The sequence below is a fragment of the Spinacia oleracea genome, chromosome 4, assembly GCF_020520425.1.
Source record: "Spinacia oleracea cultivar Varoflay chromosome 4, BTI_SOV_V1, whole genome shotgun sequence".
In the NCBI taxonomy this organism is placed as follows: domain Eukaryota; kingdom Viridiplantae; phylum Streptophyta; class Magnoliopsida; order Caryophyllales; family Amaranthaceae; genus Spinacia; species Spinacia oleracea.
The window spans coordinates 36,883,743-36,955,831 of NC_079490.1; positions in this window are offsets into that span (position 1 = coordinate 36,883,743).

Below are 72,089 nucleotides of genomic sequence, written 5' to 3' on the forward strand. Positions count from 1 at the left end.
CCGAGTTCCGAAATGGGAACGGGCTCGGGAGTTGGATATTGGATTTTGGAATATATCTTAGCAATTGGGACTTCCGCACGGATTTGCACCAATCACCTAGCAAGGATAATGTTTTCGTCATCATCCCATTAGGGGAGACACAAATTAGGTGTCTACACCCGTTAATTGTGTAGCCTAAATACAAACTAAGGTCAATAGTTTCCTCTATGTTGAGGATATTGCATACCCCACCTTTAATATCTTAGAAGTGTTTTTAGAGAAAAAAGACTCTTGATTTTTAATAACTCACTTTGCTTCCTGAGGCATCACAAAACCGATCAAGACAAGCTGAAATAATTTGGGCCTGACTTCGGAAAGCCTCGGCAAACAGAATAAGGTCGTCTGCAAAGGCCAATTGAAATAATAGGGCCATTACGGATGACCCTAACTGGTTTCCAAATCCCCAAACTAATGGCATTCTCAATGAGATGGGCTAACCATTCCATACATATGACATATAAATACGGGGATAACGGGTCACCCTGTCCAAAGCCCCTAGTCGGCGTGAAACTCTATGTTGGCTCACCATTCCATAGAATCTGTAATTGAGTTGACGTAACACAATTCATAATTACTTCTACCATAGACTACGGGAGACGTAATTCCATCAAGGCATGTCGAATAAAACTCCAACGAAGTCAATCACACGCTTTTTCAAAATCGATTTTGATAGCCATGTAACCCACTTCACCTTGTTTTTTCCTCATTGTGTGAAGAATTTCTTGGACATATTAATATTGTACGTAATCTGATGGCGAGGAACAAACCTACATTGAGTAGGAGAGATCACGGAGGGAGACATATTTTTAAGGCGATTAACAAGGACTTTTGTTACTGCTTTATAAATGATGTTACACAAACCAATAGGGTGGAATTGAGTGACAAAGTGTCGAGTCATCTCTTTGGGGATAAGCACCATGAAAGCTTTGTTTAAGTAATGAGGGAAATCACGACCTTAATTTTCCGTGTATTATGAATTTGAAGTTTTCAGTTATGTTATGTCATTGACTTACCGGTTATTATGAGCTTTATATATATATATATATATATATATATATATATTTAATATTGGTAGCTCCAACCAATTTAATCGGAAGATGAGAGGTGAGAAAGTGAGAAGAATGAGCATTCCCATTAGCCATTACTGCATACAAAATGTAAGGAATGAGAATCTCATGTCCATTACCATTTGTTATTAACCTATACCAAACAAACACATTAATATTACAAAATCTCATGTCCATTTCTTCATTACGATTAACATAACATAACCTAATTTCATTTTTATTACTTCTTCAGTCCCTTTATGTTTGTTCCATTTTCCTCAGTGGGAGATTGCTCCATACATTAAATAGTAGGTTTTCCCACTTATTTTCTCTCTATCTCTCTCCTCATGGACCACTTACTAACCCATGGGCACTATTTACACCCAATTCTTAATAAAGTAAAGTTTCTTCTATGAAGCAATAAAAAAGGGACGGATATAGTACTTTGGGTGTTTTCTGTTCAACCTACCTGACTTGAACTTATCTGAACTGAACTTATTGGAACTTATTATTAATAATAATAAAAATAATAATAATAATAATAATAATAATACTAATAATAAAAATAATTAAACATTACCTCAGTTATTATTAAATAATAAATAATAAATAATAAATAATAAATACGGAGTAATAAATAATAAATAATAAGTAATAAGTAATAAGTAATAAGTAATAAGTAATAAGTAATAAGTAATAAATAATAAATAATAAGTAATAATAAATAATAAATAATAAATAATAAATAATAAATAATAAATAATAAATAATAAAAAATAAATAATAAATAATAAAAAATAAAAATAAATAATAAATAATAAATAATAAATAATAAATAATAAATAATAAATAATAAATAATAAATAATAAATAATAAATAATAAATAATAAATAATAAATAATAATAATAAATAATAAATAATAAATAATAAATAATAAATAATAAATAATAAATAATAAATAATAAATAATAAATAATAAATAATAATAATAATAATAAATATAAATAATAAATAATAAATAATAAATAATAATAAATAATAATAATAAATAATAAATAATAAATAATAAATAATAAATAATAATAATAAATAATAAATAATAAATAATAAATAATAAATAATAATAATAAATAATAAATAATAATAATAATAAATAATAAATAATAATAATAAATAATAAATAATAAATAATAAATAATAAATAATAATAATAAATAATAAATAATAAATAATAAATATAAATAATAAATAATAAATAATAAATAATAAATAATAAATAATAAATATAAATAATAAATAATAAATAATAAATAATAATAATAAATAATAATATAAATAATAAATAATAAATAATAAATAATAATAATAAAATAATAAATAATAAATAATAAATAATAAATAATAAATAATAAATAATAAATAATAAATAATAAATAATAATAATAAATAATAAATAATAAATAATAATAATAATAAATAATAAATAATAATATAATAATAAATAATAATATAAATAATAAATAATAATAATAATAATAAAATAATAAATAATAAATAATAAATAATAAATAATAAATAATAAATAATAAATAATAAATAATAAATAATAAATAATAAATAATAAATAAATATAAATATAAATAATAAATAATAAATAATAAATAATAAATAATAAATAATAAATAATAAATAATAAATAATAAATAATAAATAATAAATAATAAATAATAAATAATAAATAATAATAAATAATAAATAATAAATAATAAATAATAAATAATAAATAATAAATAATAAATAATAAATAATAAATAATAAATAATAAATAATAAATAATAAATAATAAATAATAAATAATAAATAATAAATAATAAATAATAATAATAATAATAATAATAAATATAAATAATAAATAATAAATAATAAATAATAAATAATAAATAATAAATAATAATAATAAATAATAAATAATAAATAATAAATAATAAATAATAAATAATAAATAATAATAATAATAAATAATAAATAATAATAATAAATAATAAATAATAAATAATAAATAATAAATAATAAATAATAAATAATAAATAATAAATAATAATAATAAATAATAAATAATAAATAATAAATAATAAATAATAAATAATAAATACTAATAATAAATAATAAATAATAAATAATAAATAATAAATAATAAATAATAAATAATAAATAATAAATAATAAATAATAAATAATAAATAATAAATAATAAATAATAATAATAAATAATAAATAATAAATAATAATAATAAATAATAAATAATAATAATAAATAATAAATAATAATAATAAATAATAAATAATAAATAATAAATAATAAATAATAATATAAATAATAATAATAAATAATAGATAATAAATAATAAATAATAAATAATAAATAAATAAATAAATAATAATAAATAATAAATTATAAATAATAAATAATAAATTATATAATACATAATAAATAATAAAAAATAATAAATAACAAATAATAAATAATAAGTAATAACAAATAATAAATAATAAATAATAAATAATAAATAATAAGTAATAAATAATAAATACTCCCTCCATTCCTAAAAGTTCTTCCTGTTTCCTTTTTTGGCGTTCCTAAAAGTTTTCCTATTTCTATTTTTGGACATGTTTTTTGTCCAAAATACCCTTATATTACAACTTAATTACACACAATACCTAAAAATCTTTTCATATTCTACTATCAATTTTTCCACCATCCCTTATTTAATTCATTCACATTTCCCCATTCTCCCACCCAACCCCAATTTTATGATTTTTTACTACTTTATTAAAAATATCTTCTCTCTCCTTCATTTCTTTATTACTTTCTCTTACACCAAATCATTACTTTTACACCCAATCATTACGAAATTCCATCTTCTTAATTTTCACCCAAACCTCAAATTGGAAGAACTTAAAGGAACAGAGGGATTAATAATAATAAATAATAAATAGTAAATAGTAAATAGTAAATACTACCTCCTTTCTTAAAAGTTCTTTACCTTTCCGTTTTAGTCTGTTCCTGAACGTTCTTTACACTCTACTTTATTCCATTTTTGCTCTCATTTGGCCCACCATAACTTACCCACTCACAATACTTTAATATTGATTTTTATCCACTCACATTGTTGGACAATTTGTAGCCTCTCATTTTTCCATTTGTTACCCCCACCATCACATATTCACCAAATTCCTTAATTATCGAGCAAATAGTAAGTGTAAAGATCATTTAGGAACAAGAACTTTTGAAATTTGGAAAATCGGCAAAAACTCTCTCCTAACTATATGTGTTGGTGCACATTAAGGGTGACTACTAACATGCGCACCTTCCATTGATGGGGAGGAAGAAGAAGGCAACTGCTCTGGTAACTTCTCCGGTGTCTTCGGAGGATGATTCTCGGTTGATTCCACCCAGACATGAAGTGATTCAAGGTCGTACTGATGCTCAAAATGGAAACCCATATAGTTTGGTGTTTGCGACGAACGACGATGATGAGGAACTCATTCACTCAAATCTAGTGCACAATTCTGCTGGTATGATTCCTAAGAAACTTCATATAGTATTTCTTGCGTTGAATCGTGAGCTAGGTTTAACGTGGGATGGGCGTTTGAATGAAAAAAATCGTACAGACTCTGTTATTGCAACCTCCCCTGTTATTGACCATGTTGTTGTTGAACCTAGCATTGAAATTCCTAACCCTAGTAATAGTAGTACTCATTCTATTGTAGAACCAGTGGTCAGCTTGCCTGTTGATCCCTGGAAGAATTTGTTTGTTGGTTCGAAAATGGCATCAAAAGGGGCAGAACTTGGTTTCATTAACCCATGGTTAGAGATGGTAGGAACATAGCCCAACTTCAGAAGGAGGAATTAGAGACTATGGCTGATAAATGGCAGTCTTCGATTGTTATGTATGTGGTGGGTGAGTCCCCTACTATTGCCTCTGTCAAGAGGTTCATGGCTGCAGTATGGAATAATTTTGCTTAACCATAGGTGTTCTATCATGATGAGGGTTATTTTATCCTCAAATTTGCTAGTGTTGAAGATAAGAATCTTATAGTTGCAGGTGGCACATACACCTTCTATGGTAAACTAGTTATCATCAAACCTTGGGTGGCAGATTTCAACTTCTATGAGGAAGTTCTCAAGGTCATTCCACTGTGGGTGAAGTTTCCTAATCTTCCTCTCAATTGTTGGGGTAGTGATTCCCTGAGCAGAATTAGTAGTTTGTTAGGGGTCCCCTTGTTTGCAGATGGATGTACAACTAGACAGGAAAGAGTCTTTTGCTAGAGTGTTGATTGAAATGGATGTTACTAATCCATTGCCTGATCATGTTTGGATAGAAGATGCATATGGTAAAGCTTTTAAGAAACCAATGGTTTATGATTGGAAACCACAGTTTTGCAAAGTGTGCAACATGTTAAACCAGTTATCAAAGTCAGAAAGTACAACATGTTAAACCAGTTGCTAAGAAGGTATGGGTTCCAAAGAAAGTGCAACAATGTAATCCCCCGTAATTTTATAAATCTTGTTAATATATTTTAACGTATAGTTAATTATATTTAAATAGAATTTACGAATTTTAGAAATAAAAATGTAATTAGCGAATATTTATTTTTATACGTTTTAAATATTTCAACGATTTATGAAATTACAATAATTTTAGAATTTTATGTTGAAAAGAAATCGAATTACGAAAACGATTGAATTTAGGAAACGATCCTAATCAATTTTGGATTCAAATCCTAAAACTAAATCCTAATTCTAGCCCAATTGGCAAAGCCCAAATAATAAGACCCAAAACACTTTACTCCTTTCCTTCTCTTTCAATTCACGTAAAAAGCCAAAAAAAAAACAAGAAACCAAAACCCCTTTCTCTTTCATCATTCACGTGAATTTGCAAACCCTCAAACCTCCTCCTTCTTCAGCCACCGCGCCAACCACCGTCGGGCCACCACTGCCTGCGCCATCGGTCCTCATATGCACGGTAACTTCTTTCCTTCTCCCTCTCTTGCTTCGTTCTTTCTTACATCTCTTTAGTTTCCTTGCTCTCCTCCTCATTCGTTTCTGTTTGTTGAGGCAGCCACGCACAACCACCACCACCACCTGGTCGTTGCCGCTTCGCTCACCCTCCCTGCAGCGATGCCTTGCTGCACCGTACGTCAACCACCACAGCTTCCCAGTCAGGCTCGCTTTTCCGTCTCCTCCTCTCTTTTTCTTCCTTGCTCAGCACGCGTCGCCCAGCCCCCGCAACCAGCCGTGTCGACCACCAGTGTCGGACCCCTGCTGCGCAACCGCGACCCTGTCACCGCCGTTTCCCCCTCCGGCCGGCGCCCTCCTCTCTTTTGGTTAATGCTTTACCCTTTTATTTAATTAATGTAATATTTATGTTTTAATAATTTAATTAATGTTTTCATTATTTAAATTATTAGTTTTGATAATTTATATTTAGAATTCAAATTATATGTTGATATTATAAACTAATTTATTTTCAGATTTGTTAATCATGCTTAAGTTAGAGTTTTAATTATGTTTTATTAATTAATTTATGTTTCCTTGAATTAAATTTATAGTTTTATGATTTAATTATGAATTTCATATTTATATGTTTTGCATAATTAAATTATTAATTTTCAGATTATATAATTTGATTGAAATAAGAGTCTGGATTATTTAAAGTATGAATTTTAAGGTTTTAATGGTTTTAAATCATGGTAGGATGGTTGTGGATTATTAAAATTATTGTTTCAACGTTCTAGGCATGTTAAATTGGCCTTGGCAAAGTTTTAAACGAGTTTATATTGCTGAAAATTAAAGTATGATGTTTGCAAAGAGCTTTCAACGAATTTCAATCACTAATTCAATAATTATTATTCTAGGAAATCAAATACTCAAGTATTGATATTGGGGAAGGTTCTAATTATGTTTAGGATGTATTTAGAATGTTTTATTATGGTTGCGAACGATTAGAAATTGATTGAGAATATTTGTTGGTTGTTTTAGGCGGAGAATTCTCTTTAGGCGACTTTTGAATTATTAAAGTAGTCTCGCAGTTTGTTTACACGAGGTACGTACATACCTGTGTGTTTGTGGATGTGTGTTATTGTTGAAATCATGTTGAAACGTATTTATGAACTTGTTTATGTTGGAATTTCATGTTCAATGTCGTTGGATGAATGTGTTGAGTATATATTTTTATTATAAGAATCATAACATGTTAGTATGGATGATTGATGCAAAAATATTTCTTGGGAACACTAGATTATTTTATATATATATATATATATATATATATATATATATATATATATATATATGTATATATATATATATATATATATATATATATATATATTGATTTAGATGGATTGATCGTTGTTCCCTTTTAGCATTTCACTACTTTATGAGGGCCGAGGACCTTGTTTAGTAAGTTGAACCTTATACCCATGTAGAGGGGTTGATCTTTATGAAAGGAAAGGTTGAATTAATTGGAATGAGACTTGATTGAGACAATTGTGATCACTTACTTAATTCCAAGATAAAAACAGTTGTGATTAATGGTTGATTGTATGACTTATGTGATTGTTGAGTAATAACAAAGTATTAATCTGTAAATCATGTAAAGTGAAACTGAGTAGCAATAGCTTTATACTGTGCACGTCTGAAGTGACGGACAATCAGGAGTTGGGGTCATAGGTTGCCTATGGCTTTTTCCGGGGCCGGAATGATCACCGGTTCTATTTCAGTCAAACGTTCCTCGATATCGCAGGTCATTGGGGTTACGGAGTCGCGCCCGTACCTCGCCTTCCTTAGTGAAGGCTTCTAGTAGCAACTCGGTCCATTGACTATTTCAATTAAAATAATGTTAATGATACAAAGGTCTAGTTCAGTCAAATATAGTCTTCAAGTCAATATATTTTGGTTATCCTTACTTATGTTTTATTAGTATCATGTTAGGGTTGTTCGTTTAATAGAATCATGTTAGGATTATTATTGTTTTAGTATGTAGTACTCAGCTTTGTTGATTACGTGCTTTGTTTGTGTGTGTTGATCATGGCTATGCCTTATTGATCCTGTGATGACCCATTTTGGTGAGAAGTCTCTAAGGATCAATAAACGGTGTTCATCTACAGGTTTGAAGATGATGCATCATTGGGATCGGGATTAGAGAGCTAGTATTTATTTTGTTTTACTAAGTGACTTGGGTTTGTTAAAATTGGACTTTAAACTTGTCGTACTATTAACATTTCCTTATTCTCGTTGATTGGTTTTTGGGATTAAATCTGTAATCGATTATTTATAAACCTAAAAGTTAGTCTTATGTTTTCCGTTGCAAAATTCTGAATAAGCCGTTACGTTTTCACACGGGCGATAATACTTTGATAATTCTCTATAGTTATATTTATAAAAAGGGTTATTTTAGAAAAAGGGAATTGTTGGGGTGTTACAAAGTGGTATCTAGAAGCTTATGGTTTTACTTCAATAATTTTTAGGCGCCTAAACTAGTTATTTTCCTAAAACGAATTTCCTAGAATTGAGCTCCTACTTATTATATCATTCAAAAATGCGTACTTTTTTTGGGGGGACCAAATTTATTTTATTTTGTTTGAAAGCATATTAATATTTCTTTTTTAAGTTCGAAATTAACGTATTTATTTGAAACTTTTCGCTTATGTGAATTAAGTACGTTCTTTTTCTTTTCGAATTTAATTAAATATATTCGAAATATATATATAAAAAAAAGTTTCTTATTCTATTTATTCGTTTATTATTTATTCATTTAATAAAAAAAATTCTTTCTAATTACTCGTTCCTGTTTTATTCTTTAAACGTTTCAATATTTTACTTATTTTGGTTTATTACGAGAGATGGGTAATATAGGAAAGGGCATATAGGATAGAATTATATGTGCATTAGTAGTAAATTGCCAGCATAAGAAGTTAATGGCTATGTGCATGTGTTAAATGTTTAAGTGTTGCATTTAAATGTGCATAGAAATTGTTTAATTCCACCAAACTTATTGTTTTATTGAATTTTGGTTATGCTTTGGTTGGGAAATCGTTAGTAAGACCTTAAGTTGTCTCTTTCAGGAATAAAATGTTTCTTTCCAAGTACACCAACATAGGATCCCTCGAGAAGCTCGATATAGAGACCCCTGATATTTACGTGAAGAAAGTTGTGTTTGGATGTGAATATGTTGCTAGGATTCAGGAGCAACCTATCTTAATGAGAAAGGATACCGTAGCAGCCACTATTATTAATTGCTTACCTAACAAATTTACCAACGAATGAAAAGGAAATTCGGGGTTTTCTCGGCAGACTACAATATATCAGCAGGTTCATTCCAAGACTCACAATGATCTGTGAACCAGTATTTCGAAAGCTCCGAAAAAGCGAGCCCAAAGTGTGGGATGACGATTGTCAGCATGCATTCGAAACAATCAAAAGCTACCTTTCCAACCCACCAGTACTAAAACCAGCAATGCCAGGGATTCCCCTCAGGCTCTACCTCACAACAACAGATTCGGCAGTGGGGGCTATGCTTGCTCAAGAAATTGAAGGCAAGGAGAACGCCGTATACTACATAAGCAAAAAACTGATCGAGTACGAGACCAAATACACTCAGCTCGAGAAACTCAGCATCGCCTTGGTTTGGGCCACAAAAAAACTACGGCACTACATGCTCTCCCATACAATACATGTGATCAGCAAAGCCGATCCTCTCAAATATCTATTTGAGAAACCAGCACTCAACGGACGTTTGTCCAGATGGTTGGTCATGCTAGCAGAATTTGACCTCAAATACATTCCACAGAAATCTATCAAGGGTTCAGCAGTCTCAGATTTCCTAGCCGACTGTCCTGTCGAGGCAGAAGAGGAAGATTACGACTTACCCGACGAGTAAAACTTAATGACCAGTGATGACAGTTGGTCAATGCATTTTGACGGTGCCTCCAATCAGAACGGATGTGGTGTTGGAGTAATTCTAGTAGCCCCAGACGGCACACACATTCCTATATCAGCAAAACTGCAATTCAACGTCACAAACAATGCGGCAGAATATGAAGCATGCATTATGGGCCTGGAAGCCGCCTTAGCCCTAGGCGTCCAAAAACTTTGAGTGTACGGGGATTCCTCTCTAATCATCAATCAAATTTCCGGCAAATGGAAAGTAAGGAGCGAGAGCCTGGCTCCATACCAGTCTTACCTTGAGCAATTGTCCGAACAAATAAAAGAGCTCCGCTATACATATCTCGCGAGAGAAGAGAATCAATTCGCCGATGCACTGGCAAAACTGGCCTCAATGATCAACATTCCAAGTGGCATGGCCGAAATGCCACTTACAATTGAAACCCGTCAAGAAGCAGCATATGTCCATGCTATTGACCACGTCGAGCAAGACGAAGATGAACCTTGGTTTACAGACTTCCAAAGGTATCTACAAAGTTCGGAGTATCCCCCACACTTTTCAAGCAAGAATCGAAGGGCTCTACGACTACAATCAGCCAATTTCGTCATAGAGGGCGGCATTCTATACAAAAGGTCCCTTAACGGTCCTAACCTCCGATGTGTTGACAAGCACGAAGCTTAAAGAGTCATGGACAATATACATGCAGGAGTCTGTGGCACCCACATGAATGGGAAAATGCTAGCTCTCAAGATCGTCAGGGCACGATACTATTGGACTACCCTCGAACGGGGCTGCTACTTCTTTGTCAAGAAGTGTCCCACATGCCAAAAGTGTGCGAATCTGAAGCACATTCCTCCATCACTACTATACTCTCAATCATCACCGTGGCCATTCTCAGCTTGGGGTATCGACGTCAGCGGCAAAGTCACTCCAACAGGCACCGGGGGTCATGAGTTCATACTGGTCGCCATCGACTATTTCACCAAATGGGTCGAGGCCAGGTCATTCAAAGTATTGGGTTCCAAGCAAGAGGCCCAGTTCATAGAAGAAAACATTATATGCAGATATGCGTTCCTCACGAGTTCATCAGTGACCAGGGAACTCATTTTCAAGGAGAGTGTGAAGATCTATTCACCGAATACAAGATTCAACATCATCGCTCTTCACCTTATCGCCCACAAACCAATGGGGCAGTCGAAGCAGCCAACAAAAATGTCAAGACCATCATCATGAAAATGACTACCAATTACTAGGACTGGCCCCAAAAACTGCATTTCGCATTATGGGGATATCGAACTTCAATTCGCATTTCAACAGGTGCAACTCCGTTCTCATTGGTCTATGGAATGGAAGCAGTACAATCTGTCGAACTGGAGATACCTTCTCTAAGGATAGTCCTAGAAAGAAAAATCCCAGAAGCTGCATGGGTACAAGCAAGATATGACGAGCTAGTCATGCTCAATGAGCGACGGCTTCAAGCCGCTCACCATGTACAAGTCTATCAGCGCCGAGTGGCCAGACATTTCAACAAAAGGGTCAGAACCCGAAACATCAAGGAAGGCGAGCTTGTCCTGAAAGCCCTTCGCAAAAGCATCATGGACCCAAGGGGAAAATTCAAACCCAACTGGGCAGGCCCATACATCGTCAAGAAGATCCTCTCCGGGGGAGCAGTTTAACTAACAAACATCGACGGAACAGAATTCAGATCTCTTACCAACCTCGATCAACTCAAGAAGTTCTATGTCTAAGTTCCATGTTCAAGTTCAAGAATCCAAATTCAGGTCTTGTAAGGTAGTCAGAACTACGTCCGGCCTGATTCCCTAAACGGATACGTAGGCAACCTCATTTCGAGGCCCGGCCACTTTAATACAAAAAAAATCAAAATTTCCTCAATTAAGGGCATCCTAAAAATCAAATCAAATCAAATTTCAAAACTCAATTGTTGTTGTCTTTCATCCCAAATGTGCCAACATGTTCAAGCGGAATTTAACACAATAACTCTTTATTTTGGCCCTAAGGCCTTCAAAGCTAATTCAAATACAAAGTCAGGATCAAGTGAAGCAAAGTCCAAAAGCCTTTTCACTTCCTAAACACATGTTCTAAACACATCTTCCAAACACATTCTAAACACAATTCCTTCCAATACAATTTCAAACACATTTAGATTACAAAGATCTAGGGTCGGTCGACTATGCTCTTGAGTCTTGGCACCTTGAGTACTATCCCCTGGCTCCTCCCGCAATCAATCATCAATCTTCCCCTTGCCCAAGCGGCGGGAGAAGGAACTTGCAAGCCTTCCAAGACGGGAGGACGACGAACCTCCTTTGGATTCCGAACGGTCAAGCACCGGACGGGCCACACTCCCGTCACCTTCCTCATAGTTAGTTGATGCAGGACCTCTAGCTCTAGAACCTCGGACTCTAGCTGGTCCGGAGAGAGAAATGTCCCTCTGGCTTAGGCCTCTCATCCATACAATGTACCCCGCAGACAGAGCAACTGGCTCAGGTGGGAACTGGATACTCAAGAATGGTTTGGCAATCCAGTACCGCCTCCAAACTTCAAGTCGATTTGCATTCAGCGCAACAGGTTTCGGGTTCTCTTCAGTACAGTCCGGGATCTCCTGTTTCAAGCCATATTGTCTCATCACTCGAGCAGGCGAGTGGAAGACTAGCATTGTAAGGCTTGGCACCCTCAAAGCAGTAGAACTAGGGGCATGTTTCATAGCAGCAATTCCCCACCAAGGAACTACCCACCTTATACAAGATTCAATCCCAGAAAGTGCACATCGCCACTCATCCAATGAAAGTCGGCCATACAACGCGGGTCGCACAGTGAAACCCTTTCTATTATAGCTCGCCATGTTCTCCGGTGGTGCCACCAACATGAGCCTCTCCATAAGCCAAACCTTGGGGAGTATACAAGAAGCACATTCAACATTAAAAATTCAAATACAAGTACAAATTCAACAATACAAAGGAGGCTCCAGATCCTTACTTGGAGTAATACCGGACTTCCCGACGGCAATGAAGAGGGGTCCGACTTCAGCATGTCAAGGCCCATCAATATTTCGCCAATCACGAGCGGCATTGGGTCCCGACCATTAGCAAACTGCTCTACAATCTCAATTAGGGAGGCATCGCCATTGCCAAACCCCTGCTTCGAAAAGAGGAAGCGAGCAAATATACAAAAACTCAAGGCTCTCAAGCGGAAAACTTTGGGAACATCAAGCCCAGCAAAGTAGGTGACAAAGAGGGACAAATCCACCCCTCTGCCATATACAACAGCACTCAAAAGTGGGGGTTTCAGGCCCAAATACCTTTCAAAGTTAAAGAAAAAGTGTTTTTCAACACTAGGCATGCATGGCTCCAGCATCAAGGGCCACCCCAATATGGCACTAAATTCCTCAGGGAGGGGACATACCTCATTATTTCCAAAGCGGAAGACATGAAGACAGGGAGAGCACCCCAAGATGCATGCCATCAAGCTCCCTTTTCTCCAACTTGCCTAGCGAACCAAGCCACGAGTTCAAGGCACTTTCAAAAGACACAGCCATATTTTCTTTTCTTTTCGAGAGGAAGCAGTATGCAATGATAGCAGGGAAGGATTGATGCAAGAAATGATCCAACAAGATCCCTATTTATACAAGAATTGGCTTGCACGACAGCTCACAGGCGCCAGGCGCCAAGCCTGCGCCCGGCGCAGGGGCCTGCATCTAAGGACGAGGCCACCGTCCTCTCTTATGACTCCGAGTACACACTCTTTAGTGTTTGGGACAGCAGAGTACAACCTCCATTATTCAAGATTCCAAAGCCGCAAGCCGCGCAATTTCAATCAGTCCGGATCAACGCATCGGGCAGATTTCGGATCAATTTTTGTTTTCTTTCAAAATTCAAGCATTCTAGTCCTAGATCCACGTCCTAAGTCGAGTCTGCATGTGCATAAGCAAGAGTCGAATATACTTTGACTTGCGCTTTTCCTAACCAAAAAACCTCAGTGAAAGTGGGGGCTTATAGTGGGTACATACACCCGGAAAACATGGGCAAATTTTTTCAAAATTTTTCGCAAAATTGTCATGCATGCATATAGCTACAAAATTTCAAGGCACACACTACGCATACAATTTCAAGCATTCAAACATACAAATCCCAATCTTCAAAAATTAACAAACCAATTCAAGTTCAAAACCATACAAACCATACAAATTTTACAAAAATTTCAAGTTTCAAGACATACAAACAACAATACAACCCAGCCTATACAAAAATCAACCCAAGCAAGCTGGAACTCGCTACCATGCAGGGTCAGTCTGAGTCATCATCAGCAGTGATATCAACCACAGGTGCCTTGTCCCTATTCCGCCTCCTGAGGCGCTCCAGCTCCCGATCCATCTCCGTCCCAGGGGTACTAGGATCCTGCTCCGAGATACGAAGTGTGCCAGTGGAGGGATGAACTCCCTGCTGAGGAAAGGAATACTGGTAAGGCGGCGGCATCGGCATATACGGATACGACCCATACATCTGAGCCTAGCGCATCCTCTCCATCTCCGCATAGCAAGCCCATGAACCCGCACCCTAAGGTTGGGGACCACTTCCTCCGAAGTAATAGCCGGAAGGAGGAACGAAGGGCCGTGAACCGCTAGCACCTCCAAATGAATGCCTGGTGGGATCAACATGTACAAAAGGGGAAGCTCCCCACTCAGCATCAGAATGCCTCTGATGAGCACCAGCACCATACCCCTGTCCCAGCTCCAAGCTCGGTCCCTCCTGTCTCGAGGACGTCTCCGCCTGAGGCTCCCTATCAACACAGTCTCTACGGTCCCGACGGCGCTCCTATACAAGATACAATTTCAAGAATCAATTTCCCAGTTGGAATTTCCAGTATACAAGTTTTAAAATCAAGTGAGGTACCTCTCTGTTCCAGCCAGAAAGCTTCCGGGTCAGCTTGGCGCACTGCCTCTTCCAAGAATCAAGCAAGAGCATCCAGCGACGCACTCTCGCCCGAGGCGCCTGCATACAAAATTCAAGATCAATTTCCAAATACAAGTTACAAACAGTTTCAAAAATTGCAACTGTACTTACAGGGGCATAATGCTCGGGTACAGCATCATATGATTTCCGGTGCGGAGGAGAAGCCCAAGGAATGGTCTCCACCACCTCTTCCCCGTCCGAGTTCTCATAGCGGAGGATCCTATCAGCATGTGGAATGTCCTCAGGATCAAACTCCTCCTCCTACATACAATCATACAATCATACAATGATTCAATCAATACAAGAATATAAGAATACAAGGTTCAAAAGCTCAGCGGCAGTACGAAGCGTACTGGTGGAGCCAGCCTCCTCAGGAAGTCGTCATAGCTCCCCTTCCTGTGTACAAACTCCCTCCAATAGCGGCAAATAGCCTCGCCCCTAGCCTCCGCATATAGTCGGGCCAACTCTTCATCCAACGCCAGCATGGACTCCGGCGGATCCTTGGGGACAAGTCTATTCCCTGAATTGTGTTGAAGGGACACTCGCTCCCCCAGATACCACCTATGGCGGTACAGCCCGGGAAGCAAAACCCGCCGCCCAGACAGGAATTGGGCACGAGCAGCCGAGACAGGTACAACTGCATTGGCAAAAGGACGCCATACCACCTACAAAGCAGACAACTCAGGCAACAGTACAAATACAAATACAAGAGAGAAAAACAGTACAAAAGATTACCCTATCAGCAGGCAAAACTCTCCAAGCTCTGCGAGAAGCCTCCAGGGACGCACCAACGCGCACCGCTCCTATCCAAGAGGCAGCATACGGGTAAGCCGCATCTCTAGTACGCTCCGGCGCCAAAGTCGGAAAGTGCTCATAGATCCAAATCTTTCAAGGAACAAACAAAACATCAATCAAGTTCAAGATACAAGCATACAAATACAAAGTACAAGGAGTCTCGAATACCTCCAGCACACTCCACAGAGAAGCCATGCTCGGGTCACTCCCCAGTACAGTTCGGGAGGCCCGCCCCATTTCATACAAGAGGTGGCTATATGCCAAACCACCACAGATATAGCTCGAAACAGCTCTCTAGTCCCTCAGAGCGGACAAGAAGCTAATATGCACCCGACTGTTCCTACTCGGGGCAATCACTCTGCTAACCAAGACAATGAGGAAGAGCCTAACCCTCTGCTCCGCGGACACACCCTCACCACAGATAGCATCCGCAAGCACCATCACAGAAGCGTGAAAGTCGTCCTCTGACAAATCAACAACAGGGCCAAGCAAGTCCCTGGCAGCGGCCGAGCACCACGTCAGCTCAGAGTCAAAGGTCACATTCCTCGCTGAAGAAGGAAGACCTGTGATCATAGCAAACTCAAGGGGGGTAATAGTAATCTCCCCCCATGCCATGTGGAAAGTGTTGGTGGTATCCCACCACAGCTCTAACAAAGCCCACAAACGATTTTTATTCCCCGTTCTCCTCGAGGAACCTCCCATGGTGCGCCAGAAATCGGCCAGGCCCATCTGCGACCAAATCCCCATAGCCTCCTCATCAACACGGAGAGCTTTAAAGGCCCTCTGAACCTCCACCAAGGACCAGTAAGTACGGAACGGCTTTCCGTCGGCCTACAAGTGAACGAGTTAGCTCAAGACCTATACAAGTACAAAGTACAAACCCAAAACACAGTACAAGACTCACCATGCCAGCGCGAGGCCGCTAAGACAAGTGCCAATCCGGCCGAAACACCAGGTCGTAAGGGGTATACAATTCACCAACGCCTTGGCTATCCACGCCGAAGCAGGTATTCAAGTTCTACATCAACGCCTAGGCTATCCATGCCGAAGCAGATACAAGTTCAAAAATTCAAAAGTACAAGTTCCAACAGTTCAAGTTCAAGTGGCTATCAAACAGTTTTCTACAAGATTCAAGAAGCTTAGACATACAAGCATCATTTCAAGATACGAGAAAATCAAAACTACATGCAATCCTAGAGTTATTTCATAAGCAAAAACATGAAAAACTTACATGGACAAGGCAAGAACAAGACCAAGGGGAGAAACGAATCGACCTTTGAGAGAAAAGAAGCAAGAATTTCAAGTGAATGTGCCTCAAAATGGCACGGCAAGGGGCAATTATATAGTGCAGCCCAGCGCCAGGCACCGCCCCAGCGCCGTGCGCTGACCTGCTGCATGCGCAGGTCTGCAGCGTGCGCAGTCTCCCGTGCTGATTGCACGCCCTTTGCTGCTACGGTCTTCCGCACCAAGCATCAAACGTCGCATCGAAGCATCCATCGAAAATACGGGTATACACCTGTATCTCCAAGTACAAACAGATGAATCTTTCAAGAATACAAAGTCCAAAAAAATACAAAGACTCAGGCGCCCAACTCCCAACGGACCCAAGCTCCGGGAAAGTTAGTCGAAGTTCAAAATTTTAAGGGCCAGTAAAAAGCTCTTATCCCCAGCAAAGCACATCCCAACGGATTAACTCCGGGTGTCAAAGTTCAAAATTCAAAATTCAAAAATTCAAATTTTCGATGCCAAGCTCCGTCTTGAACTGAAGGCGGAAAAGTACAAGTACAAATCGGAGTCATCACCAACCGCACCGAGGTAGACTCTATCCTTTTTCTAACGCTTGTTTTGTGCAGGTACCGGCGTACAAAGAGTGGTCTCGATTGCAGAACATCTTGACCATTCTCCGTCCCTTTTGAAATACTTTGACTTGCGCTTTCCTAACCGAACGCTCAGTCACAGTGGGGGCTTCTGTAGACACCTAATTTGTGCCTCCCCTTTGGGATGATGACGATACCATTATCCTTGTTAGGCGATTGGAGTAACTCCAGGCGGAAATCCCAATTGCTAAGAACACCTCCAAATTCAAGTTTCAAAATCCAATCCCCGAGACCGTTCCCCTCCCGGAACTCGGTACAAAATACAACTTCCAAAATCCAACATCAAGATTCGAGTACAATCTCAAATAGTGGACCATCCCATTGGTCTTACTAGGCCTTTTCCACTCAAAATCATATAAGGAAAGTCAAATTCGGGCGCCGACCCACAAAACCGAGCATGCCGGGCCCCGCCCCGTAAAACCGGAATTCAGAAACCCGAGAAAGGTTTGTTTTTAGACGCAAATTCAAGCCTTAACCTCCAAGCAAACACTACAAGATAAACATCGTAGTATTCGTACGAAGGTACACCCATACAAGACAAATCAAGGACGGCATCTTTCCGTCCTTTTTGGCGGCATTCAGCCCACGTCAGCAGCGCCCAGCGCTGGCCTGGAGCCAGGCGCTGGCGTGTGCTGGCGTTTTGCACCATTTCCCTTCTATAAATACCCCTCATTTCCATCGAAAAAGGGAGGGGGCACAACACATACAACGTCGTAATTTCGACATTACTCCACACAATACAAACTTTAAAACTCCTCAAAAACACATACAAATTTCCAAAATTCAAAAGCAATTGGGAGCTCGTGCCTAAGCCTAACTAGGTAAATCCGAATCCCATTTCAATTAATCAAGCTATTTTGATTTCAAATGATTAGCAAGTTGGTGTTTTTTGCCATAAAAAACACCACTTGCAACAATCATACATGCTTTTTCAAAAGTACAAACTTCTTCAAAATACAGAATACAAACTTTCAAGATTCAAGGATGTTCAAAGTTGCTTTCATTCATCTCTTTGAACTAGAATCACCTTCAAGCATGGAGTAATCAAAGATGACACCTTTTAGCATTTAAAGGTTTAATCTTTTGAGATTCAAAACTCCATTTTTCAATATACAAGTTCAAGTCTTCAAATTTCAATATACAAGTTCAAGATTTCGAATTTCAATCATTTCAAGTGCAAGATTCAATCTTTTCAAGTTCAAACCTTTCAATATTCAAGCTTTCAATTTCAAGTTCAATATGCAAAATCTAGGACATTTGGGTTGAGCAACCTCTCCCAAGTTGATATCTTTGGCTTTGAATTCGTGTCGGGTGCACTTATTTTTAAGGAGCCGCTTGGCGTTCGAATTTCATGTGCCCAAGTACAAATTTCAATTATGCACATTTCAATATCGCAATTTCAATATCGCACTTTCAATATCGCAGTTTCAATATCGCACTTTCAATATCGCACTTTCAATACCGCAATTTCAATATCACAATTTCAATACCGCAATTTCAATTTCGCGCTTTCAATTCCGCACCTTTACTTGCCTAGTCCATTTCTAGGAAATGTGGACCTACTCCCTAGTCCTTTTCTAGGGGGTCTTGTATTTACTAATTCCACACTTTATTTAGCATTGTGATGTTGCTTTATGTGCTTTATCGCTTTCATCACCAACATGCTAAATAGAACAAAATACAAAGGTTACATCACGCTTAACGAAGATATTTTTGGACAAACCGGCCTTAGGTTCCTTAAATCAATCTTTAAAGCAAAGTGACCACCGTACAATTAGATATTCTATTTTGCTCTAAATTTCAAACCCACATAGTCTAATCTTAGGGTTTATTTTTGAAACAATGTTGTTCCAACGTACTTGAATATTTCTAAAGCTCGCCGAATAAGAATTTTCGTTCCCGAGCCCGGATCTCACCCATCCGTTTCAAGGATTCAAGGCCTTATCCAAAAATAGAGTCATTTTACGGTGTTCCCAAACGGGACCTAAAATTAAGTTTGGTGGCGAGTCCTTCGAGGTGCAAAAACAATCCAACGGTTCTCTAAACGAACTGCCGCGTGCCAACCCCCATTGTAGGAAACGGGAGACACGAAAAACCCCCTACAGCAAGGGAACAAAGTGCTTATTCCGCGAGCTTTAAAAATTGTATTCGAGTACATGACAAGAAGCATTTTCGGATAACCCTAGTTATGACACTATGTTGGTTTGAACTTTGAATGTAGAACATAGAATTTCTACTTGTATCGTGATCACTTCGCTTTAAAGTTAATTAAGGGAACCTAAGGCCGGTTTGTCCAAAAATTATCTTTGTTAAGCGTGATGTAACCTTTTGTATGTTGTTGGATTTAGCATGTGAGGTGATGAAAGCAATAAACACGTAAAGCATCATCACAATAAGTAAAGGAATTATTGAAAGTGCGTACAAAACCACATCACCTTGAAATAAGGTGATTAAAGAATGCGGAATTGAGATAGCAAGGATAAAGGTCCAATATTGAAATGCGATATTGAAAGGTGCAATATTGAAATGCGTTATTGAAATTGCGATATTGAAATGACGATATTGAAATTGCGATATTTAAATTGTACTATGGTTTATGAGATCCGAATGCCAAACGACTACTTAATAATAAGTGCGTCCGTCACGGATTCAATTCTAAAAACCTCAACTTTAGGATAAGTTGATCATCCCAAAGTGTCCTAGATTTTGGATAATGAAATTGGTATTGAACATTGAACTTGAATATAGAACTTGAATATTGAACTTGAATATTGAACTTGAATATTGAAGTTAGGAGTCTTGAATCTCAAAGATTAGACCTTTTAATGTTAAAAAGGCTTCACCTTTGATGTGCTCCATATCTTGAAATTGATTCTAGTTTAAAGAAGTGATTACAAACAACCTTAAATATCATCGAATATTGGATCTTGAATAATGAATCTTGAACTTAGGAGGCTAAATGCTTAAAGTCCAAACCTTTTAATGTGAAAAAGGTCCAAACTTTAATTTTCTCCATAACTTGGACATTGATTCTAGTTTAAGGAAGAGATTAGAAATAACCTTAAACATCATAGAATCTATAACTTGTATTTGAATCATAAAAGGGTTTTGATTTTGTAAAAATGTGTGATTGTTGTAAGTAACAATATTAAGAGTAAGAGTGTCAACTTTACTAATCATTTTTTAAATAAAGATTGAATCTTGTATGGCATAATGAAAATGGTGTTTTGGACAATCATTTGGAGAGGGTTTCAAGAGTGAAACCACCCAAAGATGACACCTTTTGACATGGTTTTCCTAGTTAATCAAGGGTATAAACCCTAATGATAACATCATAGGATTTTGTATTTAGAAAGGTAGAAGAGTAGAATACATTGTATATTTAAGTAGGGATTCGGAATTACCTAGTTAGGGTTAGGTTGGATTTCAGATTTGTGCTCCCAATTGCTTAAATATTTGAAATTGTATAGGAATTTGTAGATTGAAACTTGATTTTTGTATTTTGATTTTGAGAATTGATTTCGAAATTACGACGTTCTAATGCTTGGAAATGAGGGTTTAAATAGAGAACTAGCCGACTAAAATCCAAAAGCCACCTGCGCCCAGCGCAGATGATGTGGCCCAGGAAACGCCAAAGGAAAGGGCGATGAAATCGTCCTTGCATTTGTCTTTTAGGAATGTACCTTTGTACGAATTGTACAAGTGTTGGCACGTAGTGCTTGCTTGGAGGTTAAGCCTTTGGTTTGCGACTAAAAATAAGCCGTTTTGGATTTACAAATTGTATTTGGACTCGGTTTTATGGGACGGGGCCCGGCATGCTCGGTTTTGTGGGTCAGCGCCCGAATTTGGATTGCTTAGTGTCATTTCGATTGGAAAAGGCCTTGTAAAACCAATGAAGAGGTCTATTGGGTTAGATTGTGTTTGGATTTTGAACTTGATTTATGGAAATTGAATTTTGTACCGAGTTTCGTAATGGGAACGGGCTAGGGAATTGGACTTCGGATTTTGGATTTTGGATTTTGAACATATTTTATCAATTGGGACTTCCGCACGGAGTTGTACCAACCACCTAGCCAGGATAATAGTATCGTCATCATCCCATTAAGGGAGACACGATTTAGGTGTCTACAGCAGCGCTAGAAATTTCTAGCGCACCATAAGATAGGATTTGAAGAGTTTGAATTTCAGTGAGAATCAAAATCAAGCGCTAGAAAAAAGTGGCGCTTGAATTAGAGCGCCAGAAATATTCCAGCGCTGGAATTCAGACCTGCGGATTTCCTTCGATCCTTAACAGCTCATAACTTCTTCATATGAACTCGGATTCTTGCAAATAATATCTTGTTGGAAATCTACGGAATCCAGATTTCCAATGCTTCCAATCTCCTGTCAATGAGCTTCGTAAATCTCGAGTTATGGCCCAAAGAGTAGAGGTCGGTCCGTTTTGGTGAAGCCCAAGTAAAAGCCTTATAACTTATTCGTTTTAAATCGGATTTGGGCTTATGATAAGTCTATGGAAAGATTATTCCAAGGCCTATTCAATCATGTGATGTTCATAATCCAAATCATAATTTATAAGATAGACTTTGACTTCTTAAGGACGTATCATTTGCTAAACGGGCTAACGAGCGTATTATAGGCACTCGTAAGCATTTTTAAGTAACTTGGGTTAACATTTACATGTATTGTGCCCAGTATGTATGAGTTTGATAAGTGTTATTGTTCAAGCTATGTTATTGTAGAGCCTGAAGGCAAGCACTAGAACATTGTCACGCGTACAGGTGTGCTGTAATGCTGACAATCGTACTATATCTTTCTATCGATGCAACTACATATTAAGCCGTATCGGGATGCGAATGCGACTAAATATGTGTCCACTCTATTTCAGGAAGCTTTTTATTTATGGAAGTTACTATATTTAACATGTTTTGATCCAGATGGTCTCTTCAGTTAGTCGAGGGTCGGTCTTCAGCTAATCAGAGTGCTTTATTGACAAGTGGGTTATAGTTTCATCATCGAACACACCGCTTCGGGCCTACGGACAAACGTAGACGTCTAGAGATTCCAATTCTGAGAACAGCAGATATACAACATCAAAAGAGGGTAACTCTACTAAAACTTTTGGTTACAACCCTAAACTTCTGTTTCCCAAGTTTGATGGCACCAATAGTAGAGTATGGATTAAAAAATGCAGTAGATATTTTAGTCTGTGTAATGTCAGTGATGAACATAAGGTAGACTTGGCTTCCTTGAACATGGTGGACAAAGCTGAAAAGTGGATCACAAGTTACCTTTATGTGAAAAGAAATGTGTATTGGGGGGAGTTTTAACTGGATTTATCTGCTAGGTTTAAGGATGTTAGAGGTTCCAATACTGCTGAACAATTTACAAACTTCAGCAGACTGATTCAATAAACACATATTTGGATAATTTTGAGGATTTGAAATTTGATGTTATGAACACTTATCATAGCTTACCTGAGGAGTTTGTGTTGGAAAGTTTCATTGAAGGTCTGAATCCCATAGTTAATCCTTTTGTTAAAGCATTCAAGCACACTACTATTGATGAGGCAGTAGAGTATGCAAGATTACAAGAAGAGAAAACTGCAGCATTTTCACAAAAAGTTAATACACCCAGATCAACTTCTTTCTCTCAAAAAGCTATCCAAGCCATACCAATTGGCACAAATAAACCCATAAATTCTAGCCTACCTACTTTACTACCCACACCAAAGACAAAACCTAACCAGCTTGCCAAGTTTAACCCAAGATATGCCAAGAATTTTAGGCATATTCCAGCATATGTGAGGCCTGAAAAAATAGCTAAGCGGTTGTGTTACTACTGTGATGCACCTTATGATCGAACTCATAAGTGTCAATTCAAGGAACCTTCGACTTTTGAGATTTCTAGCAGTAATGAGGATAAAAGTTCAGATACTAGTGATGAAGAAGAGGAAGTGCTGGATAGTACTGGAGTTACAGAACCAATTCTATCCCTCAATGCTTTGTCTGGTAACCAAAATTTTCAGAATATGAGAGTTAAGGGTAACAGGAAAAGTAAGTTATTTCATGTCTTAATAGATTCTGGAAGTACACACAACTTCTTAGATCTTGAATTAGCCAAAAAGATGGGTTGTATGATTGAATCTATCCCTTCTCAAGCTGTAACTGTTGTTGATGGTAACCATGTTGCTTGCCAACATGTGTTTAAGGGTTTTACTTGGGACATGCAGGGTAAAACATTCACAGCAGATATGATGTTGATCACATTAGGGGGTTGTGACATGGTTTTAGGAGTACAATGGTTGGCCACATTAGGACCTTTTTGTTGGGATTTCAAAGCCTTACTGATGGAATTTAAACTAGGAGGATGTCAGTTTGTACTACAAGGAATCCACCCCCAGAAAGTGAAGGTTGTGGAGGGGGCACCTTTTGGAAAATTGATTAGTAGTGCAGTTTAGTGGTGTCTACTACAAGTTAGGGATGTAGCTTTCATATCTATGACAAATGAAGTCAGTCAGCAACAAACTTCAGGTGCACTAGAAGTTTTAAAGGAGAAATACCAAGTCCTGAGGAATTGCCTCCTCACAGGGGAATGTTTGATCACACTCTTCCATTAGAACTAAATGCTAGGCCAGTAAACATTAGGCCTTACAGGTATCCACTGAAACAAAGGGATGTCATAGAGAAACTAGTTGGTCAAGACCTGCTTGAAAGGGGGGTCATTCAGAATAGTTCTAGCCCATTTTCCTCTCATGTGGTTTTGGTAGGCAAGAAAAATGGTATCAGGAGGCTCTGTGTGGACTATAGAGAGTTGAATAATCGAACTGTTAAGAACAAATTCCCAATACCTGTGATTGATGAGCTTATTGATGAGCTAGCAGGTGCTTCTATTTTTAGTAAATTGGACCTAAGAGCAGGCTATCATCAGTTGAGAGTACATGAACAAGATGTTTACAAAATAGCCTTTAAGACACACTCATGGCACTTTGAGTTTTTGGTTATTCCATTTGGTCTAACTAATGCACCAGCATCTTTTCAAACTTGGATGTACAGTGTGTTTAAACCCCTTTTGAGAAAATGTGTTCTGGTCTTTTTTTATTACATCTTAGTCTATAGTAGAACTCAAGAAGAACACTTGACACACTTGACTCAAGTCTTTGAGCTAATGAGGCTTAACAAGATGTTTGCAAAGGCTAGTAAGTGTAGTTTTTCTATTGATAGGGTGAAGTATTTGGGTCACTTTATTTCTGCCAAGGGAGGTGAAACAGATCCCAACAAAATTGTCACTGTTGAGAGTAGGCCTGTTCCTAAATCAGTCAAGGAATTGAGAAGCTTTCTGGGATTAATTTGTTATTATAGGAAGTTTGTCAAGCATTATTCTTTGATAAGCAAACGATTGACTGATCTATTGAAAAAGGGTTTTTGAATTGTTAGATGAAGCTCATATCTCTTTTACATCCCTCAAACAAGCTATCATATTTTCACCTGTGTTGGCTATGCTAGATTTCTCTAAAGGGTTTGTGGTGGAGACAGATGCTTCCAACACAGGAATTGGAGTTGTGTTAATGCAAGACAATCACCCTTTGGCTTATATCAGCAGAACCCTTGGACCTAAGTGGCAAAGATTATCTATGTATGAAAATGAACTTTTAGCCATTGTCTTTGCAGTCCAAAAGTGGGAGCAGTACCTCATGAGTTCCCACTTTACCATTAGAACAAACCAAAAGAGTCTAAAATGGATTTTACAATAGAAAGTAATATACGCACATTTCCAACAATTTTGGTTGTCCAAGCATATGGGGTTTGATTATGACTGTAACACCCTAATAATTCCTTGCTTTTATAAAAGCATTTTCCAACTTAAAATAAAGGAATTACTAAAGTATTACCGCCACCGTGATAACGGTTAAGGCTAGTACCAGAATTACGCAGCGGAATTTAATGTCAACTAACTTTTAAAAACATAATTAATATAATATCGAGGCCTCCTACAAATTGGAACCATGACGGCCCAAAAACCAAAGTATAAAAAATTCAACGAATTCAAACATAATTAAAGTATAATAAAATAGTTCTAAGTACGAAAGCATGCAACTCTGTCAATCATCCCAAGCCACATGATTTCGATCTACCAACCTGTTATATTATTCTACTCCCCATCAATGCAAGTGTAAATGATAGATCATCATAGGGTCATTAAGGCAAAGGCCATGACCAAAAACACAAATCACGTAGTCAGCAAAAGCTGAGTACTTACAAGAATAGAGTGAAACAAAACTATAAACATGCATCACTCACTAAGTGCTAATTAACATGCAAAAGCCATTTAATAATTAACAAACAAATCATGAATACAAGACTCGACTCTTGACTCACAATTTAATTAGAATAAGCTTCGAACGGGCCAAAGAAATATTCCATAAAGGAAAAAGGTGATGGGAGCCAACCATACACCAAATAATAAATAATAAAATCGGGCCATGCCGAGTGTCGGGCCATACCGACGGAATTCCTACTCATAATATAAATGAAACGTCTTGTATCATTAGTAGGAGATCAAGCTTTCCGGCAAGTCTCCCCCCATTGTTCATACTCGAGGTATATACGTTCCAAGAGTTTTGAAGCTTGTTCTGGTTGCACTTTACGTTTATTAATATTTTATTAAAGGTGAACTCAAGACTCAACAACATACACACATACAATTAATAAACAACAACCAAAACAATCTCATTTTAATGCTTTAGGACTTGTGATCATCAAAGCAAGACACTTGTGAGATTACTACCATGTTCCTCCTCACAACAGTGAGATTCCACATCATGCCCATTAACATGAGGGTTGTGCCCTTGCACGACAAATCCTAATTCATTTCATATAATATTCCCAACTGAACCCTACATGTGCGGTGGCTTACGTGAGCTAACCCTTCACATGTGGTAAAATAAATAGTACAACGAGGTACGAATAATTGGCTCAAAATATGCTAGACATCCCGTACAGTAGCATAATAATAAATAATCCATCCCTTGCATGTAAAACAAACCACACATGCATAAATATTGAACAACATGATTGATAATGAAATCCATACTCATAATAATCCCAACATGCTTGTTCAACAAATAATTAAATAAATCCAACATCATAATTCACATGATCGTTCACCAAAATAAACATGAATCCACATAATATAATTCACATCAACAACAATCATGCAATTCTCTTGACAAATGGTGTGGTCTACCTAGACTTGTACGTACCTTGAATACCTAAGCGTAGGCGCCACTTTGCAATACGAGCACTCACTTAGAAATCACCTCCTATCACCAAAATAATGAAACTTAAATTATTTCCATGTTCATTAAATTTCCAGCAACTTTATAAAATCTTAAACCTTATTTAAACTTTAGAATTCAACCGTTCTTCAATAAAATAATAGTCTCAATTTTCAAAACCAATCCCTATTATGAAAACATACTTTTTCCGCCTTTAAAATCAATAAAAATCAACACTTTAAGCCTTTATATAAATCTGAAAATATAATTGATTATCATAATTAAAATCATGACCTAATTATGCTAATCAATTGACTCATTAGGTCTAGGTTAAAACCCTAACTTGAAAATCCCAATAAAACCAGTTTAACACCATAAAAGTCAATTCTTTATTAAATAAACGAATCTGAAAATTCATGCTTTAATAATTAAAACAAGCCTAAAGAATCACAACACATAAATCCTCAAAGCACGGTGTTCATAACCGATTCCCAGCATTTTAATTATTCAAAACAATAACAATATTATAATTTAAAATACGGAATTGAAATAGAATAGGCAAGGAAAAATAGAATTATACTAATCCGGCCTATAGCACGGAACAACCACAAATTAAAGTGATTGAGCGAAAAAGATTAAACAACGAACAAAAACAACACACACACACACACGATGTGTGAGTGCGCATGGACGAAGGAACGAAGCAGCAGCAGGCGCGAGCAGCGCGGCACAAGGGCGAGTGCGCAGGCTGGGCGCGAGCAAGAGAAAGGGAGGGTGTGCCCGTGTGGCTGGGCGAGAGGGGCAGCACATCAGCGACGCACACTACAACAACACACGCAGCAGCACTTGCGTGCTGCGCTACGCGAGGGCGAGAGGGCGACGAGGTGAGGGCAGCGATGGGCGAGGCTCGACAAGCAGCGTTCTCGGTCGAGTGCGGGTGAGGGAGTTGGGCACAAGGAGGAGAGAGGAAGAGTGAGGGGCAAGTAAGAGAGAAAAGGGTTTATGACAAAATAGTGGAATCATTTAATGATGGGGGTCCTATTTATAGGCTACCAAATTCTAATGGGCTAGGCTTAGGAAATTAGAATTGGGCTAGCTTTGGACTTGAATTAAATTCTTTTGATTGGGCTCGTTTAATAAAACAAATTGGACTTTTCATTTAAAACCCAAACCTTTTAAAATTACTTGCGACCCATTAAATTTCCCGACTCGGAAATTAAATTCGTTTCGTAATTAATTAAAATAATAAATATTCTAATCAATTAAAATACATTTAAATAATATTTAAATGCGAAATAAATTCCAAAAATCGTAAAATGCTTTATAATTATAATAAATTATATTTATAAATATTATAAAAATACGAGGTATTACAGTCTACCCTCCTTAAAACAAGTTTCGTCCTGAAACTTGGGTTCGGAAATCACAATTCAAATTCAAAACTTGAGACTTTATGAGACTTTAATGCGTTCACTTGCAAAAAATTTAAGTTGTTATACTCTTTACATGATTAAACAGGACAATAATAAGTGTGAATTCAATAGAAAACACTAAATTGAGCATAAAATAGGGGAAAGCAAGGTAAAAAGCGCGAAATTCTACCGCACTCTACCCCCTTAAAAGACACGAGTTACGACCCCGTAACTCAACTAACCTCGGGAAAAAGCTCGGGATATTTCCTTCTCATTTCGTCCTCCGCTTCCCAAGTTGCTTCCTCAGATTCTTGATTAGACCACAACACTTTGACAATTTTCACATCTTTAGTACGTGTACTACGCACTTTACTATCCAGGATTTTGACAGGTCTTTCCTCAAAAGTTAAACTTTGGTCTAATTCTATGGTCTCCGGTTGCAACACATGCGACTTATCCGGAACATACTTCCTTAACTGAGATATGTGGAACACATTATGCACTCTATGCAAGTCCATAGGCAAGGCTAGTCTATAAGCTACCTTTCCAATTCTTTCTAAGATTTCATATGGGCCTATGTAGTTAGGGCTTAACTTCCCTTTCTTTCCAAATCTCATGACACCTTTCATTGGTGACACTTTGAGCAACACCTTATCACCTATGTTGAACTCTTCATCCCTACGTTTTAAGTCTGCATAACTCTTTTGGCGATCCTACGTCGCTTGAATCTTTAATTGGATGGTTCGGATTTGGTTCATGGTATCCTCTATCATTTGAGGTCCCAACACTACGGTTTCACTTATGATCCGTGAATATTCTACACTTCACACCATACAGATAGTGTCTCCATATCTTCAATGCAAACACTATAGCAGCTAGCTTTAAATCATGGGTAGGGTAATTGGATTCATATGGCTTCAACTGCCTTGACGCATACACAATAACCTTTTCGTTCTGCATCAACACACACCCTAAACCATTCTTAGAGGCATCACTATACACATCATAGGTACCACTCTCATCTGGAAAGGTTAACACTGGCGCGGTTGTCAATCGCGTCTTCAAGGCTTAGAACGCCTCCTCACACTGGTTATTCCGTTCAAACTTTGCTTCCTTCTTCATCAAGGTTGTCATTGGCTTTGCTATCCTAGAAAAGTCTTGCACAAAGAGTCTATAGTAGCCAGCTAATCCCAGAAAACTTCGAATGTCAGTCACACTCTTGGGTGTAGGCCATTCACTAACATCTTTGACCTTAGCAGGGTCTACTACCACTCCTTCCTTAGACACAAAGTTTCCCAAAAATGCAACTCTTTCCAACCAAAACTCACACTTTGAGAACTTGGCATAAAACTGGTTATCTCTCAGGGTACTCAACACAGATCTCAAGTGTTCAGCGTGATCCTCTTCACTCTTCGAATACACTAGGATGTCATCTATGAAAACCACTACAAACTTGTCCAAATAGGCATGGAACACACGGTTCATTAAGTCCATAAATATTGCAGGTGCATTGGTTAACCCAAAAGGCATAACAGTGAACTCATAATGTCCGTATATAGTCCTGAATGCGGTCTTTGGTATGTCGTGAGCAGCGATTCTCAATTGATGATAACCCGAACGCAGATCGATCTTTGAAAAGATTCCTGCTCCTTTCAGTTGGTCAAATAGGTCCTCTATCCTAGGTAAAGGATAATTATTCTTGATTGTGACCTTATTGAGCTCCATGTAGTCTATACAGAGCCTCATACTTCCATCCTTCTTCACAAACAACACTGGTGCTCCCCAAGGCGATGCACTTGGCCTAATGTAACCCTTCTCCAATAGATCCTCCAACTGGCCTTTTAACTCATTCATTTTTGCTGGAGCCATTCGATATGGTGCTTTTGAAATAGGCCCGGTTCCAGGCACTAAGTCTATGGTAAAGTCAATAGGTCGATTGGGAGGCATCCCCGGGATCTCTTCCGGAAACACATCGAGGAATTCATTAACTACTGCAATGTCTTCAGGTTGATCTTTGATTACATGCTCTAGGTTTCTCACATTGCATAAAAAGACTGGGTTCCCTTTACCGACTAGCTTCACGAGTTTCATTTCCGTGATAATCCCTATGTTCTTAGGCTTACCAAAACGACGATATGACACTACTTTGCCTAGGTTAGACCTCAAGTGAACCTTCTGCTTCTCGCAATCTATTTTGGCTTTGAACATGGCCAACCAGTCCATTCCTAGAATTACATCTAGCTCTCCTAACTCAAACTCGATTAGGTTAGATAAGAACACGGTTTTGGCTATGGTCAAAGGCACATCTCTATGGATTTTGGTACACTTCACTATGCTACCAGTAGGTATGACTATAGGTACTTCAATTGTTTCAGGCTCTTTCAACCCTAATTTCCCCAAAGCGTCTACTGATATAAAAGAATATGTCGCACCAGAATCAAATAGAACTTTAACTAAAACTGAATTAATAGAAAAAGTACCCGCTATGACGTCAGAGGAAGTCTCCGCTTCTTGCCTAGATATCACATTCAGCTTCCCTTGGGAAACTCCTTTGTTATAGCCACCTCCATTGGTGTTTCCATTGTTGTTTCGGTTCCCATTTTGCTGTTGGTTTCCTCCAGGATTTCCATGGTTCTGGTGATTGCTATTGTTGTTACCATTGTTACTACCTTGGTAATTCCTTTGGCTTCCACCTCCATTTCCCCCATTTCGGTTCTGATGATTCCGATTATTGTTCTGGTGGTTACCTTGGTTAGGTTTCCATTCTTAGAATAGCATTCATACTCCCTATGGCCCAACTTCTGACAGAATCTACAAGTCACTAGGTTTCCGTCACAATCCTTTCCAGGGTGATTCATGTTACAGCGCCTACAGTCGTAGGTCCTTACTCCATTCCTTCCAGACTGATTTCCACCACCTTGGTTGTTGCGATTGCCACCATTGTTAGCTCTAAACTGGAAGTTCCCATTCCCTTTGTGCTTCTTAAAATTCCACTAATTCTGATGGTTATTCCCTTGATTCGAGTTTCCACCATCCTTTCTCTTTTCAGTACTCCCATTCTTCCTTTGTTGTAACCCATACAAGTGAGCAGCTTTTCCGTACAGGGTGTCTAATGAGGTAAAGGTCTCTCCAGACAACAACAATTGCAAGTCCATGGTCAATCCATTCTCAAATCTCTGAGCCCTGAGCTCTTCCGTTGCCACCACTTCAGGTGCAAACCTAGACAGCTCTATAAACTTAGAATAGTATTCCGTTACAGACAGACCCTCCATTTTGAGTTCGATGAACTCCTGCGCCTTTTTCTTCTTCAGATAAGGTGGGTAAAACTTGTTCCTTAATGCGGTTTTGAATGCTTCCCACCCAAAGTTAGGTATGGCTCTAAGGGTATTCTCACATCGTTGTCACCATAAATCAGCTTCACCTCTCAGGTAGTACGCATCACTGTTCACCCTAAGGTTTTCGGGGAAATTCACAGCTACAATAAGCTTATCAAATTCTCTCAACCAGTTTTCAAGAACACTTGGTTCAATATCTCCGCTATACAATGGAGGCTTGCTTTGAGCTATTTTCTTAAACATTTCCCCAGCCGGATCATGCACTGGGTTGGCTCTAGTTTGAGCTAGGTCTCGAACTACCTCAGCTAGTTATCTAACCACTCCAGAAATCTCTTGGTTAGCCATATCCCTTCTCCTGAATAAAATAGAAGACTAACTTTAATATTGGTTGGACATGACATTAGTAAGGCACTAGTTCGACAACGAACCCACTCACAACAAGAACACAATCACACGTGCCCTAGGGGAGTTGGCGCCACTTTTGGGCCTTCTCACCCAACTATTCGATGCATGTAATTTAGATGGTTGCTACTTTGACCACCTTGCACATAAAATTTCATTGAAGAAATAACAATTAATCCCTTTGCGATACCCACAAAACTTAGAATTGAAAATTGAACTTAAGAGATAACGAAAAGGAAATTCTATGCTTTTATTAATGCATCAATGAATGGATCTTACATCCACCAATGATATGAATTTTATTTCTCCAAATATAATAGAACTAACAACCATAAGTAGTAGCTTTGCCACTTTATTATTCAACGAAAAATAAATAACTACGGATTACATTTCTCTAAAGACTAATGTCATCACGACGATCATTTCTTTCCTTGTATTGCTCTGGAGTAAATTCTTGATCATTAGGATCATCCAAGTCTTCTTCTGGATCAAAGTCTTCATCCATAGCCTCATCATCCTGTTGTGGCTCACTATCAACCACATTATTCTCTTCAAGCTCATCCTCAGACCCACTAGATATCTCAATTGTTGGTTCAGGAACTACCGGATTAGGATTTTCAATCTCCACTACATCATCATCATCATCGTCCTCCTGAACATCATTAGCTTGCTCATCATGGATCATGCCATCCTCACCATCACTTTCTACTCCTCCATAACCCATACCTAGACCCGCAGAGTACTTCCCATCCTCATAGCTATTCTCCGCAACCTCTAAGATAGTAGTAAGAACCTCAGTATCATATTTCCACCTACCATCTCCAGTCCCATATTTGTACCAATTAGGGGTACCATCATTAAAATGCATGTCACTGAACTTGTTCTTAAGGTCTATGTAAGGGTTCTTATGGGGAAAACAATGAATAACCATACTAGCCATCATATATTTGTGCCTAAGATGGGGCATATCCTTGGTCGAAGCAAAATAGTTGCAAGCAAACACGATCTTCTGGACATACATGTGAGGAGTCTCGTTATCCATCTTCTCTAAGTATCCTAGACTGGTGAACTTAGAAGGTAGCATCCTTAATTCCTGAAAATTCACAACTAGAAAGTCTTACTAACGCGTTCCCATAGAAATTCCAACCCAAAAAGGATACAATAAATAGTTCGTGGAGCCATACAATTTCAATCACAAGTATATGCTCAACATGAAATATGATGCAATTAATCACATAAAGCAAGATAAACTTGGTTAAAACACATACATGGCAATTAATAAATCACATTGTCACATAATATGCATTCTTAAACTAATATGCCCTTCTTAATCTAACCATTTCTCACTTGAAAATTATATTAATTTTCGAAATTAATTAAGAAATAACTCCTAACTTAGTTGAAATAATTAAAATTAAAATCGAAAATTAATAAGAATTTTAATTAATTAAACAAATTAATTTCGGAAAATAATTAAGGAAATCCAAATTATTTTTTTTTAAATTCCGAAAATTTCCAAAAATTAATTAGATAAATAAATAAATAAATAATTCGGACAATTAGAAGGAAAATCCGAAAAAAATATTTCGAATTTAATTCGAAAATTTCGAATAAATAAAATAATTTTGGGAAAACTTTAAGTAAATTAAATAATAATCCAAACTTTTCGACTTATTTCAAACGACCCAAAATAATTGATAATTGACCTTTAAAATATTGAGTACTCAAAATAATACGTTTTGACTTTAGGAAAATAATGTTTAAAAATCCTAAAGTTCCGCATTATTCTCCGATTACCACTTTGTAGTATTGCTTAGTACAAAGAAGGAATGAAACTAAGCTCTAGTATACCACTTTGTAACGCCCTAATAATTCCTTGCTTTTATAAAACCATTTTCCAACTTAAAATAAAGGAATTACTAAATTATTAACTCACCGTGATAACGGTTAAGGCTAGTACCAGAATTACGTAGCGGAATTTGATGTCAATTAACTTTTTAAAACATAATTAATATAATATCGAGGCCTCCTACAAATTGGAACCATGACGGCCCAAAAACCAAAGTATAAAAAGTTCAACGAATTCAAACATAATTAAAGTATAATAAAATAGTTCAAAGTACGAAAGCATGCAACTCTTTTAATCATTCCAAGCCACATGATTTCGATCTACCAACCTACTATATTATTCTACTCCCCATCAATGCAAGTGCAAATGATAGATCATCATAGGGTCATTAAGGCAAAGGCCATGACCAAAAACACAAAGCACGTAGTCAACAAAAGCTGAGTACTTACAAGAATAGAGTGAAACAAAACTATAAACATGCATCACTCACTAAGTGCTAATTAACATGCAAAAGCCATTTAATAATTAACAAACAAATCATGAATACAAGACTCGACTCTTGACTCGACTCTTGACTCGACTCTTGACTCACAATTTAATTAGAATAAGCTTCGAATGGGCCAAAGAAATATTCCATAAAGGAAAAAGGTGATGGGAGCCAACCATACACCAAAAAATAAATAATAAAATCGGGCCATATCGACGGAATTCCTGCGCATAATATAAATGAAACAACGTCTTGTATCATTAGTAGGAGATCAAGCTTTCCGGCAAGTCTCCCCCCATTGTTCATACTCGAGGTATATACGTTCCAAGAGTTTTGAAGCTTGTTCTGGTTGCACTTTACGTTTATTAATATTTTATTAAAGGTGAACTCAAGACTCAACAACATACACACATACAACTAATAAACAACAACCAAAACAATCTCATTTTAATGCTTTAGGACTTGTGATCATCAAAGCAAGACACTTGTGAGATTACTACCAGGTTCCTCCTCACAACAGTGAGATTCCACATCATGCCCATTAACATGAGGGTTGGGCCCTTGCACGACAAATCCTAATTCATTTCATATAATATTTCCAACTGAACCCTACATGTGCGGTGGCTTACGTGAGCTAACCCTTCACATGTGGTAAAATAAATAGTACAACGAGGTACGAATAATTGGCTCAAAGTATGCTAGACATCCCGTACAATAGCATAATAATAAATAATCCATCCCTTGCATGTGAAACAAACCATAAATGCATAAATATTGAACAACATGATTGACAATGAAATCCATACTCATAATAATCCCAACATGCTTGTTCAACAAATAATCCAATAAATCCAACATCATAATTCACATGATCGTTCACCAAAATAAACATGAATCCACATAATTTAATTCACATCAACAACAATCATGCAATTCTTTTAACAAATGGTGTGGTCGCCCTAGACTTGTACGTTTCTTGAATACCTAAGCGTAGGGGCCACTTTGCAATACGAGCAGTCACTTAGAAATCACCTCCTATCACCAAAATAATGAAACTTAAATTATTTCCACGTTCATTAAATTTCCAGCAACTTTATAAAATCTTAAACCTTATTTAAACTTTTGAATTCAATCGTTCTTCAATAAAATAATAGTCTCAATTTTCAAAACCAATCCCTAGTATGAAAACATACTTTTTTCGCCTTTAAAATCAATTAAAATCAACACTTTAAGCCTTTATATAAATCTGAAAATATAATTGATTATCATAATTAAAATCATGACCTAATTATGCTAATCAATTGACTCATTAGGTCTAGGTTAAAACCCTAACTTGAAAATCCCAATAAAACCAGTTAACACCATAAAAATCAATTCTTTATTAAATAAACGAATCTGAAAATTCATGCTTTAATAATTAAAACAAGCCTAAAGAATCACAACACATAAATCCTCAAAGCACGGTGTTCATAACCTATTCCCAGCATTTCAATTATTCAAAACAATAACAATATTATAATTTAAAATACAGAATTGAAATAGAATAGGCAAGGAAGAAGAGAATTATACCAATCCGGCCTATAGCATGGAACAACCACGGATTAAAGTGATTAGGCGAAAAAGATTGAACAACGAACAAAAACAACACACACACACACACACGAAGTGTATGCGTGGGCGGACGAAGGAACGAAGCAGCAGCAGGCGCGGCACAGCAGCGCGGCACAAGGGCGAGTGCGCGGGCTGGGCGCGAGCAAGAGAAAGGGAGGGTGTGCGTGTGTGGCTGGGCGAGAGGGGCAGCACAGCAGCGACGCACACAACAATAACACACGCAGCAGCACTTGCGTGCTGCACTACGCGAGGGCGAGAAGGCGATGAGGTGAGGGCAGCGATGGGCGAGGCTCGACGAGCAGCGTGCTTGGTCGAGTGCGGGTGAGGGAGCCGGGCACAAGGAGGAGAGAGGAAGAGTGAGGGGCAAGTAAGAGAGTAAAGGGTTTATGACAAAATAGGGGGATCATTTAATGAGGGGAGTCCTATTTATAGGCTCCCAAATTCTAATGGGATAGGCTTAGGAAATTAGAATTGGGCTTAGGGAATTAAATGATTGGGCTAGCTTAGGACTTGAATTAAATTCTTTTGATTGGGCTCGTTTAATAAAACGAATTGGACTTTTCATTTAAAACCCACACCTTTTAAAATTACTTGCGACCCATTAAATTTCCCGACTCGAAAACTAAATTCGTTTCGTAATTAATTAAAATAATAAATATTCTAATCAATTAAAATACATTTAAATAATATTTAAATGCGAAACAAATTCCAAAACTCGTAAAATGATTTATAAATATAATAAAATATATTTATAAATATTATAAAAATACGAGGTATTACAATGACATACAACACAAGGCTGGGAAGGAAAATTTGGTTGATGATGCCCCTTCTAGAGTTCAAGGGGTTACAATTTTGTATCTGGAAATTTCAGTTGTTCAGTCTGACCTCACTACTCTCATCAAGGCCAGTTATGTACTGGATGATCACCTCATGAGTATCATTACCAAGTTACAGAATGCAGAGTCAGTAGATAGTTACACTTGGAAAGATTGGTTGCTTAGAAAAAAGGGTAAACTGGTTTTGAGGTCTGATCATGTCTTGAAGTCAAAAGTGATCACTTGGTTGCATTCCTCACCAGAGAGCGGTCATTCTAGCAGAGAATTAACAACTAGAAGAGTGCAAAGTCTTTTTTATTGGAAGGGTTCACTACTGATGTCAGACTATTTGTTAGATAGTGTAAAGTCTGCCAAGCTGCAAAATATGACATTGCAGCCAGTCCAGGTTTGTTGCAACCTCTACCAATTCTTGAGGCAGTGTGGTTTGACATCTCAATGGATTTTATCAGTGGTCTACCTAAGTCTACAGGAAAGATGTTATCTTTGTAGTTGTGGACATGTTCAGTAAGTATGACCACTTCATGGCACTGTCTCGTCCCTATTCTGCTATCCAAGTAGCACAGGCATACTTAGATAATGTGTATAAATTTCAAGGCTGGCCTAGGAGCATAGTTGGTGACAGGGATTCTGTATTTCTCAATCAGTTTTGGAAGGGTTCATTCAATCTACATGGCACTGAGTTCTTGTTGCCATCTGCATATCACCCACAAACAGATGGACAAACTGAAGTGGTGAATAGGTGTATTGAAAGTTATCTTAGATGCATGTGCAGTGATACACCTAAGGAGTGGAATTACTGGTTACCTGTAGCTGAATTGTGGTACAACACCCATTTTAATTCTACTACTCAGTTAACCCCATATGAGGTTGTTTATGGGCAACCTCCACCTTTGCATATGCCCTACTTGCCAGGGGAATCTTGTGTTGATGAAGTAAATAGGAGTCTTCAAAGGAGGGAATATATTATTAATCTAGTCAAGTTTCATCTCCTAAGAGCACAGACTATGATGAAACAACAAGCTGACAAAAACATATGTGAAAGATCATTTGTGGTAGGAGATTGGGTTTGGTTAAAGTTGAAGCCATATATGCAACACACATGTCAACAAAGAAAGAATCAAAAGCTTTGTTCAAAGTATTATGGTCCATTTCAGGTGGCTACTGTCATACGTTAGTTGGCATACAAGCTCAAATTACCAGATTCATCCAAAATCAATGATGTATTCCATGTTTCACAACTCAAACTCTTTCATGGAACTTTGCCTGTTGCTACACACATTCCTTAGTGGTTGCAAGGTCAAAACTCAGTTGCTGACTTAATTCCTATGGCTATCCTTCACAAAGGAATTCTAAAGGTTCAGAATTGTGATCAAGTCCAGTTTTTGGTTCATTGGGAAGGTTCTGAAATCCATGATGCAACTTGGGAAACAGCTACTAAATTCAAAACCAAGTACCCTCAATTTGTAATTCCTTAACCTTGTGGACAAGGTTTTTAAGGGGGAACGATTGTTAGGGGTAGCTTGTTATTTGTTAATAAAAGAAAGTCAAATATGTTGACTTTCTGTTAGTTGCATTTTTGGCGCCAATTCTGTGTAACAGAATTTGGCTATGGACTTAGCTTAATGATCAAGCTAGAATCAGTCCATAAATATGCTCTTCGATCATTTTGTTTAGTCAATGAATAATATTACCAAAATCCTCTTATCTTATCTCTTATGCTATCTACTTCTCCGTCTAAACTTTCTATTCTTTTCTCTTAATATCATCTCATCTTTTATTCATCATATTTGATCTTCATCATCGAAGATCACTTGCAGTGATCTTAGTATCCTGCAACAAATCTCTAGAACCCTAAAATCTTAATGACAAAAAAAAATGGGAAAATTCGTCAAAATTAGTGATGTGCGAATATACATGCGCAAATAAAAACTAAAATCACAAAGCACCATATTAACATCATTCAATCAGATGGCATGAAATCGATAATTTGAAGAGAGAAAGAGGGAAACCTTGCCGGGAAATTCTTTCACTATTTTCCCACCCTCCGTTGTTGATGTTGAATCAAATTATCTTGTTTAAGAAAACTACAATTCAAATCTGCAATAAAGAGAAAGAAAGATGTTTTTTCTGGTTCTGAAGAGAGAAAACAAAGGAGAAGTGAGAAAGTTGTGAAGGGTTTGGATTTTTGTTAAAAGTTTTTGGTTATGGCACTCAACTTTTGGGGGTCTTTGGTTGATGGCGCAAAATGAAAATTTTAGTCTCTCTCTAATTATTTTTTGGCGCTCACATGAATAAGATTTTCACTTTTCCTTTTTCCAATGCTTTTTTCCCACTATTACATATATTATTATTTTATTGTGAGTATACCATTTCAATGGTATACCTTTTATAGAACAAGACTTTCTCGGGAAGGGATGGGATTTGTAGAAGAACACGATTCCCAAATTTAATACCGCTTTGGATGTCTTTTTTATGAAATTTTTAGGTAAACATTCTTTTGTTTTAAAAATGAAAAACTTATAACATAAGTGCTTATAATTAGGGGTGAGCTATTAAGCGAGTGTTCGATTTTCAAATCATAATCGGTTAGGATTGAATTGGAAGTTCGACCTTTTGAGTTATTTAAACTATGATATAAAGCGTATTATGGTGCATTTTATTTAACCGAAAAATAAAACATAACTTATTTGAACAAATGAATCTTATTCGATATAACATATGGATTAATTTAGTATTTAATTAAGTCATAAAACATTACTTTACCTGAACTAATAAGTATCACTAACATTTTTCAGTTTGTGGTTTTCTGGATTTAAAAGTCATATGATTTAAATTGAATTATGACTTAAAAAATAGTCATACCTATAGTAATCTTGTTGGTCTTGAAAACTGGCAACAAAAAATTGGAAATTACTTTTTGTGATTTTCACATTTTGGTTTTTAATTTTATAAAAAACAGAAAACTTGAAACAAAAAACGATACCGAACGAATAGTTATATACTTTGTTGTTATGTTGTTTGAACTTGTTCACACTAAATGGTTATAATTCAATGGCAATTATCCTCGGTTGGCTATGTTTTACTTTGTTAAAACAATTTATCTAATTTGAAATATATCTAAAGGTGCGTGTGTTTTGTACAAATTGTAACATTTGAGCTTCTTCTAACTAGAACTTATGTTATTGGACTTGATTGGTATGATTGAAACTTAATTATAGGAACCGATTGGACTTGATAAGTCCTGCACATTGCAAAAGAGCAAAATTATAGGACCTTATTGAAAATTATATGAACTAATTGAGCTAAATGACAAGTCGAAATGTTTTTTGTAAAAGTAATGAGTGGGTTCTTTTATAACACATGTTTTTGTACTTTCTTCATCATAAAAAAATCAAATAATATAAATAGTGAACTATAAATATAAATTTACTATTAATAAACAATTGGCAAAACAATATATATAAGATTGTTTATACTTCTTAGAAATATTAATAACAGAAGTTGATTTTTAGAAGTTTGGCCAAACAATGCCTTATTGTATATAAAGAAAAATATCCCTTTTAATTTTTAATTTAAAACATTACGAAATTGTAGTTTATAGCCTTGAATATGGACTTGTAATTATTGTAAACAAAATAAATGAAAAACATGTTACGCCAAAACCCTAAACCCTAAACCCTAAACCCTAAAACCTTAAACCCTAACCCCTAAACACTAACACCTAAACCTAAACTTGAATTGAACTAATTGATCAGACCTATTCATACATGCTTGCAAGAGAGTAAAATATAGAGTTAGAGTAAACTTGCTGACCTGGTTGAAATTTATTGAAAATTATTTACCTGGTAGAATCTTATTTTAACTTTGTTTGGATTTATTATTAAAAGCATTACTACAAACCTTCACCCGTGCAACAAGTTATGCTAAAAAGCCATCGTGCACAAAAATTTAAAAGTAAAGCTTGCTCGTATGTTGTATAAATTATAGAGTTATTACCTTATAAATCTTGAACTTTATAAGTTCTACTTATTTAATTGTTTATCAAAAAAAAATATAACTGATATAAGTTTATTCAAATGACTTAAGGTTTTACGTTTTGAAGTTCCGAGGACGAAACTTGTTCTAAGGGTGGTATAGGCATTGTTTTCCAGAAACAGTTTCTAAAGAAATACTTTTGAGAGAAACACTTCAATAAGCCTAGCCAAACACTACCACATTGTAATAGCCCAGATATTGAGCAGCTTTTAACTTGATGATTAAGTTTAAAAATTGTCTTTGGCTCTGTTTTTTCGACTTATTTTGACTTATTTTAGACAAAATAATTTTAGTGAAGTTTAGAGAAGTTCAGATAATATAAGTTCAGAAAAAATAAGTTTTATCTAGACATGTTCACACACAATTAAGTTTATTTCAGAAAAAAAATAAGTTTTTTCATATAAAATTAGTTCAACTAAGTTTAGTTAAGTTCGATTTAGTTATGATAAGTCTAGTTAAGTTCATATAAGTTCAGATAATATAAGTTCGGACAAAATAAATCGAATAGAACGACGCCTTAATGTTTCTCTTAGAATTTTCATTTTAAACAAATTTGAGATAATGGTTTCGAAATTTTAATAATTAGTGATCAGTGAATTTGAAAATTTTATTAGTAACTCTTACGATAGTCTTCGAAATTTAAATCTCGAGTTTTACCTCGTATAAATTTGTGAAAATTAATTCATTTATTGATTATGGATTTTGTTTTTCTAAAATAATTTATTTAAATCCAAGGATTAACTAAGAATTTAAATTTTTTAAAAGGTCAAATTAGTGAAAATATTTGCTTAAATAAATATAAACTAAATGAATTTATTTGGCTGTACATAATTTACATCAAGCTTCCAAAACCATTTTCTAGAAATATCATTTGGGGAGACCACCTTCCTCGCACTCCTCTATCTCTCTCCCCGATTCACCTCCCTTCCCCTCCAATTCAAATTTCTCTCTCCTCCGTGTCGCCTCGCCGGAACGGCGGCTTCCTCGCCTCCCCTTCTAGCTGGTCGCCGCTGATTCGGTTCTTGTTGTTGTTGGTTGTGTTTCCTCTCTCTCTCTCTCTCTCTCTCTCTCGTTCTCGTTCCCAGTACCGCGGAAGATGGTGTTCTCGAATTTTCGTCTTCGATAACCCACCACTCAATTAGGTAACCTCTTTAATCATGTTCAATGATTGGTTGAATTGGAAAAACACCCCTAATTTACAAAACCTAATTCAGTTAGATTTTTTCAAGAATTCAAGCCTAAATACATAATATGAAATCTGGTTAGACACTTGGTTATGATTATGTTAATATGCACTAATGTGGTTATACAATGTTGCCTACTTATGCTTCATAGTCATGAAATAATTATCTCGTATCTGCTATGAATATATGCTAACTGATTGTGTACTGTACTATCCTATGACCCCTAGTTTTGTTTTTACAATACATATTGTGTAATAATTGGCTAGATAGTGAAAGCCATGTGTTAGACAATTTCATTTTTTAAAATAGAGCTTTGATATCCTCCCAGGGTAAAAAAGATTCTGAGCCTCAACATGCTGCAGGAGTTTAGGTTCATGTGCAGGTTGCATTAGGGATTAGAACTGTAACTATTAGAAAGTTACAAACTCCACATTCATGTATTATTTTTATCCAAGTTGATGTTGTATACCCATGTTTCTTTGCTAAATCATTAAGGAAACAATATAATTGTTAAGGTGATGAAACATATGGCTGAATTATGATTCAGATCTGTATTTTTTTTCGTTTTCATCAATCTCAACTTTCTCAACAACTTTAATTTGATTCAAATCTGTAAAAAAAATCCATTTCATCTCTTTCACGGCATAACTTATTACTAAATATAATGAATATTTAGTAATGAGTATTATGTGTGTATATATATATGATTTGAATTGTGATTGTAAATGGGTTTTGTATTTGATAAATTTTAATGTGTTCAAGCAACATGGTTGTTGTTTAAATTGCAAGAAAGAAATGATTTTGATTTTATTTAGTTAAGTGGGAGGAAAAACTTGCATTGAGTCCATTGAAGGTTCTTGAGGTAGAACATTGAGAATGAGTTAATATCACGATAAATCTTAGGTTATGGGAACGAACCACAAAGGTTTAAGAAGAGTCTTGATAAATGCCACATTATATTCGAGACATAATAGAGTGTGTTCCTATGCCGTGAGTTATCTGATTTCTTTGTGATTTGATATACTGGATGCCTGCTCTATTATAAGGAATGGTTGAAAGAATTTGCATGTTAACAAAAGAAAAATAAAAGCTTCAATGCAATATATGATGTATTAACATGTTATTTTTTCATTATATTTAACATTCATGATTCATCTGTTTTATTATGTCACCTTCTCAGCACCATCTGTTAGGTTACGATACATATGACAATTCATAAATCATGCGGAAACAACCATTAAGCCAGGAATACATATTATTTACACATAATCATATAGCATAATTTAGATGCATACTCTTTGTTGCGTGCCTTCCCTAGCTGCGCCCGAACCGAACAAGAACAAGTCTTTAGGACTCCAAGTGTCGTCCCTCCGTAGATAGTCCACAGCACGTCCGGATCCGCCTTAAGATTGACCAACTAGAATCGCCCCTAAGGTACTATAAATTTTCGGCACTTTTGAGCAAGATGTGTGACTGAATTTTTCTCTCAAAACTCACTTTGAATACTTGAATTACTCGTTATAAATTGTGAACCCAGGCCACATATTTATAGGGGTATGGAAAGAGAATTGGAATCCTATTAGGATACGAATTAATTAAATTAGAATTATAATAAAACTCTTATTTAATTAATTTATCAAATAGAATTAGGAATTTAATCATTAACCGAATTCTGCACGTTTTAGGTTTCGTATGCGAACACAAACACTTATGCGAGCATGACCCGCAAGCGTGCAGGCCATGCCCGCGCACAGCCCACACGGCCGCACGGCCCACGCGAGCTACAAGCCCACGCGAGCTGCAGCAATGCTCGCAGCCCACTGCGCGCGCTGTGCGCGCTGCCACGGCCTGCTGGGCCTGGCCTTGCGCTGGGCCTGGCGTGGCCTTGGCTGTTCGTGTGGCGCGCTTGGCTTGCTGGGCGATGGCCTGGCTTCATGCTGGGCCCTCGTCCGGCAGGCCTCGTCCGATGCTTATTCGTACGATACGCTTCCGATTAAATTCCCGATTCCGGAATATATTTCCGATACGAACAATATTTAAAATTTTCGATTCCGGAATTAATTTCCGTTTCGAACAAATATTTAATATTTCCGTTTCCGGAATCATTTTCCGATTCCGATAATATTTCCGATTCTGACAATATTTCCGTTTCCGGCAATATTTCCATTTCCGATAATATTTCCCGATACGTACCATGTTTCCGTTTCCGGCAACATCTACGACTTGGATAATATTTATATTTCCGATACGATCCATATTTCCGTTTCCGGCAATATCATCGTTTCCGGAGTATTCATTTCTTGCATGTGACGATCTAAGCTCCCACTGAAACCAAGATCCGTCGATTCCGAATATCCATAGATGGAGTATTTAATGCCATTAAATACTTGATCCGTTTACGTACTATTTGTGTGACCCTACGGGTTCAGTCAAGAGTAAGCTGTGGATTAATATCATTAATTCCACTTGAACTGAAGCGGCCTCTAGCTAGGCATTCAGCTCACTTGATCTCACTGAATTATTAACTTGTTAATTAATACTGAACCGCATTTATTAGACTTAACATAGAATGCATACTTGGACCAAGGGCATTATTTCCTTCAGTCTCCCACTTGTCCTTAGGGACAAGTGTGCATTTCCTAATTCCTTTGTCGCTCGATGCTTGCTCTTGAACATAAGGTAAGAGTTGTCATCCTTATTATGTCCAGAGGTGTTCCTCGGTTTCAGAGTTCAACTGATCAAATAAACAGATAATCATAGCCTATGATTCATCCGAGCACGGCCATGCATTTCACAGTTTCTAGCTCTCCGAGTGGCCTTGTACAACTTTTAAGCTTCTCATCCCGATTTATGGGAGGACAATCCCAGTCTTGTGATCTTGAGACTAGACTTCGTTTGATAGGTGATTACCTGAGCGTTGCCTTTATAGCCTCCTTTTACGGTGCGACGGTTGGTCAACGTCAAAGCAACCAGTTCTCAAACAAGTAATCTCAAATCACTCAGGTATTGAGGATTTAGTGTCTAATAATTTTAATGAAATTTACTTATGACAGATTTTCATCTCTTATAGTAAAGTTTCATAGGTCTTGTCCGATACTAGTCTTCCCAAAGTAAGTATCTATGCAAATGATGATGACATTGCCATGTCCACATAGTTCAAGAAACAGAACTACTAGTCATCTTGCATTCTAATCATCTAACGTTTTCTATGCGTCCAATTTTATAGAAAACTCCGACTAGGGACCACTTTCAACCTTTGACATTCAAGTTCACTTGATAGACATTTCTTAGTCACAGGACTGGTCCTGACAGTCTATCTTGAATATATCGTCAAATTGAAGGGACTCATCATTTAATAAACCACAAATTAAATGGAAAAATGAATTCTTTTCATTTATTGTGAATGATTAACCAATAATGTTTTACAAAGATTTAAACTCTAAAACTTTAAAACATTAAACAGAGACATCAAAGCCATTCTCCAATATGCTTGATTCCCATAGCTGCAGTGTGCGAGTTGTGCTTCGCCTGCGGCAGAGGTTTAGTTAATGGATCTGATATGTTGTCATCAGTACCAATTTTGCTTATCTCGACTTCTTTTCTTTCAACGAACTCTCGTAGAAGGTGAAATCTACGAAGTACATGCTTGACTCTCTGGTGGTGTCTAGGCTCCTTTGCCTGTGCAATAGCTCCGTTATTATCACAATACAGGGCTATTGGTCCTTTAATGGAGGGGACTACACCGAGTTCACCTATGAACTTCCTTAGCCATATAGCTTCCTTTGCTGCTTCATGTGCAGCAATGTACTCCGCTTCAGTTGTAGAATCCGCAATGGTGCTTTGCTTAGCACTTTTCCAGCTTACTGCTCCTCCGTTGAGGCAGAAGACAAACCCAGACTGTGATCTGAAATCATCTTTGTCGGTTTGGAAACTTGCGTCCGTATAGCCTTTAACAATTAATTCATCATCTCCACCATAGACCAGGAAGTCATCTTTGTGCCTTTTCAGGTACTTCAGAATGTTCTTGGCAGCAGTCCAATGCGCCTCTCCTGGGTCTGACTGGTATCTGCTCGTAGCACTGAGTGCGTACGCAACATCCGGGCGTGTACATATCATAGCATACATTATTGAACCAATCAATGATGCATATGGAATCCCATTCATTCGTCTACGCTCATCAAGTGTTTTTGGGCACTGAGTCTTGCTTAGAGTCATTCCATGAGACATGGGTAGGTAGCCTCGCTTGGAGTCCGCCATCTTGAACCTATCAAGCACCTTATTGATATAAGTGCTTTGACTAAGTCCAATCATCTTTTTAGATCTATCTCTGTAAATCTTGATGCCCAATATGTACTGTGCTTCTCCTAGATCTTTCATCGAAAAACATTTCCCAAGCCAAATCTTGACAGAGTTCAACATAGGAATGTCATTTCCGATAAGTAATATGTCGTCGACATATAATACTAGGAAAGCAATTTTGCTCCCACTGACCTTCTTGTATACAAAAGATTCGTCCGCGTTCTTGATGAAACCAAAGTCACTGACTGCTTCATCAAAACGTATATTCCAGCTCCTGGATGCCTGCTTCAATCCGTAGATTGACTTCTTTAGCTTGCATACCTTTTTAGCATTCTTTGGATCCTCAAAACCTTCAGGCTGTGTCATAAACACAGTTTCTGTTAAAACGCCGTTTAAGAAAGCAGTTTTGACATCCATCTGCCATATTTCGTAATCGTAATATGCAGCGATTGCTAACATTATCCGAATAGACTTTAGCATTGCAACTGGTGAAAAGGTTTCATCATAATCCACACCGTGGACTTGCCTGTAACCTTTTGCAACCAATCTAGCTTTGAAAACTTCAAGTTTCCCATCCTTGTCCTTTTTCAGTTTGAAAACCCATTTGCTTCCAATGGCTTGGTAGCCATCTAGCAAATCGACCAAATCCCATACTTGGTTTTCAGACATGGAGTCTAATTCAGATTGCATGGCTTCTTGCCATTGCTTGGAGCTAGGGCTCGTCATAGCTTGTTTGTAAGTCGCAGGTTCATCACTTTCAAGTAATAGAAAGTCATAGCTCTCATTCGTCAAAATACCTAAGTACCTTTCCGGTTGAGATCTATATCTTTGCGATCTACGCGGGGTAATATTTCTAGATTGACCATGATTCTCACCAGATTCTTCTAAAGATCTCTGAGTTTCATCCTGAATGTCATCTTGAGCATTCTCTAGAGTTTGTTGTTCGACTCGAATTTCTTCGAGGTCTACTTTTCTCCCACTTGTCATTTTGGAAATGTGATCTTTCTCCAAAAAGACACCATCTCGAGCAACAAACACCTTGTTCTCAGATGTATTGTAGAAGTAATACCCCTTTGTTTCCTTTGGATAGCCCACAAGGATACATTTGTCAGATTTTGGATGAAGTTTGTCTGAAATTAATCGTTTGACGTATACTTCACATCCCCAAATCTTAAGAAAAGACACATTTGGAGGCTTTCCAAACCATAATTCGTATGGAGTCTTTTCGGCAGCTTTAGACGGAGCTCTATTTATAGTGAGTGCAGCTGTATTTAGTGCATGTCCCCAAAATTCTAATGGAAGTTCGGCCTGACCCATCATTGACCTGACCATGTCTAGCAAGGTTCTGTTCCTCCGTTCCGACACACCGTTCCATTGTGGTGTTTCAGGAGGAGTCAATTCTGATAGAATTCCACATTCTTTCAGATGGTCATCAAATTCATAGCTCAGATATTCACCGCCTCTATCAGACCGCAGTGCCTTAATCTTCTTGCCTAATTGATTCTCTACTTCACTCTGAAATTCCTTGAATTTGTCAAAGGATTCAGACTTATGCTTCATTAGGTAGACATAACTATACCTACTGAAGTCATCAGTGAAAGTGATAAAGTAGCTGAAACCACCTCTAGCATTTGTACTCATTGGTCCACATACATCTGTATGGATTAAACCCAATAGTTCATTTGCTCTTTCTCCAACTTTAGAGAAAGGTTGCTTTGTCATTTTGCCAAGTAAACATGATTCGCATTTACCATAATCCTCTAAGTCAAATGGTTCTAGAATTCCTTCCTTTTGAAGTCTTTCTAAGCGTTTCAAGTTTATATGGCCTAATTGACAATGCCACAGATAGGTGAGATCTGAATCATTCTTTTTGGCCTTTTTGGTATTTATGTTATATACTTATTTGTCGTGATCTAATAAATTAAGTCCATTGACTAATCTAGCAGATCCATAAAACATCTCTTTAAAATAAAACGAACAACTATTGTCTTTTATTAAAAAGGAAAATCCCTTAGCATCTAAGCAAGAAACTGAAATGATGTTTTTAGTAAGACTTGGAACATGGAAACATTCTTCCAGTTCCAAAACTAGCCCGGAGGGCAACGACAAAAAGTAAGTTCCTACAGCTAATGCAGCAATCCGTGCTCCATTTCCCACTCGTAGGTCGACTTCACCCTTGCTTAACTTTCTACTTCTTCTTAGTCCCTGTGGATTGGAACATAAGTGTGAGCCACAACCTGTATCTAATACCCAAGAAGTTGAATTAGCAAGTATACAGTCTATAACGAAAATACCTGAAGATGGAACGACTGTTCCGTTCTTCTGATCTTCCTTTAGCTTCAAGCAATCTCTCTTCCAATGCCCCTTCTTCTTGCAGTAGAAGCATTCGGATTCAGAAGTGGGTTGACTGACCTTCCTCTTTACAGATTTGGCGCCAGTTTGCTTAGTTGGGCTGGCCTTGTTGCCACCTTTCTTAGCATTCCTCTTCTTTCCAGATTTCTTGAACTTGCCCCCACGCACCATAAGCACATCCTGCTTATCACTTTTGAGCGTCTTTTCAGCGGTCTTCAGTATACCGTGAAGCTCAGTGAGCGTTTTGTCCAGACTATGTTAGGTTATGATTCATATGACAATTCATAAATCATGCGGAAAAACCATAAACCCAGGAAAACATATTATTTACACATAATCATTTAGCATAGATTAGATGCATACTCTTTGTTGCGTGCCTTCCCTAGCTGCGCCCGAACCGAACAAGAACAAGTCTTTAGGACTCCAAGTGTCGTCCCTCCGTAGATAGTCCACAGCACGTCCGGATCCGCCTTAAGATTGACCAACTAGAATCGCCCTTAAGGTACTATTATTTTCGGCACTTTATAGGCAAATGTGTGACTGAATTTTTTTCTCAAAAACTCACTTTGAATACTTTGAAACTTGTGTTATAAATTGTGAGCCCTAGCCTCATATTTATAGCGGTATGGAAAGGGAATCGAAATCCTATTCAGATACAAATTAATTAAACCTAGAATCCTACAAGAACTCTATTTTAATTAATTTATCAAATAGAATTAGGAATTTAATCATTAACCGAACTCTGCATGTTTTAGGAAACGTGCACGAACACAAACACTTGCACACACACGCACGGCAGCCACTATGGGCCCCATGCGTGCGCGCGAGCAGCAGCCCACTCAGCGCCCGCGCGCGCTGCGCGCTGCGTGTGCTGTGCGCGCTGTGCGCGCTGCGCGCTGCGCGTGCAGTGCGCGCTGTGTGCGCTGCGCGCTGCGCGCAGCCTGCTGGGCCTGGCCTTGCGCTGGGCCTGGCGTGGCTGTTTGTGCGGCGCGCTTGGCTTGCTGGGCGATGGCCTGGCTTCGTGCTGGGCCTCGTCCGGCAGGCCTCGTCCGATGCTTATTCGTACGATGCGCTTCCGATTAAATTTTCCGATTCCGGAATTCATTTCCGATACGAACAATATTTAATATTTCCGATTCCGGAATTAATTTCCGTTTCGAACAAATATTTAATATTTCCGTTTCCGGAATTATTATCGTTTCCGGAGTATTAATTTCTTGCCTGTGACGATCTTAGCTCCCACTGAAACCAAGATTCGTCGGTTCCGAATATTCATAGATGGAGTATTTAATGCCATTAAATACTTGATCCGTTTACGTACTATTTGTGTGACCCTACGGGTTCAGTCAAGAGTAAGCTGTGGATTAATATCATTAATTCCACTTGAACTGAAGCGGCCTCTAGCTAGGCATTCAGCTCACTTGATCTCACTGAATTATTAACTTGTTAATTAATACTGAACCGCATTTATTAGACTTATCATAGAATGCATACTTGGACCAAGGGCATTATTTCCTTCAGTCTCCCACTTGTCCTTAGGGACAAGTGTGCATTTCCTAATTCCTTTGTCGCTCGATGCTTGCTCTTGAACATAAGGTAAGAGTTGTCATCCTTATTATGTCCAGAGGTGTTCCTCGGTTTCAGAGTTCAACTGATCAAATAAACAGATAATCATAGCCTATGATTCATCCGAGCACGGCCATGCATTTCACAGTTTCTAGCTCTCCGAGTGGCCTTGTACAACTTTTAAGCATCTCATCCCGATTTATGGGAGGACAATCCCAATCTTGCGATCTTGAGATTAGACTTCGTTTGATAGGTGATTACCTGAGCGTTGCCTTTATAGCCTCCTTTTACGGTGCGACGGTTGGTCAACGTCAAAGCAACCAGTTCTCAAACAAGTAATCTCAAATCACTCAGGTATTGAGGATTTAGTGTCTAATAATTTAATGAAATTTACTTATGACAGATTTTCATCTCTTACAGTAAAGTTTCATAGGTCTTGTCCGATACTAGTCTTCCCAAAGTAAGTATCTATGCAAATGATTATGACATTGCCATGTCCACATAGTTCAAGAAACAGAACTACTAGTCATCTTGCATTCTAATCGTCTAACGTTTTCTATGCGTCCAATTTTATAGAAAACTCCGACTAGGGACCATTTTCAACCTTTGACATTCAAGTTCACTTGATAGACATTTCTTAGTCACAGGACTGGTCCTGACAGTCTATCTTGAATATATCGTCAAATTTGAAGGGACTCATCATTTAATACTAAACCAAGATTAAATGGAATATGAAAATACATTTCATATATGATAAATGTTCAACCCCAATGTTTTATAACCATGGGCCTCAAACCCATCTTCTAAAACAATTCATGGAATTCAAAGCTATGCTTGATTTCCAGTGCTACAACGTGAGTGTTGCTTCTCACTTGTTGCATAGGTTTAGTTATCATGCTTTGCCAATCTTAATATCCTTTTCATCGAATGTTCTTCGAGATATGATGATAAGATCTTTTCGAGTTTGTTTATTATGTGATCTAGTCTTTCTTACTTCGATGGTGGTTTTACTCATTTTGCAATGAAGAACCATTAAGTTAGCAGACGTTTTTCTTGCTTCAAGAGTGGTTCTACGCATTTTCAATGAAGAACCATCAAGCCAGCAGATAGGTGATCTACCCAAGTTCAGTGAAGAACTTTAAACAACCCTGTTTTATTGCTTCTTAGGCAATAATTACTTTTACTTCAACTGTATAGGTTGCTAGTGATGCTTTGTTTGGATTTACCTATCCAAGCAGTTCATAGATATGTGGAAGACTCTCCAACTATATCTTAGAACATAGAAATTAATATTTTAATTTCCCACGCAACAACTCATGGTCTCCAATCCATGTTGCCATTTCAAAACACGATGCTCTATAGCTCGTCCTTATCAATGGTTAACTCCAAAGGGTCTTGCTTGATCCTTTGCCAGTGTTTATGCGTGTAGCATCAATATTTAGCATATCTTTATTTCCTTGAATCAAGAACTATTCCTATGTACCTTTTCAAGTACCATAAGTATTCTTGATCTCAATCTAGTTGATCTTTACTTAGATCAATAGAGATTGGTATATGTTCGTCATGGCTAAAGTCATACGATACGTTTTTGGCGATCCTCATATTATATCATACATGATAAATTCTTTTGCAGAATAATTCCCAATTGAATTCTATTCATGTAACTTTAGCTTATCTAGTTTCAGTAGATACTAAATTCAGCTAAATTCTTTGACATATAATATAGGTTAAGAATCTTATTTAGATCCTTTGATGTTTAACTTAGTAAATGCTTATACATAGTTCAAACATCCTTTACTTAGATTTATTCACATGGGTCGAATATCTCCAATGGAGACTTTCGTGTTTGATTTAGTAAATGCCATTTACTTAATCCAAAACAATATCATAAGATCTTTGTAAATAGATCTTAATACCCAGTATGTACTAAGTTTCGCCTTGGTCCGTCATTGATGAATAATCTCAAATCTAAGTATTTAGCATTTGAATGTTATTTCACAATAGAGAGATATGTGTGTGATACACATAGGACCAATTAAGTTTTACGTACTCCCACTAAACTTCTTATACATCTATAAGAATCATGTACATTTTATGAAACTAAAATACTTATTAGCTTCACTAAAATACAGTTCCAACTCCCAATTGCTTGCTTAAATCTGTACTTAGATTTCGTAAGCTAGCTTTCTTTTCAAGCATTTATTTGGATCCACAAATTCTATGACATACCATGTACATATTATATTCCAACATTTGACTGAGGAATACGTTTTGTCATCCATATGTACTAATATGCAATCATTGCTTGAATTATAGACTTAAGTATTACGATTTTGCATGAGGTTTCAACACAATCCATGCCATGAATTTGCTTGTAACCTTTAGCAACTAATCTAGCTTTGTGCGTGAACACAATTCCATGTTTGATGGTTTTTATCCTTAAAACAAACTTGCAACCAATAGGTGTGAAACTATTCTTGCAAATCAACAAAATTTCAATTTTTGTCATCAAAACATTGAGTATGTTTTATGGCCTCTAACCATTTAAACATATAGTCTATATATGGCCTCTAACCATTTTAGGGAATCTATATTTCGTCATAGCTTTCTTACAAGTCACAAACTCATTAATCTTTATGATAATAGTTTGACTGCAAGTTGTAGGTTTCTTCACTATCTAATAGAAGAATTGCATAGTTTCAGTGACCTGAATTCCATGTTTCTTCACTATCTAATAGAAGAATCTCATAGTTTCAGTGACTTGAACTCTATGCCTACTTGGGTATAGAACATCAAACAATAGAATATCAATAGCCACTTGAAAGTCCTTTGAATATTCTATTCTCCTTGAAGCACTTGTAAAGTCTTCTAAGAGATGTCTATTCTTTAAAGCCACTTGTAAAGTCCTTACAGAATAAGTTCGGATTTTCTGAAGCACTTCGAAAAGCCTCCGGAATGTCCGTTTATGTTTGTTGTTCGCCTCGAAAACTTTCGAGGTCTATTTTCTCCCACTTGTCATTTTGGAAACGAACCTCCAAAAGGACATTATTTCGAGCAAACAAACATTATGTTCTCAAAAATTCGTGGTAGAAACAATACCCTTGTGTCTCATCACAATGAAACATATATCTATACTTGGACCTTAGTTTGTTGAATAACAAACACTAAGCTCCCACTGAGTTTAAGAACTCTTTAGATATATTATGAAAAGATATTCTGAAATTACTTTTCAATAGCTTTGACGAATTTGGTTTAGTTTGGTGGTAGTTGAGCATTTTGTTTTAGAAATTATAGGAAAAGTCTTTATGATTCATCATTGATCGAATCAAGTACTAATTGACTTCGATCATTCCAACGTAGATATGCCATATCTTATGGACCTAGATTGTGAAATTATAACACACAATCATTGATGATCATATTTGGTCTCAAGTAATCATCAACATGATCTAACCTAGATCTTTATGATTTCTTGCCAAGTGGATTTTATACTTCTGAATCTTTGAACTAGCCAAACAGATTCAACTTATATCACATTTGAGTAAATAAACCAATATTCACTCAAATCCATGTGAAATAATAAAGTCATAAAATCTTTCTTTAGCTTTGAACTCCATTGTCTAGGCGTTCTAACAATAGTTCATATCTTTTGTTACTTTCAACAAGTAAGACTAGTTGTCTTAAAATGATCTAGAAATCAATCAACTTTCAGAAGTCCATCAAAATAGAGCTTATGAATGTTAACTTGTTGATATGGTCTAAGCAACAATGCCAAAGATTTGTGGAACTCAAATCAAGGGGTTGATTTGAACCTAGTAAAGTTCTTTAAAGAGTTGTTTGTTTTAATCAAGCATATTGACTCAACCTGTAATTGACCATTTCATTCAAATAAACAAACAAACAAGCATTGTTTTTGTTCTTCTGAATGTGAGTCTTTCTGTGTTTGAAGCAGAAATTTAGGTATGCTGATTATGGAACAAAATAGCCATTAAGTTCCAGCCTTTGAAAGGACTTAAAACAAACTAGATGACCCTACAATTAATGTAGCATTGCCATGCTTCATTTCCCACTTGTAGGTCATTAGTGTATCCTAGCTTCCATTGTTTGAGTTATTACCGAAGTAAGAACCTCAAGCGGTATATGATACCAAGGAAGTTTGATTGCTAGGTCACTTCTCTTTAAACATAAACTTATAGGTAGAAACGGAATCGTAAATTCCTTTCATATGTTCCTTTGTTTTCCTATTTCTTGTACCCTTTCTTATAGTCTTAAGAATTGAATTCTTTAGTGTTGACTTTTATACTTTGTTAGACATGTCCAATGTCACCAACAAGGTTCTTTACCATTTTAATTTATGTTGAATATTTTGGTTCAACCAGATGATCTTACCAGAAGCTTCTAAAGTTCTCTAAGTATCGATCTATTCGAATGTCTAGGGACTAGACTCATTCGAGAATTAAATGGACAAAGATATTAGGTTGTTAACCATTGGTAAAGCTGAGCGTATTAAACTCAATGCTTTATGATCTCAAAACTACATTGTATTTTGAATTCACAAGCACCAATTGGTTTGCCATTCGATTTTGATCTTCGAAAACAACCATAAAAGTTGCTAAAAGAAACGTACATTTTAAATTGCTCACTTTCTCTCATTTCCGTGAATCGTTCTTGGATTCACTACCAATCGAGGAAATTTACTGTTACCTTTCTAAAAGGATTTATTGCAGTGCAAGATATTTAATTATAAACAATAATTAAAACATACATTGAAGCATGCAAAGTCTAAACATTTATCATGAATAATAACTTGAAATTAAAGCAACCATGCAATTCAAACAAGTTATTAGCATTTTATTCGATTTTATTGTTCCGGCAGGTGTGAATAAAATGATTCCAAGACCCTAAAATCATTGAAGAACTAAGCACAGTTTGTCGACTTAATCCTAAAACATCTTAGGTAAGCAAAAGCCTTTTGCTAATAGTCTAGAAACTATTCTTGGTTGATAGGTACGTCTAAGAACTTATTAGGTAAACCTATCGATTTTGCCACGACATAAAAGGACTCCTTACTTATATCGTTGAGTTTCACCAAAACTAACATGTACTCACAATTATTTGTGTACCTTGCCCCTTTAGGACCAATAAGTAACACCTCGCTGAGCGAAAACTATTACTAGATTGATGTAAAGGATATCCAAGCAAGTGTATATTTTGGCATGGCACCTTTTAACTCAATTTTTAAGTTTGGAACTTAAGCTCTTACTATGTTGGTTAGATTTTAAGTGAACTAAAATCCTTAATCATGCAACATAATCAAGCTTTTGATCTCATGCATTTTAAGACATATTTAAAAGCAATAAATAACTTAAAACATGCATAAGATATTTGTGATCTAGTATGGCCCGACTTCATCTTGAAGCTTTGACTTCAAAGTCCGTCTTGAAAATCTCCGTGGGAGGCACCATTTTCTTCAAATAGGATAAGCTATAACTAAATACAACTATTTGATGGTTCGCAGACCATATTTGAATTGAAAAATAACTTTGGTACTTTAGACCAATTACATTCAAATTAATGGTACGCAGACCATATTTTCTATCCTATTTGGGCCATACTAGTCACTTCATAACCTGCAAAACAGTACATATACAATATATACCATTCACCCATTCATTATCATGAATGGCCCATATAGCTGGTTAGTAAAACACATTATGCATCACGTAAACATTTGGAGCAATTAATCAAGGGCACCAATAATCTACCAATTATTCAGTCCTTATTAATTCTAATCAAGTTGTTTTAACCTTAAGGATTTGTAGACCTAATCAAGAGTTTATGACTAAAAAGCGCTCCCACTTAAACCAATAAATTCATATGCTTTACTAATTTTAAACATAAAAATGTATTTCTAGTCTAACCGGAAACATACAAATTTAATTAAAATTTAAAGCTCATATAAATTTATAATTGAATCCAAAAAGTTTAATTTAATTTCAGTCGTTATTTAAATTAATTCATGATTTTAATTTTAGTAAAATAATTAGAATAAATAAAATTTATTATAATTACAATATTCAAAATTAAAATCCAAGAAAATAATTTAAATTATTAATTTTAAAATTAATTAAAATTACGTGAACTGAAAATTTTCAAATTAAACATTCAAAACGATCTTTAATCGTAACGCAAACACCCTACGCGTTGCACGTCCATGGGCCGCACGCACACAGCCATTGCTGGCCATGTGTGCGCAGCCCATGCGCTCGTCGTGGCTGTTTGTGCAGTGCGCGTGCAGTGCGCGCTGTGTGCGCTGCGCGCTGCGCGCAGCCTGCTGGGCCTGGCCTTGCGCTGGTCCTGGCGTGGCTGTTTGTGCGGCGCGCTTGGCTTGCTGGGCGATGGCCTGGCTTCGTGCTGGGCCTCGTCCGGCAGGCCTCGTCCGATGCTTATTCGTACGATGCGCTTCCGATTAAATTTTCCGATTCCGGAATTCATTTCCGATACGAACAATATTTAATATTTCCGATTCCGGAATTAATTTCCGTTTCGAACAAATATTTAATATTTCCGTTTCCGGAATTATTATCGTTTCAGGAGTATTCATTTCTTGCCTGTGACGATCTTAGCTCCCACTGAAACCAAGATCCGTCGGTTCCGAATATTCATAGATGGAGTATTTAATGCCATTAAATACTTGATCCGTTTACGTACTATTTGTGTGACCCTACGGGTTCAGTCAAGAGTAAGCTGTGGATTAATATCATTAATTCCACTTGAACTGAAGCGGCCTCTAGCTAGGCATTCAGCTCACTTGATCTCACTGAATTATTAACTTGTTAATTAATACTGAACCGCATTTATTAGACTTGTCATAGAATGCATACTTGGACCAAGGGCATTATTTCCTTCAGACTATTCATACTGTAGTTCAGTTTGAACTGATCATACCCGCTATGAAGAGAATGGAGGATGGTGTCTATAGCCATTTCCTGAGAAAATTGTTGATCCAGCCGACTGATATTCTCAATGAGTCCAATTATTTTGAGAACATGTGGACTTACGGGCTCGCCTTTCTTAAGCTTGGTCTCAAGAATTTGCCTATGAGTCTCGAATCTTTCGACTCGAGCCAGATCTTGGAACATGTTCTTCAACTCACTGATGATTGTGAAAGCATCTGAGTTGATGAACTTTTTCTGCAGATCCGCACTCATGGTGGCGAGCATTAGACATTTCACATCCTTGTTGGCATCAATCCAACGATTGAGGGCTGTCTGAGTGACCCCGCCGCCTGCGGCTTCGGGCATCGCCTCATCTAGGACATACTCCTTTTCTTCCTGCATAAGAACTATTTGCAAGTTCCTTTGCCAGTCAAGGAAGTTTTTCCCGTTCAACTTCTCCTTTTCGAGAATTGATCGAATGTTGAATGAAATGTTGTTTGCCATATTAAAACTACAATTGAAAAGAATAAACAAATAAATAACCATTCACAGTTTCTCTTAATAAACTTAAATTCTAACATACATGCATAATTCAATGTTTATTAAGCATTTTATTCAAGTTATGTGTTCCGGCAGGTGTGAATAAAATGATTCCAAGATCCTAAAATCATTGAAGAACTAAGCACAGTTTGTCGACTTAATCCTAAAACATCTTAGGTAAGCAAAAGCCTTTTGCTAATAGTCTAGAAACTATTCTTGGTTGATAGGTACGTCTAAGAACTTATTAGGTAAACCTATCGATTTTGCCACGACATAAAAGGACTCCTTACTTATATCGTTGAGTTTCACCAAAACTAACATGTACTCACAATTATTTGTGTACCTTGCCCCTTTAGGACCAATAAGTAACACCTCGCTGAGCGAAAACTATTACTAGATTGATGTAAAGGATATCCAAGCAAGTGTATATTTTGGCATGGCACCTTTTAACTCAATTTTTAAGTTTGGAACTTAAGGCTCTTACTATGTTGGTTAGATTTTAAGTGAACTAAAATCCTTAATCATGCAACATAATCAAGCCACAATCTTATGCATAATTAAGACATATTTAAAGCAATAAATAACTTAAAGCATGCATAAGACAAATGTGATCTAGTATGGCCCGACTTCATCTTGAAGCTTTGACTTCAAAGTCCGTCTTGAAAATCTCCGTGGGAGGCACCATTTTCTTCAAATAGGATAAGCTATAATTAAAACTAATTACAACTATTTGATGGTACGCAGACCATATTTGAATTAAAAAACAACTTTGGTACTTTAGACCAATTACATTCAAATTAATGGTACGCAGACCATATTTTCTATCCTATTTGGGCCATACTAGTCACTTCATAACCTGCAAAACAGTACATATACAATATATACCATTCACCCATTCATTATCATGAATGGCCCACATAGCTGGTTAGTAAAACACATTATGCATCACGTAAACATTTGCAGCAATTAATCAAGGGCACCAATAATCTACCAATTATTCAGTCCTTATTAATTCTAATCAAGTTATTTTAACCTTAAGGATTCGTAGACCTAATCAAGAGTTTATGACTAAAAGCGCTCCCACTTAAACCAATAAATTCATATGCTTTACTAATTTTAAACATAAAAATGTATTTCAAGTCTAACCGGAAACATACAAATTTAATTAAAATTTAAAGCCCATATAAATTTATAATTGAATCCAAAAATTTTAATTTGATTTCAGTCGTGTTTAAATTAATTCATGATTTTAATTTTAGTAAAATAATTAGAATAAATAAAATTTATTATAATTACAATATTCAAAATTAAAATCCAAGAAAATAATTTAAATTATTAATTTTAAAATTAATTAAAATTACGTAAACTGAAAATTTCAAATTAAACATTCAAAACGATCTAATCGTAATGCAAACACCCTACGCATCGCACGCCCATGGGCCACACGCACACAGCCATCGCTGGCCATGTGCGCGCAGCCCATGCGCTCGTCGCATAGCTGCTGCATCTTCCCATCGCAAGCCATCGGACAAGTGGTGCTCGCTGCGCGCGCGCCAGCGCTCGATGCACGCGAGCCATCGCTCGCTGTGCGCGCTCGCCAGCGCTTGCTGCGCGCGCTCCAGCGCTCGATGCACGCGAGCCATCGCTCGCTGTGCGCGAGCAACTTCTCGCTGCGCGCGATCGACGCTGGGCGCAGCTCTCGTGGCACGCGAGCTTGCGCTCGCTGCGCGCGCTTGCGCGAGGCAGTGCGCGTTGTGGCGCAGCTCGCTTGCTGCCCACACGCGACTGCCGTGCCTTGCCTTCGCCCATGCCCATTCGTCCATAGCTCGTGGCCCACGACACAAGGCAGGGCTGCTGCCTTGTGCTCGTGCACCATGCCCTTGCTCATTGCATTCGTGCCGCACGGGCGACGAGCTCCCTTGCTCGTCGTCGCATGCCCGCACTATACAACACCCCTTAAGGGTAACACGTAGCGTCCATTGCTTTGTGCGTGCAAGTTATATGAACGAATCGCATAAAATTTAAAATTTATATTTAAAATTAATGACAAATTAATAAATTAATATTAATTTCATAATTTTAGGGCGAAAAATCGAAAATTTATTATTCAATTGATTTCCGATTATCATGGATTCAAGCCTAGGTCATAAAAATTTAAAATTTATCATAAATTACAAATTTTTATGGTGGTTTTTAATCATAGGTTTCTAATTAAATTATAATTAATTATGAAAATCAAATTAATTCTAAATGATTCTAATTTTCAACAAATTAATCATAATTACAAATTAGATTGCATAATTAACAAGGCTAGGCATTCAAACTTGTTAAACATATACAGTAGGTCAATCCAAAATTCAAGATTTATCAACAAGAATCGCAAATATTTAATTTAACATCTTAAATTTACGAAATTTTGCATTCGAAAAACTAAAACCTTCGAAAAGTCATAGTTAGGCTTCGAATTTGAGAATTCTGGGTTCGGCAGAAAAATACTGTTTTTGTCAAAATTTTAGAATGCCTTTTACATGCGGAATTGACACAAAAATCACTCGATTTGGATGAGTAACGAAGAAACTGCCGAAAAACTGCGTACGTATAATTAAATAAACGCAATTTGCAATTAATTAACAATTACGAAAATTAATCACCCCTTTTAATTCTTGCAAATTTGTAATATTTAACCATGTTCATGCAATTTAGATTATGAAAATAATAAGAGGCTCTGATACCACTGTTAGGTTATGATACATATGACAATTCATAAATCATGCGGAAACAACCATTAAGCCAGGAATACATATTATTTACACATAATCATATAGCATAATTTAGATGCATACTCTTTGTTGCGTGCCTTCCCTAGCTGCGCCCGAACCGAACAAGAACAAGTCTTTAGGACTCCAAGTGTCGTCCCTCCGTAGATAGTCCACAGCACGTCCGGATCCGCCTTAAGATTGACCAACTAGAATCGCCCCTAAGGTACTATAAATTTTCGGCACTTTTGAGCAAGATGTGTGACTGAATTTTTCTCTCAAAACTCACTTTGAATACTTGAATTACTCGTTATAAATTGTGAACCCAGGCCACATATTTATAGGGGTATGGAAAGAGAATTGGAATCCTATTAGGATACGAATTAATTAAATTAGAATTATAATAAAACTCTTATTTAATTAATTTATCAAATAGAATTAGGAATTTAATCATTAACCGAATTCTGCACGTTTTAGGTTTCGTATGCGAACACAAACACTTACGCGAGCATGACCCGCAAGCGTGCAGGCCATGCCCGCGTACAGCCCACACGGCCGCACGGCCCATGCGAGCTACAAGCCCACGCGAGCTGCAGCAATGCTCGCAGCCCACTGCTCGCAGCTGCGCGCGCTGTGCGCGCTGCCACGGCCTGCTGGGCCTGGCCTTGCGCTGGGCCTGGCGTGGCCTTGGCTGTTCGTGTGGCGCGCTTGGCTTGCTGGGCGATGGCCTGGCTTCGTGCTGGGCCCTCGTCCGGCAGGCCTCGTCCGATGCTTATTCGTACGATACGCTTCCGATTAAATTTCCGATTCCGGAATATATTTCCGATACGAACAATATTTAATATTTTCGATTCCGGAATTAATTTTCGTTTCGAACAAATATTTAATATTTCCGTTTCCGGAATTATTTTCCGATTCCGATAATATTTCCGATTCTGACAATATTTCCGTTTCCGGCAATATTTCCGATTCCGGCAATATTTCCATTTCCGATAATATTTCCCGAGACGTACCATGTTTCCGTTTCCGGCAACATCTACGACTTGGATAATATATATATTTCCGATACGATCCATATTTCCGTTTCCGGCAATATCATCGTTTCCGGAGTATTCATTTCTTGCCTGTGACGATCTCTGCTCCCACTGAAACCAAGATCCGTCGATTCCGAATATCCATAGATGGAGTATTTAATGCCATTAAATACTTGATCCGTTTACGTACTATTTGTGTGACCCTACGGGTTCAGTCAAGAGTAAGGTGTGGATTAATATCATTAATTCCACTTGAACTGAAGCGGCCTCTAGCTAGGCATTCAGCTCACTTGATCTCACTGAATTATTAACTTGTTAATTAATACTGAACCGCATTTATTAGACTTAACATAGAATGCATACTTGGACCAAGGGCATTATTTCCTTCACCATCAACATCTTAGCTTCATCAGATTGATTTTCAATCTCCTTGGTGGTTGGTAAGTTCTTCTATTTTATGTTATATCATATTATTTACGTTATAATCATATATAGTTAAAATTTCATGGGTTTCTTTTTCTTATATTGATAATCTATGGTACAGTTCAATTTATTTTTCCTGCTACTGTGAGGGGGTCGAAAAAGCACGAGGCTAATGCGTGACCTCGTCCCTCGTGGGTGTGACGATTCTTTTTTATTCAATCAAGTGTAATTGGATTTCCTGTGAGTTTACACTCAATTGACTAGTAATATAGGAGACGCCATTCAGTTTTTAACAACAATGAGAAAAACTGACAAAACCCGGTTATCGTGACATAAAGGGAGTGCAATTATGTTTGACCACGACGGTCGTAGGTTCCCTTGTGATACCTGGTGTGGGGATCTCTCAACATACACCCGCAAGGTAGAGATTGAGGGTTCGGGGGACTGTAACTACCGAGAGGAGTACTCGCTCGTCGATAACTCCAGAGGCAGGATATCCTTACTAGCTCAGCATAAATAATTGAAGGGACGTGCGTTAACTATTAAGCTAATCTGAGTTGATTTTAATAATATGCAACATATAATACTAGATCGATCGTGATTATCTGATTTAAATAGCATTAAGGGACCTAGCATGATAATCCAATTTCCTAAAAATATTATATTTGTTAGGCGTGGTAGAACAATCAGATTTAGTTAGTTTAACAGTTCATAAAAAGGGCGAGGAAAGCAATTAAATCACCGAAAAGGGACACATTACGACGCACCCTTGAGAGGTGCGTCACGGTTCTCAGAAAACTAACCACTTTGACTTTGCTATTTCTCCTTTTTATTTAACGAATTTCAAATTATGGGACAGGATACGTTCTGTTCGATTTATGGATCGATTGCGACAGAACGCGTGAACAATTTCGCAGCGAGAGGCTTAGGCTGAGGGTTGGAGTCAATACTCAGAATATGAATTGTGTGTTCTTTTCACGTCGAATTTGGGGCTGTATTTATAGGGAAGAGTTCGTGGAAAGATAGAATTGCAGAGTTCTAATCCACAAAGAATTAGGAAAAAACACGTACCCAGGTATTTTCAACGCCCAGAGCCAGGCGTTGAAAATAGGGTCTGGGCTGTTTTCTTAGTCAGATTCGGATTCCTGAAATCCGTAGTGCTTGAGACTTAATTGAGTCTTTTAGTGCGTATCAATTTTATGACGGAATGCATCTGGGCCCGTTACGAACTCTAGGCTCGTTAGGATTTTAATTAATACGTAACTCTTATTTCCGAATCATATTAGGAATAGGATTCTCGCAGTTTTCTATCTCATTTAGGATTTATGTTGGAGTGCAACACCTAATTCTGACAGGTTTCTATCTTTTATGACTTGCCACTTTTAGAAGCTACCTTTTACGGCAGTTACTATTTTTAGCAGGTTTCTATAAATAGCAGGTTTCGGGTGAAACGAGAAGGGCGATTGAGATTCGTTATTTTATAGGAGATGCGTTGTCAAGTGGAGATTTATGCTTTCATCATCGAACCTTTCCCTTTCGGGAATGGGGACAAAAGTAGGTGTCTACAGTTAGCCCCCACTTTGACTGAGTCTTGGAGTAAGACGATGGTCAAAGTATTAGACGGAGTGCGTCACACAAGCCATGGTGTATGTGACCTGTTTTGCGAGGGTCTCACGAGCCCCCGAGTGATAACATTTGACTTAAGGGTCATCACTTGAAATGTCGACATATCCCTTACGTGTCATTGGGATTTGTCAACTGATAGTATAGAAACTTCCTCACTTTGTCATTGGAAGGATCTAAAGGTGCGTAGAAACTCCCTCACTTTGTCATTGGGAGTAGCTACAGATGTTTTCAAAATCAAAGCTGTAAAGTGTAATTGGGCCTGGCCAAGCCCAACCACGAGGTAAAAATGTTTTTAAAGATTCTCATTTTCAAGGCTAGTTAAACGAAAAAACCCCCTTGTTTTTATGGGACGTAAAACGAAGGAAAATCCAGCACATCGCTCTTTTTGGAAAAAACGGAAAACCAATCCTTTTAATTTTTTGGAAAAGGGAAAACCAGAAAAAGTTATCGCTGCAGAGACTAAGGACCTACGCGACTTGTGACGTAGACCCCGACGGCTAAAGATGGCGAGCTTGTCCGCTAAGGGTGGACGCAAACCGTCCGAAAAAGTGGACGAATCTTGTTTTTGAATATTTGAAAATAAGGACCTACGCGGCTTTTGACGTAGACCCCACCGGCTAAAGATGGCGAACCTGTCCGCTAAGGGTGGACACCCCGTCCGATAGAAGTGGACGAATCTATTTTGAAATTTGTTTTGTGTTTATTTTTTATAATAAGGACCTACGTGGTTTGCGCCGTAGACCCCGCCGGCTGAAGATGGCGAGCCTGTTTCATTTTTTTTTTTGAAGATTCTATTTTTCAAAAACTGAGGACCTGCACGGCTAGTGACGCAGACCCCGCCCGCTGAAGGTGGGCGAGCCCTGTCCGCTAAGGGTGGACATCCCTTAATTCGTTTTTTCGATTTGGGAACTCGCGTGGTTTGTGACGCGATCTTGCCAACTGAAGATGGGCAAGTTCCTATTTCTTTTGTTCTTTGTGATTTCTTTTGAGAATTTCTTTTTATTCATTCTTGCAAGAGCGAATTCTTTCGAGGGATGCTCGAATTTAGTTGTAACCTGAACGTGGGCTGACAACATGTTCAGAGGGACCTTTGTCTTGCGACCGTCTTCTTTCGTAATTTTGAGCTAGTCTTTACGGCTCGATTTTTGCCACTACTTGGTCTTTGATCAGAGGACCATGCACAAGTGTCAATGACGACCTTTCTCAGAGGTCGGACCTTTTTTTTTTTTGCGATATCCAAACATGAGATGGTGTATGGCGTAGTCCGGGAATGTGATTTTGATCGTGCGCTCCTTGTTGGAGTATTTTTTTCGCGAGCCCCCAAGCACTGGGGCTCGTCGGTCGTTTTTCGCATCTTGTAATCATGTTTGGGGTCATGCTCGTATGTGCGAGCGACCTTTTATAGTAGTGTGCTACTTTAGCGAAGCCGTGGAGTGCGACTTTAGTTTTCAGGCGACATCCGGTTTTAGCTTGGCCCGGATTAATCCTTTGACAGACAAACATTTTTTATTTGGAAAACCAACGACTTAACGATACACATTTTTGGTGTTTCGAAAAATGACCATGATATTTAACTTGTTTTTGAAAAGTGTACATAAGAATTTTCTGAGACAAGTCTAAGTTTCGACCAAGTTTTAATGTTTATTTTTTTGCTTATTTGGGAGCTAAAGGTGAAGGAAATAATGCCCTTGGTCCAAGTATGCATTCTATGATAAGTCTAATAAATGCGGTTCAGTATTAATTAACAAGTTAATAATTCAGTGAGATCAAGTGAGCTGAATGCCTAGCTAGAGGCCGCTTCAGTTCAAGTGGAATTAATGATATTAATCCACAGCTTACTCTTGACTGAACCCGTAGGGTCACACAAATAGTACGTAAACGGATCAAGTATTTAATGGCATTAAATACTCTATCTATAGATATTCGGAATCGACGGATCTTGGTTTCAGTGGGAGCTGAGATCGTCACAGGCAAGAAATGAATACTCCGGAAACGATGATATTACCGGAAACGGAAATATGGATCGTATCGGAAATATAAATATTATCCAAGTCGTAGATGTTGCCGGAAACGGAAACATGGTACGTATCGGAAAATATTATCGGAAATGGAAATATTACCAGAATCGGAAATATTGCCGGAAACGGAAATATTGTCAGAATCGGAAATATTACCGGAATCAGAAAATAATTCCGGAAACGGAAATATTAAATATTTGTTCGAAACGGAAATTAATTCCAGAATCGGAAATGTTAAATATTGTTCGTATCGGAAATGAATTCCGGAATCGGAAATTTAATCGGAAGCGTATCGTACGAATAAGCATCGGACGAGGCTTGCCGGACGAGGGCCCAGCACGAAGCCAGGCCATTGCCCAGCAAGCCAAGCGCGCCACACAAACAGCCACGCCGGGCCCAGCGCAAGGCCAGGCCCAGCAGGCCGTGGCAGCGCGCACAGCGCGCGCAGCGCGCGCGGGTGCTTGTGTGGGCTTGTGGCTCGCGCAGGCCTCGCTGCGTGGGCTGCTGCTCGCGCGCACGCATGGGCGGCCCATCGTGGCTGCCGTGTGTGTGTGCGTAAGTGTTTGTGTTCGTGCACGTTTCCTAAAACGTGCAGAGTTCGGTTAATGATTAAATTCCTAATTCTATTTGATAAATTAATTAAAATAGAGTTCTTGTAGGATTCTAGGTTTAATTAATTTGTATCTGAATAGGATTCCAATTCCCTTTCCATAACCCTATAAATATGTGGCCTGGGTTCACAATTTATAACGAGTTTCAAAGTATTCAAAGTGAGTTTTTGAGAGAAAAATTCAGCCACACATCTTGCTCAAAAGTGCCGAAAATTCTAGTACCTTAAGGGCGATTCTAGTTGGTCAATCTTAAGGCGGATCCGGACGTGCTGTGGACTATCTACGGAGGGACGACAATTGGAGTCCTAAAGACTTGTTCTTGCTCGGTTCGGGCGCAGCTAGGGAGGGCACGCAACAAAGAGTATGCATCTAAATTATGCTATATGATTATGTGTAAATAATATGTATTCCTGGGTTAATGGTTGTTTCCGCATGATTTATGTAATATCATATGTATCATAACCTAACAGTGGTATCACGAGCCCCTTATTATTTTCATAATCTAAATTGCATGAACATGGTTAAATATTACAAATTTGCAAGAATTAAAAGGGGTGATTAATTTTCGTAATTGTTAATTAATTGCAAATTGCGTTTATTTAATTATACGTACGCAGGTTTTCGGCAGTTTCTTCGTTACTCATCCAAATCGAGTGATTTTTATGTCAATTCCGCATGTAAAAGGCATTCTAAAATTTTCTGCTGAACCCAGAATTCTCAAATTCGAAGCCTAACTATGACTTTTCGAAGGTTTTAGTTTTTCGAATGCAAAATTTCGTAAATTTAAGATGTTAAATTAAATATTTGCGATTCTTGTTGATAAATCTTGAATTTTTTATTGACCTACTGCATATGTTTAACAAGTTTGAATGCCTAGTCTTGTTAATTATGCAATCTAATTTGTAATTATGATTAATTTGTTGAAAATTAGAATAATTTAGAATTAATTTGATTTTCATAATTAATTGTAATTTAATTAGAAACCTATGATTAAAAACCACCATAAAAATTGTAAATTTATGATAAATTTTAAATTTTTATGACCTAGACTTGAATCCATAACAATCGGAAATCAATTGGATAATAAATTTTCGATTTTTCGCCCTAAAATTATGAAATTAATAATATTTATTAATTTGTCATTAATTTTATAAATTTTAAATTTTTTATGCGATTCGTTCATATAACTTGCACGCACAAAGCAATGGACGCTTCGTGTTACCCTTAAGGGGTGTTGTATAATGCGGGCATGCGACGACGAGCAAGGGAGCTCGTCGCCCGTGCGGCACGAATGCAATGAGCAAGGGCGTAGTGCACGAGCACAAGGCAGCAGCCCTGCCTTGTGTCGTGGGCCACGAGCAATGGACGAGTGGGCATGGGCGAAGGGCGAGCCAAGGCAGTCGCGTGTGGGCAGCAAGCGAGCTGCGCCACAACGCGCACTGCCTCGCGCATGAGCGCGCAGCCTCGCGCGCAGCGAGCGCAAGCTCGCGTGCCACGAGCGCTGCGCCCAACGTTGCTCGCGTGCAGCAGCAAGCGATGTCGCGCGCACAGCGAGCAATGGCTCGCGCGCACAGCGAGCGGTGGAACGCGCGCAGCGAGCGCTGGCGAGCGCGCACAGCGAGCGATGGCTCGCGTGCGTCGAGCGCTGGCGCGCGCGCAGCGAGCACCACAGCGTGCGATGGCTTGCGATGGAGATGCAGCAGCTATGCAACGAGCGCATGGGCTGCGCGCACATGGCCAGCGATGGCTGTGTGCGTGCAGCCCATGGGCGTGCAATGCGTAGGGTGTTTGCGTTACGATTAGATCGTTTTGAATGTTTAATTTGAAAATTTCAGTTCACGTAATTTTAATTAATTTTAAAATAAATAATTTAAATTATTTTCTTGGATTTTAATTTTGAATATTGTAATTATAATAAATGTTATTTATTCTAATTATTTTACTAAAATTAAAATCATGAATTAATTTAAATAACGACTGAAATTAAATTAAACTTTTTGGATTCAATTATAAATTTATATGAGCTTTAAATTTTAATTAAATTTGTATGTTTCCGGTTAGACTAGAAATACATTTTTATGTTTAAAATTAGTAAAGCATATGAATTTATTGGTTTAAGTGGGAGCGTATTTTAGTCATAAACTCTTGATTAGGTCTACAAATCCTTAAGGTTAAAACAACTTGATTAGAATTAATAAGGACTGAATAATTGGTAGATTATTGGTGCCCTTGATTAATTGCTGCAAATGTTTACGTGATGCATAATGTGTTTTACTAACCAGCTATGTGGGCCATTCATGATAATGAATGGGTGAATGGTATATATTGTATATGTACTGTTTTGCAGGTTATGAAGTGACTAGTATGGCCCAAATAGGATAGAAAATATGGTCTGCGTACCATTAATTTGAATGTAATTGGTCTAAAGAACCAAAGTTATTTTTCAATTCAAATATGGTCTGCGTACCATCAAATAGTTGTAATTAGTTATAGCTTATCCTATTTGAAGAAAATGGTGTCTCCCACGGAGATTTTCAAGACGGACTTTGAAGTCAAAGCTTCAAGATGAAGTCGGGCCATACTAGATCACAAATATCTTATGCATGTTTTAAGTTATTTATTGCTTTTAAATATGTCTTAAAATGCATGAGATCAAAAGCTTGATTATGTTGCATGATTAAGGATTTTAGTTCACTTAAAATCTAACCAACATAGTAAGAGCCTTAAGTTCCAAACTTAAAAATTGAGTTAAAAGGTGCCATGCCAAAATATACACTTGCTTGGATATCCTTTACATCAATCTAGTAATAGTTTTCGCTCAGCGAGGTGTTACTTATTGGTCCTAAAGGGGCAAGGTACACAAATAATTGTGAGTACATGTTAGTTTTGGTGAAACTCAACGATATAAGTAAGGAGTCCTTTTATGTCGTGGCAAAATCGATAGGTTTACCTAATAAGTTCTTAGACGTACCTATCAACCAAGAATAGTTTCTAGACTATTAGCAAAAGGCTTTTGCTTACCTAAGATGTTTTAGGATTAAGTCGACAAACTGTGCTTAGTTCTTCAATGATTTTAGGGTCTTGGAATCATTTTATTCACACCTGCCGGAACAATAAAATCGAATAAAATGCTAATAACTTGTTTGAATTGCATGGTTGCTTTAATTTCAAGTTATTATTCATGATAAATGTTTAGACTTTGCATGTTTCAATGTATGTTTTAATTATTGTTTATAATTAAATATCTTGCACTGAAGTAAATCCTTTTAGAAAGGTAACAGTAAATTTCCTCGATTGGTAGTGAATCCAAGAACGATTCACGGAAATGAGAGAAAGTGAGCAATTTAAAATGTACGTTTCTTATAGCGACTTTCATGGTTGTTTTCGAATATCAAAGTCGAATGGCAAACCAATTGGTGCTTGTGAATTCAAAATACACTGTAGTTTTGAGATCATAAAGCATTGAGTCTAATACGCTCAGCTTTACCAATGGTTAACAACCTAATATCTTTGTCCATTTAATTCTCGAATGAGTCTAGTCCCTAGACATTCGAATAGATCGATGCTTAGAGAACTTTAGAAGCTTCTGGTAAGATCATCTAGTTGAAACTTAATATTCAACATAAATTAAATGTTAAGAACCTTGTTGGTGACATTGGACATGTCTAACAAAGTATAAAAGTCAACACTAAAGAATTCAATTCTTAAGACTATAAGAAAGGGTACAAGAAATAGGAAAACGAGGAACAAATGAAAGGAATTTACGATTCCGTTTCTACCTATAAATTTATGTTTAAAGAGAAGTGACCTAGCAATCAAACTTCCTTGGTATCATATACCGCTTGAGGTTCTTACTTCGGTAACAACTCAAACAATGGAAGCTAGGATACACTAATGACCTACAAGTGGGAAATGAAGCATGGCAATGCTACATTAGTTGTAGGGTCATCTAGTTTGTTTTAAGTCCTTTCAAAGGCTGGAACTAAATGGCTATTTTGTTCCATAATCAGCATACCTAAATTTCTGCTTCAAACACAGAAAGACTCACATTCAGAAGAACAAAAACAATGCTTGTTTGTTTGTTTATTTGAATGAAATGGTCATTTACGGAATGAGTCAATATGCTTGATTAAAATAAACAACTCTTTAAAGAACTTTACTAGGTTCAAATCAACCCCTTGATTTGAGTTCCACTAATCTTTGGCATTGTTACTTAGACCATATCAACAAGTTAACATTAAAAAGCTCTATTTTAATGGACTTTTGAAAGTTCATTGATTTCTAGATCAATTTAAGACAACTAGTCTTACTTGTTGAAAGTAACAAAAGATATGAACTATTGTTAGAACGCCTAGACAACAGAGTTCAAAGCTAAAGAAAGATTTTATGACTTTATTATTTCACATGGATTTGAGTGAATATAGGTTTATTTACTCAAATGTGATATAAGTTGAATCTGTTTGGCTAGTTCAAAGATTCAGAAGTATAAAATCCACTTGGCAAGAAATCATAAAGATCTAGGTTAGATCATGTTGATGATTACTTGAGACCAAATATGATCATCAATGATTGTGTGTTGTAATTTCACAATCTAGCTCCATAAGATATGGCATATCTACGTTGGAATGATCGAAGTCAATTAGTACTTGATTCGATCAATGATGAATCATAAAGACTTTTCCTATAATTTCTAAAACAAAATGCTCAACTACCACCAAACTAAACCAAATTCGTCAAAGTTTTTGAAAAGTAATTTCAGAATAACTTTTCATAAAATATCTAGAGAGTTGCAAAACTCAGTGGGAGCTTAGTGTTTGTCATTCGACAAACTAAGGCCCAAGTATAGATATATGTTTCATTGTGATTTATTCAAATGAGACACAAGGGTATTGTTTCTACCACGAATTTTTGAGAACATAATGTTTGTTTGCTCGAAATAATGTCCTTTTGGAGTACGTTTCCAAAATGACAAGTGGGAGAAAATAGACCTCGAAAGTATTCGAGGCAAACAACAAACATAAACGGACATTTCGGAGGCTTTAGAAGTGCTTCAGAAAATCCGAACTTATTCTGTAAGGACTTTACAAGTGGCTTTAAAGAATAAGACATCTCTTAGAAGACTTTACAAGTGCTTCAAGGAGAACAGAATATTCAAAGGACTTTCAAGTGGCTATTGATATTCTATTGTTTGATGTTCTATACCCAAGTAGGCATAGAATTCAAGTCACTGAAACTATGAGATTCTTCTATTAAATAGTGAAGAAACCTACAACTTGCAGTCAAACTATTATCATATAGATTAATGAGTTTGTGACTTGTAAGAAAGCTATGACGAAATATAGATTCCCTAAAATGGTTAGAGGCCATATATAGACTATATGTTTAAATGGTTAGAGGCCATAAAACATACTCAATGTTTTGATGACAAAATTGAAATTTTGTTGATTTGCAAGAATAGTTTCACACCTATTGGTTGCAAGTTTGTTTTAAGGATAAAAACCATCAAACATGGAATTGTGTTCACGCACAAAGCTAGATTAGTTGCTAAAAGGTTACAAGCAAATTCATGGCATGGATTGTATTGAAACCTCATGCATAATCGTAATGCTCAAGTCTATAATTCAAGCAATGATTGCATATCGGTACATATAGCAATTGGATGACAAAACAATTCCTCAATAAAATGTTGGAATAAACTATGTACATAGTATGTCATAGGATTTGTGGATCCAAATAAATGCTTGAAAGAGAAAGCTAGCTTATAAAATCTAAGTACAGATTTAATCAAGCAATTGGGAATTGGAACTGTATTTTAAGTGAAG